General features: G+C 41.5%; 1 protein-coding gene, 1 long non-coding RNA gene and 1 other non-coding gene across 3 annotated transcripts; 2 read left to right on the top strand and 1 right to left on the bottom strand.

Annotated features, from left to right (window-relative positions):
• Positions 1-10,687: 10,687 nt before the first annotated feature.
• Positions 10,688-12,406, top strand: LOC137676795 (uncharacterized). The gene is made up of 2 exons (XR_011050137.1): positions 10,688-11,064; positions 12,159-12,406. It is a non-coding gene; the product is annotated as an uncharacterized lncRNA (long non-coding RNA).
• LOC137676971 (small nucleolar RNA SNORA47) lies at positions 11,802-11,930 on the top strand. The gene has a single exon (XR_011050202.1). It is a non-coding gene; the product is annotated as a small nucleolar RNA SNORA47 (small nucleolar RNA).
• A 1,087-nt stretch (positions 12,407-13,493) lies between the features above and the next one.
• AGGF1 (angiogenic factor with G-patch and FHA domains 1) lies at positions 13,494-38,458 on the bottom strand. The gene is made up of 14 exons (XM_068423835.1): positions 38,255-38,458; positions 37,355-37,451; positions 36,672-36,877; positions 35,705-35,851; positions 33,569-33,757; positions 23,506-23,860; positions 21,772-21,883; positions 20,475-20,526; positions 18,212-18,313; positions 17,694-17,859; positions 17,367-17,449; positions 16,207-16,334; positions 15,174-15,273; positions 13,494-14,315 (listed from the first exon to the last, which is right to left on the bottom strand). The coding sequence occupies exons 1-14, from the start codon at positions 38,441-38,443 to the stop codon at positions 14,115-14,117; spliced, it is 2,127 nt and encodes a 708-aa protein (XP_068279936.1). The 5' UTR covers positions 38,444-38,458; the 3' UTR covers positions 13,494-14,114.
• Between the last annotated feature and the right edge of the window lie 33,631 nt (positions 38,459-72,089).

Genomic DNA, 72,089 nt, shown 5'->3' on the forward strand with positions numbered 1-72,089 from the left:
TAAGTGCTCCTGGCCTGTGTGAGGCCATGTGAATGGAGGCACATCTCTACTAAATCACATGGCTGAAGACATCCTTACCCTCAACAGGCCTTGCCCTCAGTGCTGGGACTCTTGCCTCCACTCCCTCTATTTTTTTCTCCATGGGGAGCATGGAAAACACACTCCACCTCTACCACACCTTATCTAACCGAGCTTCTTATACCAGGGAAAAAATTGTTGATGAGTATATTGCTGTTGATTCCTATGGAAAATAAATGTGTTCTCAGTGTTATGGCTTGAGAAGAGAAAAATGGAGAAGATCTTATGTCCTAGATGAAAGGCATGGAGGACCTTTAATTAAAAAATCCAGGGTAAGATATCACTCCAAAACTGCTTTCAACCTGGAAGGTAGAGATCTAAACTCTGGAATATTTCAGACACTTCACAAAATCTCGTGACCTGACTATTGCTCAGAGTCCTGAATACAGCCATGATCCACTAGAAATGCATATTCCATCTTAAACAGTCATCTGCTGAGGGAAAAATCGAAGTGGACCCCAGCAAATACATCTAGTTTCCAATTATCTCTTACTTTTTCATCTTCTCCTTACATATGTGAAAGAAATAATTTCTACCTTGACCATAAGATATACAGCCAGAAGAGTCATTTAAAATCTTTGGTGGAGAACGTATTTGAGAAACACAAGCAGGAAAAAAAATCATTACAGTTAATTACACTTAAAATGGATTTGGAAGAGAAACTACTCATATTTTAAAGGCAGCCATGAAAAAAATGTAATGAGAGTCAGACCCTCATTCACACTTACCCCAGTTTGCATTGGTATAACCCTGCTGCCTTCAGAAGAGTTTCTCTCCCTTTATACTCTTCCAAGTGAGATGAGAATCAGGCCTGCAGCCTACCTGCCCACCCTTGCCATGATGATGATGATAATGAAAAAATTAATGGACCTGGAGTCACTATTAAAAATTGCTTGTACCTAATACTAATTTTCCTCATGGCTGTGAAGCCCTCTTTTTGACGAGAAGGAAAACAGAACAGTTACCAGCTGTTCACATAAATGACGAACACTAATAAGGGAAGACATGCATGTTAATGAGCTCAGGGAGGGGAATCAGAGAGGGCACTCATCAGTGTGCAGATGTAAGTGCAAATCCTTCCTCTGAGTATTTTGGAAATCTGATGGCATGTCAAGCTGGCAAATAGTCTTGAGACTGAAATCAGTCCCAGATAAAGAAAACAGCACTTTCAGAGTCTGCTTCTAGCCCTGGCCAGGTGAAGATCAGCCTGTCTTTCACCATGCTGTTAACAGTATTAGGACAGGTATTTTCACCACATGTGACATCTTCTAAAATATTATTATTGCGGTCACAAATGGACAGTCAAACTGAGATGACCTCATGGGTCCAGCAGAAAATAACAAGTGAAGAAAGAAAGAGATGTGTGGATCAGAGCTGGGGGGAGAACAACAATGCCCTTTGTACTCTCTGGTCTGTACACCACACAAACAAATTGAAGCTTAAAGGCTTGCCTGCATGAAGAGTTCTAGGGTCTTCTTTCAAAGTGTGATTTAAAACCTGATGTAGCTCATTTAGTGCAGAAGCCAGTGAAAATCAGTCTTCCCTTAGTTTAAACCCAGTTTATTTTCATTAGGTTTAGATCAGACAAGCACAAGCTTATGCTGAAATATGCCATTCAGCCCAAAGTGAGGTCTGCATATAGGCTTACAGTGCTCTAACAAACACACCTCAATTATGGGCAGACAGGACCTGCTCCCAGATCTTACAGAGGCAAAGGTCTTCAGGCTGCCATAGGTGCAAAACCCCTGCTTGCAATTCACTTCCTCTCAATTTTCTGTAAACAGTCTGAAGGGGTGTTTTAGGTTCTTGGAGGACCTCAGCAACATGAATCCTGGCAGCTTTATTAGAAGATAAATTTGTTCAATTTGTTCACCCTGAGCAATCTTAGGAGACTAATCATCAAAACTGAGCAATGTTAAAGGGTAGGTCTGGAGAATGAGGCCTGCTTAAAGGAAAATCTTACTCCAGAGCTTTTGACCTGCTGAGGATTGCTTGGCCATGTCCAACAGGGGCCAATCCACGTATATACGGATTATAGTTCTACATAGCTAGAGGTAAGATTGCCAATATGATGGAGAGCGTTTGGTGTAAAACAGAATAGGTGGTGTAAAACAGAATAGGTGGTGTAAATCCGCACAGCTGGGCCTACGCTGATTTACGTCAGCTGAAAATGCCTTTGGGTTTTTTGATGTGTAAATAGGTCTTTACACAAGGGTTAACGTTTCACGGAGAGATGCTCACTTACTAGGTTTTTATTTCTCAGTAACAGATGTGTCACTTAAATCAGTACTGCAAGTTGTTATATCAACCTCCATGTCAGGCTCAGATTGAAGACAGGCTGCTGGGGACACGTTCTCTCCTGATTAATAAGAAGATAGAGTTTTTTTTTCCTTAATGCAAAGAGGAGACTCAAGGGAAGAAGCGTTTACCATTGTAGCTCTGTTTCTACAGGAAAAAACGTATGCTGCACAGCAATCAGCACTTCTCAGCAGGAAAAACTGAGACCAAGAACATGGAGAGATGTGAAATCAGAGAAGAAATGGAAAACAAGATCAAGGGAGATAAATTAGAAAAATAATTTAGAAAAACTCAGTTTCCTAGTAAGTTCTAGTTAGTCTCACAGAATGCACTGAAATGAAATGCAAAACAGGGAGTCTGACTGCATCAAGATGCAAAGGTTGCACAGTATGTAAGCCAGTGAAATCATATGAATTCATTTAACTCTGAAAAAGTCTTCAGAAAAGTAAAAGTTTCTGTTGCTTTTGCAAATGGCTGTAACAGTGGAGCCTGAGAGATGTACCAAAACCAGGATGAAGTGCAGAGTTAAAAAAACTTCCCACATAGTGTTTTAAAATTTACAGTTGAGGGCAGAGGGCACTTCAAGAGGTGAACTGATCTGACACCTACCTGATCCACAAGCTGATCCCTAACTAAGAGATCCAACAACATTGCTAGGTTGCTCCTGTACATGTTCCCTGCAGCATGCAACAGCAGGGAGAACAGGAGTGGAAGAAGCTCCAGAAGATGGCTGCCTTCTTGGAGGCAGGACCTGGTACAAGATGAGAACCTGTTGGGGACAGCTGTCCAACTTGCTGTTATAGACTTGCACTCTACCCGGAGATTTAATGACATTGGCCCATGGAAGTGCAAAGTTTTCCAAACCCAGTTGTCTTTTGCTGCATATTAGGCTCAATTATACTTGCACTTTCCCTCATGGATTTGGCAGATAACTGGTTACCATCCTCTTCAACACCACGCCTCCAAAGTCTTTGTCCATGTCTACTCACTCTTTTTTCTTTTTTTAGGACAAACAAACCAAATTCTTCATCTCAACCTCCCAACCATGTTTTCTAGTTCTCTAGTCACTCTTGCTGTGATCCTCCAGACTAATTCTAACTTCTGCCCCAGTATGAGGTGGGTGGTGGGGATACATAGAAAAAGAGGTTTCTGAAGGCCAAATGAATGCTCAGGCTGTTTAGGTTAAGCTGTAAATAACCAGGAAATCCACTGCCGTTCACTTGGTGAAATCAGCCTTTGAAGAATTTCTCGCACTCTTCCTACATGCAGACCAAGGGCTTTGGTTCTGCAGAAGCATGAGGGCAGAGATGTGTAAGTCACTCTTCCAACCTAAGGAAACCCAGGTCTCTTGTCCCCCTGATCATCAGCCAGACAAGCAGCTGCATTTTTGGCTGTGGCTGCAATTACAAAGGGTGTTGAAGCCACCAGATTGCTGAGAACAGACTTTCCGAACCCCATCAGCCTGCCTGAGCTCCCCATAACAGCCCATGTCAGGCCAGTGCAGAAATCTCTTCTGCACCTGGGAGATGTTTTGCACGTGTGCTCCTCTGTGCCATTGCTGTGATTGTAATCCTCATTGATGTGGTCATGCTGGAGATAAACTGGTCTCCACCTTTTGCACTCCTGGTAATAGTGTCGCTGCCCTACAGGAATGAGGCAATGGTATGCCAGTGCATAGCTACTGCATGACCACTTCTGTCAAGAAGCAACAATGAAGAGTGTAGAGAAAATTAAGTGCAGAGAAAATTTATCCGTATGAAGTCGTGATTCTCAAGGTTGGAATTTGGTCAAAATACTCCCACGTGTACTGAAAACCTTATGGAAACTTTAACAACCCAAAGAAGTTAAGATCTTGGATTTTCACCTCTTCTGGAAGACTGCAGCACAGAAAGACACTGGCTGTGTACTGATCAGAGCCTTCAAAGATTGGTTTTGGACATCAAAGCACTGAAGTGTGTTGGTTGACTTTAAATAAATGAATAACCAACAGAACAGCCAAAGTGGCTTCACGAAGGGCAAATTGTGCCTGACAAATTTGGTGGCCTCCTACAACAAGGTTACAGCACTGGTAGACAAGGGGGTGATGGTTGATGAGAAGCTCAACTTGAGCCGGCAATGTGCACTTGCAGCGCAGAAGGCCAACCGTATCCTGGGCTGCATCAAAAGAAGCGTGACCAGCAGGTCAAGGGAGGTGATTCTGCCCCTCTACTCCACTCTCATTACACCCCGCCTGGAGTACTGCGTCCAGCTCTGGGGCCCCCAACATAAGAAGGGCACGGAGCCGTTGGAGCGAGTCCAGAGGAGGGCCACGAAGATGATTAGAGGGCTGGAGAACTTCTCCTCTGAAGACAGGCTGAGAGAGTTGGGGCTGTTCAGCTTGGAGAAGAGAAGGCTCCAGGGAGACCTTCTAGGAGCCTTCCAGTACCTGAAGGGGGCCTACAGGAAAGCTGGAGAGGGACTTTTTACAAGGGCATGTAGTGATAGGATGAGGGGTAACGGTCTTAAACTGAAAGAGGGTAGATTTAGATTGATATTAGGAAGAAATTCTTTACTGTGAGGGTGGTGAGACACTGGAACAGGTTACAGCACTGGTAGACAAGGGGGTGATGGTTGATGAGAAGCTCAACATGAGCCAGCAATGTGCACTTGCAGCCTAGAAGGCCAACCATATCCTGGGCTGCATCAAAAGAAGCGTGACCAGCAGGTCAAGGGAGGTGATTCTGCCCCTCTACTCTGCTCTCATGAGACCCCACCTGGAGTACCACGTCCAGCTCTGGGCCCCCCAACACGAGAAGGACATGGAGCTGTTGAAGCGAGTCCAGAGGAGCCTTCCAGTGCCTGAAGGGGGTATACAGGAAAGCAGGAGAGGGACTTTTTACAAGGGCAAGTAGTGACAGGACGAGGGGTAACGGTCTTAAACTGAAAGAGGGTAGATTTAGATTGATATTAGGAAGAAATTCTTTCCTGTGAGGGTGGTGAGACACTGGAACAGGTTGCTTAGAGAAGCTGTGGATGCCCCCTCCCTGGAAGTGTTTAAGGCCAGATTGGATGGGGCTTTGAGCAACCTGGTCTAGTGGTAGGTGTTCCTGCCCATGGCAGGGGAGTTGGAACTAGATGATCTTCAAGGTCCCTTCCAAACCAAACCATTCTATGGCTCTGTGATTCTATAACTTGAAAACAGTAGGTGACTGACGTGATTATGTTCGAAATCATAAAAGAATCATTTATTCAGCTGTTGGCACCACTTGCTGCAGCTTCTTCAGCCTCATGTTAATGCACTAGTTGTAACTGCACTGCTGTAGCATGGATGGTGAGGTGCAGGCAGCATGGGAATCCTAATGATGAAAAGAAGGGATGGTCCAAGGAAAAGCACAGGATTTTTGACACAGGGCAGAAGATGTGAAGAAGAGTCATGAGCAGGGAAAGGGAAAATGAAGAGAAAAAATCTGATCCAGTTGCTTGCTAGCTAAGTACATTCCCTCCTGTGCAATAAAAGCTGTAGAGGGACTTTGGAAGTAAAGAGGGCATGAGAATATAATTATACATTAGATCATGAAGCAAGAAAACTGCATTGAAACAACACCGTTAGCATCATGCAGTTAAGCATTCAACAGCTGGAAATTCTGATAAATGTTCAGGCAACTGTAGTTCTTGCATTTCTGCGACACTTGAGGGCCACACTACAATGTTAACAACATACTCTTCATGTTGATTTTGTGTGAGAGATATTAGTGTGCTCAGTCACGTTTGGGTTACTGCCTCCCATTCTGAGGATCTAGGGCTGAGGACCTATTTCTCTTCTTCTTAATACTAGCGTAAATTCTCGGTAACTGCATTGAACTCAAAGAGGTGCCGTCATAAAAAAAACCAGACACAAGCATCAATGGAATGATATCCTACTCCTATATAGTCAACAGGAACTTAAAGTGGCAAGTAGCCGGGGAAAAATACCACTGTGAAAGACTAGACTGCTATCTTCACTTTGTAGGAAATGACTTTTTTCTCTAAATGAGCCTTGTAGATTCCAAAATATGCATTGCAAAATTATTGCTAATTGTCAGATGATTGAGTCACTCCAACTGAAGCCAGTAAAAAATTGTGCCACTGCAGCTGTCAAAGATTTTAAGGCTCTAGCCTATTTTTAACGGCATGTAAAAGAATATAAAACATGTAATTATTCAAATGAGAAATGCACAATCTGAAATGTGCAGTGTTTTGAAAATAAGCAACCATCCTGACACCTGTAACATTGCTGCAATTTGGTTGGCACTATGATTACGCCAACTATCTGTGCAGCTGTCACCCGAAATGCTGAATACAAGCAGGGTGTAAATGCTTCATCCCCCAAAAGCAAGCATACCAGGGCTTCTAAATGAATGACAACAGAAAGATCTCCCTTGGCTAATTGCTGTGATGCCACACACAGTTTGGCAGGAGGTTGGTGCTGTGAAAGAGGAACACATTTCTGAGTTTGGCATGCTGTTGTTCCTCCGACGTCTCACATAAACATTTTAATTTCTCCTCCAGCTTGCAGAGTTACATATGTGCATATGTGTGTAGACCTCTGCACCAACACCCATGCTCTTATCTATTTACTAACACTGGCCTATGAGCGTCTGGGGCCAGATCATTAGCTGATGGAGGTTAGCATGCGCTCACTGAAGACACGGTGACATCCCAGTTGAGACTCCTGCCCTTATATTCCAGAATTTGTAGGCTGCTCTTTCAAGCTTTTAAACCCAGGCACACCGTCCGTATCCATGTCTGCAAAACAAAAACTTCTTCCTTTCAAAGCAAAACAAATAAAAACTAAGGTGAACAAAATGACATGACTCATTAGTTAAAATCCTCCAAGGAAACACATTCTTTACCTAAATCAGTTGTGGCAGCTATTAATAATCCTGCCAGCTGTTATGGGAGGCCTCTTCAAGTGTATTGAAATCTCAACTTAAAGGTCTCCTGACAATGCATCCACTGCAGCATTTTAAAAATTAGCCTTACACTCAGTTAAGGCTTCTTAATCTTTATTTGTAACAACTAAAGTGATCCATCTGGGCTTCAACAGTTCATTAGTTTTAACGGTGAATACTGGGAATTGGAATATTACCATAGCAAGTGTCAGCAGTGTCTAGGGGAAAGGAAATACTTTCCTGAATGGAGGTCACAGGACAGTGAGGAAACAGGTGAGGCTCACATCACATTTTGTAGACAGCTGTTTGAACATTTTTGCAATGTTCCACCATCCCTTGAATAACTGCAAATATACAGCCTTGGAAGAATCAGCTAACCTTGGTTTTTGCAGAAGGTTTGAGGAAGAACAAGCAGTGGCTACCCAAAGTGAGAATGATTACAAGCTTAAAAACACATTCAGTTTTCACTCAACTCCGGCTGTGGCAAAATTCAATGTAAATGGACATTTGAGCAAGTAAGGTGCAGATTTCAACTGCCAGCACAGTGGCAGGGGCTCTGCCGTGTCACATGTTCAGACATGTGGGAAAGCAGATACAGTGGAAACTCACAGTTATCTTTCACACGTATTTCTCCATCAAGTCAAACACACACAGAATATCTTAATCCGTAATAAACCCCAAATATTGCAAATTCACCAGAAGAGCTATCCTTCTATAAATAACTCCAACATTTGACACTAACGCATGTAGTGGATAAAGCTATTTTAAAGAACTTGTGATTTTCCTCCTGATGTGTACTGTGAGCAATTTCCAAGTTGAGTTTTTGCTGTATAAAACAGATGTCTAAAATGACGTATTTATATGGTAAAATGAAAAATGGAACTACTGTTTCAACTTTTCAAGAACATCCCAACTATACTCTCCTTCTTGTGAAGTGCTTTAAACGAGCTCTAAAAAGCTGGATGGGGGCCTTGTCCGCTGAATTATCTTGTGCTCCAGAACAAACACAAGAAGCCCATCTCTAGTGCTTCCTGGTTATCATTTCCATATTACACTGACCTCCTTGGTAGAAAGCTTAACAACTGCTCATAGTCAAACAACCCACCCGGACAGAAGCTCTGCTCTGCCACAGCAATCACAACCAAAACAACTCAACCTCTTGGTTGACACAGATCAGAAAATCTCTCAAAAAAATCTCCAAACAGAAAACATACCTCAGAAACACCTTAGTGGTGTTTTTCCTACCACTGCCTTTGTGGAGGATCAATGAACCTACCTTGCAATGAACAATTGTCTACGAATACATAGTCCTATCCAGACCCACCTCCACGCAAAAGTTCGGGAACGCCAGGACTTTGCACAAAGTAACACAACGGCGAATTGCTCTTTAAAAAGAATATGACAACTTTTCAAAAAGCTGAAATGGTCCAATGCTGTGCCACTTACTTGTGCATTGTAACATTTTTTTTTTTAGCCTATTGTTTCTTTGTTATGCTGCATGGAGGAATGCTGGACTTGCCAGGCTGAAGGAGGGTGTTGGCCCATGGCATGTGCTACCATGGTAGCACCAACTGCTTCAGGTTAGGTTTGATGGAGTTTTGCTCGAGTCTTTCTACTTCATAGGCTGGCATTTATACTAAAGAATAGCCACTTGTGTACTTAAAAAACTCCTGTTTAATATTTACCATTCAGACTCATCACGTGCTTACTGTTCTTCTTGCAGTTTTACCTCTTCTGGGTCTTCTGGGTCATGAATCCCAAACTCAAGGATAGCTGGTGAAGGGTAGGCTGGACAGCAGATTGTTTCTTGCCGTTAAGTCTTAAACTGCTGACTCTCCTTGGGCTTTTTGTTGGTTTTCTTGCTATCATTAGTTCAAGACTTCCTTCTACCTGCCTAGATATGTCTATGGCCTCCACCCCTGTAGTATCCACCTGCCAATCAGTTCTTCACTGTACCTTCTGTGGCAATCACAGAATTGCAGAGCAGTTGAGGTTGGAAGGGACCTCTGGAGGTCATCTTGTCCAACACCCTGCTCAAGCAGGGCCACCTTGAGACAGCTGCCCAGGGCTATGTCTAGACAATTTTTGAGTATGTCTAAAGAGGGAGTGAAAACAAGTATTAGTATTCCCATTGTGCAGATAATGAATCAAACAGAAGGATTAAGGGTCTGCCAAGGTACTTAAGGAACTGCAACTACAATTTTGATTCACAGTCAGCCTTACTCAACATCGCTGGGCACTTTAGAGACTATTCCTGCCCAGTGGTGGTACAGGCTGAACAAAGAAGGTAAAAGGCTGAAAAAACAAATCCAGTGAGCAGTGTGATGGTGGTAACTCAAGTAAGTATCACAGTTTTATTTAACAGCACTTTGATTTTTTTTTTTGATGGGTAGAAAGTAGCTAAATGAAAACAATTGATGATCTAGAAGAAAAAAATTAGCCAGAGGAAACAAAAAGGAAGAAAATGAAGGACCAAAAGGGTTGAAGATGAGCACGTTAGTGCAAGACTCAAGGTGCTACAAAATCTAGCCTGACCACCTGTGCAGACTTTTTAGTCTCACAAAGCCCAACAGTTGAGGTTTGGCCAAAGTGTACTATCTGCAGTAGCAACCAGGCTTGACCTAAGACTGCTAAGACAAGGCCAATCCACCATCATCCTTGGTTACAAAAGGGAGGGAAGATGGAGTGAGAGCAGAGGGAGGCTGAGGAGTAGGGCTGTAAGACACAACAGGAGGGCAGGGAACGGCAGAGTGAGAGTCAGCTCTTCGTGGGATGGGGCGCTGTGCTGGCCCACAGCCGGCTGAGGCTGCTGCTGTGCGGGCTCCCTTGGTGGGTTGTGCTGGCTCCTCCTGGCATTTCTTTCTCAGGATCACTCCTGAGGCTCCACTCATTCATCCTTGGGATCATTCCTGATCCCAAATGTTCAAAAAAGTCAGGTAGATGTATTTTTAAACTAGTAACTATGGATCTCATTTTCTTTTGCGGCTGTTTGGCCTCTAGACCTGTTGTCCTCCTGTGCTGGATTCCCTACTCCTTCTGCTCTTCCTGAGCTGCAGAGTACCACACCAGGTGTCAGCTCGGGGGAACATCCCAATTCTCTGCCTTTCTCGGAACTCCTGAGCCCCGCAAGGCCGGGCAGCCCGCTGCGAGACCGGGCAGCCGCCGCGCAGCCCCGGCGGGAGGCAGGCGGGTACGCGGAGGAGGCGATGGCGTCCTAAGCCTAAACGCGAGGCGCGGTCGCGGGCCCGCCGCGGCGCCGGGCTGGGCGGGCAGCCCCACTCCCTCGGCCGGCCGCGCGCGGTGCCGCCGCGCGGGGAGCGCCGCGCCGCGGCTGCTGGCCGGGCGTGACGGGACGGGACGGGACGAGAGAAGATGGCGGCGGGCCCGGCGGGGAGGTAAAGGCGGCCCGTGGCGACCCGGGCCGGCGTCGGGGCCGCGGGCCTTCCCGGACTCTGAAACGGGGGCTGAGGCCGGCGGTTGGTTCGGGGCGGAGGGGGAAGCGGCGGGAGGTGTTGCCGGGACCGGCGGGTGCCCGGCCTCCCCGGCACAGAGCTGCGTGTGCGCGCAGGAAGGTCCCCGCCGCCGGGCGGCCAGGCTGTCACCCTGCTTATTCCCCCTGCCTTAACCAGCAGCAGAAGAGGCCGCGTCTGCCCTGTTAGCAGTGCTGAAATAAGACCGAGACGCTTCAGCACACACGGGTGAGAGCAGATAGTGCCCTGCTGCACGGTGGGGCTGGACCAAGATCAGTGCTAGCTGGGGCACAGACACCAGGATGCAGGTATGTTTATCAGCAGAGACGTATTGCCGGATTAAAATAAGTTGCAGATGAATAACATTTATAAGGCAGAAACTGCATGAGAAAAAAATCCCACATTCACGTGTCGCAAAGATATGCAGCACTTTTAAGTTCATATAAAACAAAATCTGGTGGTATGCATATTTAAATAAGTCTTGTTCATAACAGGACGCTATTTTTGACATCTCTTCCAGCTGCAATGGATTTGTTATCTACTGGCTGAAAGCCTGTCAGGTACGCTTCATACCACAAGCTGCAGCAGCAAAGGGCCTGTTCTTGCTAGAATAGAAACTCCAGTTTCATCTATGGTACATTTTGTAAAAATATTTCATATGTATACAATAGTTCAGAGCCCCTGTTGGCATAGGTGTTCAGTCCAGTGGCTTTCACACTACGATGAACATGCTCCGTTTTTACTTTCCAGCTGGGTTGTTCAGCACTGAAGAAATGAACATACCTTCTCAGTTTGTTTTAAATTTCAGAAATATGCTTGGTCAGTTGCTTTGCAAAATTCACTATTAGGACTACAGAAAATAGTTTGTTTATATAAACTGATGAATGCAATCTTATTCTTAGCAGTTTTAATATTATATATATTCCCTAACAATATTTATATATACACACAGTAGACTGCTAAAACTTTTGACTTTGGATGTATAGAAAAGCATCTTTAGTGATCAATATTAAGTATCGTAAGTTGAAAAAGACAACAGGATGGTTGGAGGACTGAGAAGGTAAGACAGTTAAACTTTATGCTGTATCTTACTGGTTATATCCTCCAAAATTATAATAGTGCAATGGCAACTCATGTTCCCCTCCTGACATGAGGGAAAGCAGTACTGCATTTGCACATAAGGATTGCATACTATTGGTGGCTTTCACCTAACCCATTTGTACTTAAAACTTTCTAAGAGGTCACCAAGGTAGGGGATGAAAAGCCTATTTAGCTGAATCACAAGTCTTCCTAGTCAACGAAGGCACACAACTGCTTGATGAGGATTAGTCAGACCTTATTTTCAGTTGTTTTGTTAACAATGCTGTGTGTATTAATGCCACCGCTTTTTCCACTTTCCTAGGCAGTATCAAGAGATAATGGGATTTGTCACACCAACACCAAACTGACACTAAGCTTCAACCCTTCATATAGAACTGTCTGTTGAAAGAGGAAGCTGCAGTAGTGAAAGCAGTCAGTGCTTGACTGCATGAGACCATGCCTCTCGCAGAAGGCGAATGATGTCTTACTTCAAAAACTTCACGAAATGCAAAGTCATTTAAGTCCTTTCAGGTTTCTTCTTTGCAAGGCAACAATAAACCAGTGACTGACTTTTCTTAGAGCTGTTACTTGAATAATTGGGGAGAGGGAAAGCTAAGGTTCCTACAAGATGTATACAAGATGTATGTACAAGATGTCTTGCTGTCCCTTCAGATTAAGATTTGTAGTTTGATTTACTATGAAGACCACTGAGGTCAACTTTAAAAAAAAAGGGGGCAAACCCTTTCTTTTAGCATACAGGGTTTTTTTTCCTCCTCATAGCAGAAGTGCCTTTTTAGACACATGGTGAACTAAAACTTAACATGTAGCTGTTGCATACTGAACAATTTTTTTTTCACAGCTAGAAATAGGTAACCTCTGAAAACATGAAGTTGTCAATATAAAGGAATGCAACAGCAAAGTAACCCAATGATTCATAACTATCACTAAAACAGTAAAATAACTACTTACAAAGGCAAACAGTGAACTGATTTTAATTAAATTAAGCAATACTGCTGCAGGCATTCAGAGTGCTCGTAACTACCTTCAACTCTATACTGCTGAAGTAAGGTGTGCTTCAGGTGATTAAGCTTGTGTGGTTTAATGATTTAAATAACACAGATTGAGTATTTTGCTTTATATTGTACGTGTCTAAAGATAAATAGGTAGCAGCTTGTCCTGGTTTTACTCAACAGTACTTGCCAGTTGCCTGTATGATCCAATAGATGGTGAGACTACCAAATCTTCTCCTTTACTTGGACAAGTATCAGAACTTTAACTTGACTAAAATGGCATTCAAGTTTTCTCATTTTAGAAGAGCACTCCTATCCAGCATATGCACAAGATAGTATCAAGAAGCACACTGCTTAAAGTGACAATGATTTATTGTGTTTAAGAAATGCAATAAACACCAAGCTTTTAGCTTCTGTTTGGCAATTCTTCCTCACCAAAAATCATTTGGTTGGTCTGGGTTTTTTTCTGGCATAAACTCCATTGCCAGCAATGGATGTATAAGAACAAGAAGTTAATAAATAATACACACACAGAGAGCAGTTTTCTCAACATACCTCCTCTTTTAAAGGCGTGATATAGATTTACTAAACAAATCTCAAGCAAGTTCTTCACAGAAGAAAATTTTGCTACAAGCTGTCTCTGGACATTGTTTTCTTCACCAATGCTGGTAGTTTATTTCGTGGAGTACAGTATTTATTTTTGAACAGTACTGATGAATCATTTCAAACCAAGATTTTTCCCCCCCTGAGGTAAGCTGAGACATGTAACTACTACTGAACTGTATGAATTTAAGAGTGGTGTACCTCTTGCTGAGCATTTCATGGCAATCACGAATAAACATACAAGAGAGGAAATGGCAATATGATACTATGTAGTAGGGGCCTGGGGGATTTTCTTTTTTTCTGTTTGTTTGTTTTAGTTTGCTTTTAAACCACTGTTCAAATGTTAAAGGTATCATATTTAACAGATGTTTTGTTTGACTTTCCACGAAGAATTGTGTTAAAAACACAATGAGAATCACCTTCAAGTACTTCAATTTGAATATCCCTCTAAATTCCATTCATTTCTTATTAAAAATGTGCTTTTATAAAAGCATGAAGACTACAGAAAACCAATTAACATAATAGAGTTAATATTGTATAATTTTTTCCACAACTGTATTTTACATATCACCAAACTTCTGCTTTAGCAAAAGAAAAAAGAATAAAAATAAATTCTCTCCCAACTATTTACACACAGGAATTACCCTGCTGTGGGACCAGATACTTTACTCTACAGTCCCTCTAACCCATGGCGTAATGTTAGGTGTATGCCTTTGTGATTTACGTTCTTGGAAGTTTTCAGCAAACCTTTCTCTTGCTTTATCCCAGTTCTTTTTATTCTTGCTCTGGATGATCTGAACATCTTCAACTGAGGCTGGTCTACTGGCACCCAAACCTGCATGTGTCTTATGTAACTGAAGGTGGATCTGTCAAATACATTAAATATTGTAACAGCAAATTAGGTACTCTGAATATGTTAAATCATATTTTATACTACTAATTCCACCCTGCTCCCCAAGTGCTTCTCTTTAAGGTTCTAATATACCTAGATCATACATGGACATCTAAAGTACTGTTAAAATGATGTGTCAAATCACCACCTCTAGAACTATGATCTAGAGTACTGAACGATGTCACCTGCCACTAACATTACTGTGAAGTACTCCTCACTGAGGGAGTAGCGTATGATCCTTGTGCTGGGTAGCCTGACAACAAAAAGTACGGTGTGGCTCTGAGCAGCGCTATTGCCAAAAGACAACACATATCTGGTGACAAAAATGGGGCTAGCGTGGCTGCCACAGAAGCCCAGAACTCGGTGGCTACTGTGACTTCAGCCAGCTTTTCCTCTTTCATGGCCCATCATCTAGCTTTACTTTTGTGCTACATCAGCCTTAGAGAAAGTGAAGAATTCCACCATAAGCCCATCTTGAATTCTCATCACTTAAAATTATTTCAATCTTCTTCCAGACTTTGTATTCAAAGTCTGAGATTATTAATTCAATGGCTAGAAGCTGTCTGTCCTCCCTTGCTAGTTCTCTTAAACCGTGACAGTTTCCTAACACAGACATTACTGGCATTTTCTACTGAAGGGACAAAACAATTGAAAAATTTCAAAATACTTCATTAATCAAGTAAAAACTATTTGATACTCATCCTAGTGAGATTATTCTTTCCTAACCGATTTTGAAGTGTACCAAGTGAATAGAGGCTTACAACTATATATTTTTCACGGCAAAACCATTTCTATTCCTTTTTTGCTCCAAGTAAAAACCAGAAAGACCTACCGGATCCTTCATACCACCACCATCCTTGCCCAGGCCTTCCCCTTTCTTCCATCCCATCTTCTCCAGCATTTTATGTCCTTTGTTGCTGTTGCTGATTTCACTTTGAAGAAAGTTTAAGATAACTGATAAGCAAGAATTAATACAAAGAGTATGCTCTCTACTCATACACTGAAGGACAGAAATGTGCATGCATGCTGCTCTAGAAACCAGGACTCAACTACTATGCTGTTCCTACTTCCATCAAGAGCTGTCCAGAAGACCCTAGTGCTACTTTTTGCAAGTTCTTCCATGAATATCTTCGGTTACCAAAGCTATTCCAAGCCTCTGGTCAAAACCAACTCCTTCTGAACTACTTGCTTAGTTTAGGAGTTGAAAGATACAGCATGGGTGTATCATGGGTGGGTGCAAATTGACTGCACTAGAGAAAAGGCAGTATCGCTACCTCACCACCAAATCATCCTAGGGCACATATTTCATTGTCTCACACTTCCTTTTACTAATTTACAAGCACCTACAAGTTCATGTTTCTTAAAAAAAAACCACCCCAACTACAAAAGCAAAGGAATAATTAAAGAGGAAGACTGAAGTAAGTGTCATTTAAGAGGTATGTAAATGCATGTCCTATCAGAGGCTGGATATTGACAGTGAAAGAAACTGCAGGTGGAAAAGTTGCACGGGTGCTATTACTGGGACTGGATAGGGAATATAGAAATTGAGACGCTTAAAAAATAGATACTACTGAAGGTGTCAATAGTGCAGCTGGGGAGTTCCTTGATTTTTTGAGTTGGTAAGGAAGTGATCTAAGCATCCTTACTGCCAAGTTGAATTCTGTATGGAAGGTGAGGAGTTAATAAAAAGAGCACATGAACTGGGAAGTGAGAATAGCTTGCTATTATCTAGCTCTCCTAACACATTATATACAGGTAATTCATAACCTAACAAACTATCCTAGTAACTAATTGATACTTTACAGTGTTTTTTTTAAGATTTCACTAGAGAAGGACATGGAGAATCCCCTCCCCCCCAAACTTACATATGAACAGAAGCTGGAGTATCATCTCTCTGGAAGGTTCCTTCACTTCCAATGGTGTCTCTGCGTTTTCCTGCTCTGTCTTTGTACTTTGGATTCTTCACTGCTTTGTTGTTTTCATACTCTGTGTTCTTTGTAAGCAGATTAAATTTCATCAAGACAAAGAAAGCCCTTTTCTTTATTTTGGTAACTTCACTGCTTCCCTCCAAAAGTAAGGCACCTGCAGCCTATTTCATTAATTCTAAATCTTGTAACAAAGAACTATAGATCTCATTTAGTAGTTTCTTACCTTACAGCCATATCTTGTAAGGTATGTTATTGCCATCATCACATAATAATGTAATATTGCCAAATTCATTAATTTCACAGAGGCTGTAAATAAATCAACAGATTCTCTTGAATCTTCTCTTGGTATGAAGACGCAATCTCTCCATATTAAGCAGAAAACCACGTGGACATGCCACTGGCTTTTTGTTTAAACATTTAGCCTGTTCCTCAGCAACTATTTCTTCAGAATAGGTGACAGAACTAAGCACATATATAGATTCCATACTGGTATTATTTTGGTAGCTGAAGAATTTGAGAGAAACTATGGCATTCTTTTTTCTACATGAATACTTCCTATAAGTGCTGGATGTAACCCCATAGTTAAAATAATCTCTAAACCAGAAATAACTTGAATACTTATATACTATATTGCCTGTATATTCACGTTGGCATTCTTCTATTGCAAAGCGGACTTAAAAACTTAAAAACTTTCCCTCTTCCTTCCATCATTTTTTCAGTTGATCATTATTTTTCCTTTCCAAATAAAAGACAGCACTCCAATTTAGTGCAAACTTAAATTGCAGAAATAAAAATAGAAATGTCTTAAGAAATCTTAACCTCAAAAGGATGAGGAATCTTGTACACATTGGAATGGATCTTCTTATCCTAAACTTCTAACATTATTTTCATGCCCTGTTACCATCATATTGTTGTAGAGGTTTGTAAATAATTATGTAGTGTACAAAAGACAAGCTTCAGTTAAACTACCAGGGCTCAAGTTTAAACTTGAGTGCATTTGAAAACTTCCCTTATTCACTGAAGTCTGTGGCTTAAAATAGGAATCACAAAGTACATGTAGACTTCAAATACTTAATGAACTTCTGCTGTAAACTCACCTGTAAACCATATTTTACCCATATTTGTTTTAATGCTTTTCTTCTGACTAACTCTCTCTCTTCTTTGCTAAATGCCGGGCAAACTAAAAGGAAGAACACAAGACTGAATTTCTAAGTAATCATGTAACAATGTTTTGAAACATAAGACAACTGTGAGAATTTTTGTTCTAACATTATTACACATAGACCCATATACCAAGAAGAAACTACTTCATAATGTATTGTAGAACTATTCCCAGTTGGCAAGAAAATTGTAAGAAAACTGAAGTCATATTATGTTTATAAAGAGGCATAATGAAAAACACATCCCATGATAAGATGACTAACCAGAAGATTCCTTTTTCCTGTCCAGGCGAAGATGTGCTCTGACTTGTCCTGGTTCACATCCATCACAAGTATCACTGCCAGGATGTATATGAAAAGAAAGCACAGTTTCACCAATCTTCACTTCATCTCCATGCTCCAAGATGTAGGGATCACATTTTGTTTTAGGCTATAGCAAAAGAAAGTTTTGGCAGCCATGTTAATTAGTTACTAATGAAAAGCATGAACTCTATTTCATGAACACAGCTCATAATTTAGTAATTCAGCATGGTCTCCCAAATGCAGGCAAGTATTTAACTACAGTGGGTATTTCATTCTAGCAACTGCAACCATAGTGGATTTTTCCTAATACAAACTGAAGCATTTTAAGTGGCCCTAAAAACAGAAGGGAACCAAGGAAGAGACTAATGTATGAAAGAAGCTGTACAATGACGTTGTTAGTGATTTGCCATAACATACATAAAATTACCATGACTACAGTTTTCTGCAACATACACAGCATTATAACAACAGGTACTCACCTGGAGAATCTGATTTCCATTAACAACTGTTCCATTCCGACTGCCTTGATCCACAAGAACATAATTTTGCAAATCGTGGTCAAAATATACTTCTGCATGAAACTGATAAATAGAAGTCTAAGTGAAATGTTCTTATTAAGCAAATACTTCACAATTTATATGCTATTTTAAAGTAAGATTTTGAGGTCTTTTAAATGAGTGACTCTGGTACTCTTAAGTTAATGAAGTATTCCACACCTCATGATTTCATCCATGTGAAATGTAAATGAATGGGCCACAACAGCATGAGCTAAAGTATACTATTAATAACATAACTGTTTTGATCTTAAACTGATTCAGTTCTGAAAAAGTATATACTTCCAATGTGGCAAGTATGCTTGGACTGCAAGATTAAGTAATATAGCATTTTTAACTGTTCTTATAAATAAAAGGCTTTTTTCTTGTAAGGTATGTTACAGCAACTCAATTTTTTCTCTTTCAATTAAAAAAAAAATCTGATCTCATTCTACAGCTTCAGGTTACTTGGTCTTTCATATCTGAAATAGCTCCCTAAATGTCATGTGTTTGTAAATGTCACGTAATTCACCTTCACCTGCATCTTAATGCCCAGGACACAATGACTAGCCATCATTTGCTGTTCCTTTTATATATTTTCTGATATTGAGACTAACAACCTAAATTTTTTGTTTGTTTTGTTGTTGCAATTCTATATAGGTATTGCTCCCAAGCCCACACAGAACACAGGAAACACATCTCCTGGCCAAACTCGTGAAGATATATACTACCTCCAAAACTGGCCACTGAGCAAACCAAAATATAAACTTCTGTGGCCTACTAAGACTCCCAGTAAAAATCAGAAGTCTAAAAAAGTGACAGTTTAAAATTTGACAAGCAAGGATCACTTTTGCTATCGTGGAGAAAAAAAAAACAAGTCAGTCTGGGAAGAATGTTCATTTAAAACTAAATCTCTTCTTATCTTTGAGCAATAGCAGTTGCTACATTCAGTAATAAAAAAATCAAAATAATATTTTATAGATTGACTAGCATTTACAACAGGAATACTCCCATAATGGTGGAGACTCACTAGATCATTCAATAGATAATTTAATTTCTACCTCTTTTTTATTGAATAGGATGAACCCAAACTACTTCTAAAGACACTAAATCTGCAGGGTGTAGTGTTGTTTTTTTAACTCTCACTTTACACTCAAGAAAAGCAAATGCCAAAGTGGTCCACAGCTATTAACTATGAATAGTGAGGAAAAACTGGTGGTTAACTTTTTTGTTTCTACAGATACGTCATTTATCTTCCAGCCTTTGGCTCCTTATCTGCAAAGCGAAATGACTTCTTATATCAACAGTCATGTACCCATGAAGTACTAAAATGGTAACATTACAGAAAAAAAAGCCTTTTGGCTTCTTTTTGCACCCAATTTCAAATACACGCCTGAAAAAGTCATAAATAGCAGGGAAAGATTTGCTCTGGGAATTGTTCAGTATGAAATACGGTACATGCCTGATTAATCAGAACTATCATCTGGAACAGACATAGTAAAGTGTATTTCAGATACTTGCATTTGCACATGTTTTTATCAATTTTTTTTTGTTTGGATGACATGGCTTTGTCAATCTACATTTTCTTTTATTAAGAGTGCTGTATTTATGGTCTGTGTTAAGCAAAACAGAGCACATCATTTATCTTTAACCTTTGTTAACCATAAGAAAAGTTTTCCCTTACAATCTATCACTGAAAGAAATTCTATTAAATTTTCAAACTCCTTGTATATCACTTATATATTTATACAGTTGCCTTAAAGAAAAATAAAATAAAACCTGTTGCTCTGAGCTGAACTGCAAGGGTTGGATTACTTTATGACAAAGTTCTAACTAGCTGACATCAATATTTCATATACCATTAGTACTTCACAGAGCAATAAGTTTTCCTCAAGTTCAATAACTAAGAAATTCAAGATTCAAAGCATATTTTTTTTACTATGCATTGCACTGTGGATTAGTAAAACTCCAATTTAAAAAATATTTTGCTTTTCTAGACTTTGAAATCACACTGCTCTTCGTGTTAAATTCCTGTTCAGTAAAATACCATATGCTTTCTTTTTCTAACTTCAAATGTGGGTAAACCCACATCTCATTCTAAAAGTTCCTTAAAAAATTAACATAAAATTTTGCAAAACTTAAAAGCCATGGAATCTAAAGCTTCATTCATATGCTGATCTACCTTTCAGCAGACAGAAACAAGAGTTACCTTACTGACTCCAACTTCAGGAATCTGAAGTGTGTGTCCAACATCTTTTTCTCTGGAAAGGCAAGTTGATACAGAAATCACAATAAAATAGAAATAGATCTAATAAGTGGCTCACAAAAAGTGTATTTCAGGTGAACCTTAATACCATGTTTCTCTTCTAAGCTATTAGGGAGGTTTACAGATGTAAAACAGTATTGCTATATGCACAATGTCAAGACTTGCTTCAGGTCCCTTCTTCCATCTATAAACTATATACAGTGGGCAACGAATGTATGATAAAGATGTACTGTTAAATTTTTATCTATAAACCTGACATTTTTATCTGAACTTTTATACTTATACAAGACCTGTAAATAATAGTCTGAACTCTGCATCCTTCAGGCTCTTCAGTGCATCTTGGCATCAATCTTCAATGCTGAAGTTGAATTCTTGGTAGCATTATGCAGGTAATATAAGCAATGAAAGAATAATCTGTATAGATTTTTTTTTTTTGTCAAAAACTCTGCAGTAAGATGAAAAGATCTGTGTATTAGTTTCTTATACTATGGGGTAAAGAAGCAATGGAGCTAGCAAAGGACCTATATGCAAATTGCAAGCAGAATTGTCATCTCTTAATCTTCACATAAATGTACCTAGAAAACTCCAGCTGTAAGAGCAAATCAAAACACATCTATCAGCATTAGAGAAAAGCAGCTGAAAGGAGGTGAGGTTTTCAGTAAGCATGGAAGAAAGCATTAAATTCATCATCCACAATGAATAAAACAGATTTATTTTTTTTTACATACTAGAACGGGAAGAATGCATACAGGCTAGCACAAAACCCAACTTATTATTTAAAAATGATGAACCAACCCTACTGGAATTTGAATGTGTGAGGAAGTCCAGGATATGTTTCCTTGTGATCCTGAATTTCTGAAGTGTGTTCTTCCATTTCTGAACAAGTTACCTTAGTGGCCCAGAAAAAAAGTTTACTTGCTTTATAGAAAACAACACTTTTCAAAGAATGCAGCTATACTGCCATTAGGACTCAGACACAAGATCAAGTTATCAATAACAGATTTTCATCCCTGCTGAGCCACATTAACTGCCTGTGCTGTCATCACAGCAAGCATGACGTTACGTGACATGACTTATATTTGTTACTATGGGCTAACCTAACTCAGAGTGCATCACACTGCTGCATGCTAGGAGGACAAGCGTGAAGAGTAGGGACAAGCAATCCTGAGTGGCTTCCACAGCTTTCAAAGCAAGGTACAGTTTCAGATGTATATATATAACAAATTCCATTCAGTTTTACCTTCCAATTGTAGCAGGTTTCACAGCTGTGATAATATAAAGTGATCCAGTCTGTAGAACTGGTGATCTTACTACAATTACTCTGATACAAGGAGGCCAGATCTTTTCTTCATCTGTAATTATAAAAAAAATACTGTTATTACCAACAAATTACCCTATAGTCCATAGCTTTCAAACAACTGATACACATTCAGTCATTCAGTCATGGCTGAATCCCATGCAACTTTCAGAAAAAGAGATGTATAAGCACATCTGAGAGAAAACTTTGATGAGACTACTGTTTCAAAGGCTTTCTGACTGCACACTAAAGTATTAAAAATGTTTTCCTAATTCTGGTTATTTACATGTGCACAACGGTTTAGTTACAGCAATAAAATATAAATACATTCACAGAATTTACTAGCATATTATAAATTTATGGACCATTAGTCATAACAGATTAGAATACAATTTTACTCTGAGAAAAGGCAGCACCTTTTTGTTCACCACATCACAAATGTAATGCATGCAGAACTTTATATTTGATAATTTCTACGTCAAATGTAATTTTACTAGTTTTTACTCTTACTAGCACTACGCACCAATGCAGATAAGAAAAAAAAATAGATGAGCCTATAGATGCATATGCTTTTTGCCTCAATATCTGATAAGGAATTATACTCTAACATGAATTCTCTTCTTGGAATTTGCACTGTCAGTCTCCAATGATCTCAGCTAGAAATAGACATGTTAAGATGGGAAGACACTAGCTCAAAAGGTACTCAGAGAAGAGAAACTCTCTACAGTTTTTATTACTCCAGCATTACTGCAGAATTATTAGAAAACAGTAACAGAAGGAAATTTAATCTGAAAGCCTGATGTAGCAAGCACTTTTTGAATGGCATTAATCACTCAGAATCTGAGCAGTTGAGTAAAGTAATGAAAACAGAATAAACAAACTGACTGTTTAACTGTGAGCAGGGCACAGGCTGCAGTACAGACTTCTATAGGTTGTATTTCATTCTGTGATTTGGAATATCCTTTGCATATACATAGTTCCAATTGGTTGTATTAAGCTTTTCACAAGTTACTATATTTTTTTTTTTTTTTGCAAAAGACTATTCAGTTCTTGAGGACCTCTTAAGGACTGAGTAGAACACTTTCTTTGGTACAAAACAGTACACAGGTTTCCTCTCTATACCCATTTCTTACATGTTGCCACTGGAATACACACAAAATAGGATTTCAAATAGTACTGAGCACTCCATGTTCATCCTTTTCACAACCAAGTGACCCAAGTGGACCCATCAAGTGGACCCATCTTACATTGAATTATACCTAATTGTTTATGAACAGTATCAGGAATATTATACATTAACTGAAGAGAGTTAATACACAGAATTCCTGTGAGTTCTGTACTAGAACCTCTATTTTAACAATAGACTTCCATTTCTCCTGTCACTATCCTAATCTAAACAAATCTTATTCTACCACTGAGGCTTCTACACAAGCACAGGACAATATACCCCTAAAGAGCTTTTATGAAAACAGCACTACTTACTTCTGGCTACTGTGCAAGTAAAGAGAAGGAAATAAATACTGGTAACAAACAGCACTTCTTAATTCAAAGCATCTCAAGTCACATGCTTTTATTTTATTTTTTTTTTAATTATCCAAACTGTTTTCTTGTAGTTTGTTCTAATAGGCTCCTGAAAAAAATACAATAATATCATACATAAAAGCCACAATAATTCACCTTCATTTTCTGAGTCTTCTGAATCAGCAGTTTCTTCACTTGTTACTTCATCCTCACTGCTGTAGGCTTCGCACTCAGAATCTGTAATTTCACCTTCTTCCGGCTCACTCTCTGTGTCTGCTGTTCTACTGTCATCTGTATATGCTGCAGTATCTGGCGTACTTTTGCGTGAATGTGAATTTATACTGTCTGTAGAAACTGATTCTTTGGCTGTTACACTGTTTCGTGGTTTTGTGTCCATTTTAGTCTTCTTTCTTATATTTGGAGACGACTCTTCTTCAGCAGAACTTACTTGCTCAGTAGTGGAAAAGCAATTCAGACTGCTAGATGATTTCTGCTCTTCTGTGTCCAAATCCTGGAGGGGAGTTATAGAACGTTACATTCTTTACAGATTGAGTTATTCTAAAGTCTGCTATCAGCCTGGAAGTAAATTCTTCACAGGAAGAATTATTTTTACAACTATTAAGGTGATTAAATTTCCAGAAAGTTTTGCACATGCAGTCAACAGAACATTTGGTAGAAACATTTTCACATCCTATTAGACATGACTGAGACCATCTTCTATTTGGATGTGACTGCACTCCTCTTCTAAACTTCACTTATTCCTTCCTCTTTTCTCACACAAAGCTTAAGATCTTTGTCCTCACTTTGAAACTTGTACAACAGCATCTTGTATATTTTCCCGGTTTGCTTTTATGACACTTACTTCTGTCCCTCTCTACTCAATTCTTGCAACTTGTTTAAAAGTTCTTCAATTGATCTTCATCACATCTTCCTCCTGTTTTTGTCTTCTCATTTTTTTTCCACAATGGTCCAGAATATCTGTAATGCCCACCCATGCTTGCCTAATGACCTGTTCTTCCTCCTTTCAAAATTGTGACTTTAACAAAGCCTTTCATCAAGATACTGTAGAGAAGTTTAATTTATGCTACGTGGAACAGTTCTACTGAGAATCCATTTTCTACTGCAACAAATTTCTCCATTGAATACCAGATTAGATCACTGAAGGTTCTTCCATGGCCACTTGATTTCATCAGAACATCAACATTTTTTTAACTGAGAAATCTACAGTTTCATATGAATTTTACCAGAGTACCTTGAAAATCTGATTCTCAATTTAGTAGCCCCGATGACCATCTTAAAAAAAGAAAAAAAAAAAAGGGAAAAAAACCCACACAAATGGCTTTAAAAGATAAATAAATAAAATCTCAGATTTTAAGTTATTTCCCATCCTGGATTCAGAATGAATGCATTCAATTGCCCTGAATTGTACCAAATATTGCAACACAGCAGTTAAAATAAAAAACGTTCTTGGTTTTTTTCAGTAAGTTTTCTTATAGAGCATTTTACATTTCAAGATACATGAATTAATGTGAATGTTAACATCATGGAATTTAAAGCACTTTCACTTTTCAGAATTGTAAAAACTTATCAGTGGCACAGCTGTAAGACAAACACAAGAATTCCTCTCAGCCAGCAGTCAAGCTGTTGGATAGGACTTTACGGTGTACTTTTGAAACACTTTCAGTAAGACAGCAGATTCTCAGGAAGAATCAGCAAACTTTAAAAGACCTCATGCTTTAACTGAAGGACTATCAGTTTGTTTAGGGTTTCTCTATAGTGCACTAGCCCTCCTCCCTGAATCCTCTAAGTATTGGAACTAGGAAGCAACAGGATCACAAGGTCACTGCCTAGTGTTGTTTATTTTAAATAACAGATGTAGCAATCCTGCCAAAAGTAGGACTACACAGTTCATACATGTCAGACATATTAATTCCGTTAGAAATCTTTTTGGCAAATCTGATTTTTGCTTTTATGAATGATCTTTTTCCAGTGTATTTATCTTTGTCTATGTTTGGTATGGATGTTAGACTGATACCCGACACACCAAGGTGCTCTGCAATCCTGAATGTATTTCGTCCCATAATACTGCAAGCTACCAACATTTTACTAATCTAATCTGACAACAGAGAAACTAAATAGTCTACTCAAATCACAACTGAAGCAAAGCAACAGATGACTGTGGTGCACTGACGCCCAGGCATAATGTGCCAACCACTCAGCTCTTTCTCCACAGTGATTCCAGTGATACTCATTTTTGGCATCACTTCAGATATTCTAAACTCGAAATCTAAACTAGAAAATAAAAAGGTGCTGCTCCAAAGCCTAGCTACTAGAGTAGACTCTCTGTTCTGGGTTGAAAACAGGAATTTTAAAAAACACTCTTACAGACAAACCAAGGATTCTCTACATACATTCTGCCAATATGACCATTAAGCCTGTTCTCAGCAGTTTCTGTATTTTTTCCCACTATTACTACAACTATCTATCAAGAAAGCAAATAAACTAAATAGTTCTGTTAAGTACTGATAAAAATCTAATCTTCGCATTTAGAAATCCTTGTAAAAAATAGAGGATTTTTAAATTGCATTCCTAACGAATATGAATTTTGAGCACTTTATGATTTCACAGATCTGTATTAAACATCTTGATGATGTCTAAACATTAAGTCTGGGGATGCTGACTGTATTCTCAAAGCATTTCAGGGGGTCTTTACTTGTGCTGAAGAAATCCTTTTCGATCATATGACTACTAGTATTAACACAGAACATATGAGGCATGTATGAAAATGTAACTATGCAAAAGCACCTAATACTTGCTAGCACCATTTCACAAGTACTTCAGTTACTGTCTTCCACCCTACACAATACTCGAATTTCCAATGCAAAAAATCTAATTAAAAGCCAGAGAAAGAGTAAAGCTCTTCCTATATCATAAAGAAACCATTTTATACATCGGTGGACAGCTCTGAAATACAAGAAACATAAGTTTGCCTTACCTAAAGAATGTAGTTTGTTTAGTCAGGACACTGAATGTTAATACAGGGATGCTAAATACGTCTCTTCCCAAATATTCTAGAATGCCATCAAAGTTTTCTTCAGATGTTTTACTTATACAGTGTTTCAAATATATTTCAAAGTTACTTTGCAGGTGAACTGATTTTGATCAAATAGCATAAAAAAAAAATTATTAATTCCTTTAGGAAAATAGGTATCTAAACATCAACTACTAGATACTATTTTTCCTTTAATAAAAATGTCAAGATTAAAGGTAAACATCCACGGACTAATGTGTTTGGTGTTTCAACTCTACCTTCACCAGAAGCTGCCAATCCAAAAGAAGAAATCTTCAGATTAGCCATGGTTTCTGTCAACTGACGTACCTGAAGATGGGATGAATATCAGCAAAAAGTAAACTACACATGATAAAAAAAAATAGAAGTCACTGCTTCAAGAGCTCTATGGGAAACTACTACAAAAACCTTGTCTCTCCTACAGAAGTAGCTAGAATGCATCTAATGGAAAAGAATATGCCGGAAGTTAATTTTGAGCACAATGCTGAAATAAAATTTATTAGACAGTAGTTTAAGAATAAACCGTAAAAATAATTTCTGGAAAAAAAATGGCATATGTCAGACCCTGTACCTAAATTTTGCTATGTATTTCTAACTGCCCCAATCCAGCAAGTAGAACGACATTATCACTTCTGCATGCAGTCTATTCTCCAACCTGTATGGAAGCGCTGGATCTAGATATTGGGTCAGGGATCACATTATCATTTATGCCACCTTGTGTTTGGTTTTTTTTGGTTGGGTTTTTTTTTTTTAAACTTTTCCAAATTTACTTATTTAAAGGTTTTTCTTCTACAGGAGATAATATGGTATTTGTTGCCCCACTTTTTTTTTTTGGCCTACCACTACAAAAAGCTATCAGAACTGATTTCCGAAGTGTTCCACCGACCCTTTATGCGAGCTGCACAGAGGCTATCTAATACTTCATCCTGGCAAATAAAATTCCTGATCGTCTATTAAAAGCAAGCACGTGGGCAGCATGCAAGTCAAAAGAAAACTGTTTGCAATATAGAAGTTTGGTGACTGAAAAGAAAGGATTTCTTTAAAGAAAGTTCTTGTATAAATAAGGAAAATTCTTCAGGAGATACTAAGCATGAGAATCCCCCTCCACTGTTTTTTTGCAATTAGAAGTACATTCATTTTAGCAGATCACAGAATCACAGAATGTTAGGGATTGGAAGGGACCTTGAAAGATCATCTAGTCCAATCCCCCTGCCGGAGCAGGATTACCTAGATCATGTCACACAGGAATGCGTCCAGGCGCGTTTTGAATGTCTCCAGAGAAGGAGACTCCACAACCTCTCTGGGCAGCCTGTTGCAGAACTCAGTCACCCTCACTGTAAAGAAGTTTTTCCTCATATTTAAGTGGAACCTCCTGTGTTCCAGCTTGCACCCGTTGCCCCTTGTCTTGTCAAGGGATGTCAGTGAGAAGAGCCTGGCTCCATCCTCATGACACTTGCCCTTTACATATTTATAAACATTAATGAGGTCACCCCTCAGTCTCTTCTTCTCCAAGCTAAAGAGACCCAGCTCCCTCAGCCTCTCCTCATAAGGGAGATGTTCCACTCCCTTAATCATCTTCGTGGCTCTGCGCTGGACTCTCTCTAGCAGTTCCCTGTCCTTCTTGAACTGAGGGGCACAGAACTGGACACAATATTCCAGATGTGGCCCCACCAGGGGGGAGAACCTCTCCTGACCTAGTATCCACACCCCTTCTAATACACCCCAGGATGCCATTGGCCTTCTTGGCCACAAGGGCACACTGCTGGCTCATGGTCATCCTGCTGTCCACTAGGACCCCCAGGTCCCTTTCCCCTACGCTGCTCTCCAACAGGTCTGTCCCCAACTTGTACTCATACATGGCGTTGTTCTTGCCCAGATGCAGGATTTTACACTTGCCCTTGTTATATTTCATTAAATTTCTCCCCGCCCAACTCTCCAGCCTGTCTAGGTCCCTCTGAATGGCTGCGCAGCCTTCTGGTGTGTCAGCCACTCCTCCCAGTTTGGTGTCATCAGCGAACTTGCTGACAGTGCACTCTATTCCCTCATCCAAGTCATTAATGAATATATTGAATAGTACTGGTCCCCGTACCGACCCTTGAGGGATTCCACTAGATACATACAGGCCTCCAACTGGACTCTGTCCCATTGACGACCACTCTCTGGCTTCTTTCCTTCAGCCAGTTCACAATCCACCTCACTACCCGATCATCCAGACCACACTTCCTCAGTTTAGCTGCAAGGATGCTGTGGGAGACTGTATCAAACGCTTTACTGAAATCAAGATAGACCACATCCACTGCTTTACCATCATCTATCCACCAGGTTATGTCCTCATAAAAGGCTATAAGGTTGGTTAAGCATGAGTTCCCCTTGGTGAAGCCATGTTGAGTGCCCCTAATGATCCCCCTATCCTTGATGTGCCTAGAGACAGCACAAAGGACAAGTTGTTCCATTACCTTTCCAGGGATAGAGGTGAGGCTGACCAGTCTATAGTTACCCAGGTCCTCTTTCTTGCCCTTTTTGAAGACTGGAGTGACATTTGCTTTCTCCAGTCTTCAGGCACCATTCCTGTCACTCCCGTCACCTCTCCCAGATGGGCACTAGTATCTTCTTGTTTGGTAATTCAGCTTGTTAAAAATACAGTAATATTTTAACAGATTAATTTTATTCTTTAGATTCTCAGATTTAGATTGCTTTTACAAGAATGCTGCAATATTTGTGGAGAATACACTTGCCGTTTCTGCAGTGTTAAGCATCCCAACTTACTACTTATAAACAGACACTATAAACAGACATCTCACTTGTAAGATAGCTGAGCACATGAAATTCTTCACACAAGCTACAAACTAAACGGCAACTAAAAAACCTTCCTGTGACCAGAAACAGAAAGTTAACAGATTGGCCCAGTCACGATTTTTTAGATTAAAAAGATATTAACTTTGGTTTAAATGGAATGTCATTCAAAAATCACATGCAATTTTTGTAAAAATTATATAGCTACCAGTACTGTCTATGTGGAAATATTTGCTGTGATAATCTATAAATGCAGCTGCTAAATTCCCTTATTTCTTTTATTTAGCAATTTTTAAGTAATATTAAATGTCTATCAATACTTGTTTACATTTAATCTTTTAACTGAAAAAGAAAGAAAACAAGTTTAACAAGTGTTTTGTGTACTTCAGGTTCTGTAACTACTGCTCAGTGTCTTCCCCCGCTTTACATGCATATTCTTATAAACGACCTCATCTTCATCCAGAAATAATAATGTTCCGGGGATGTACGACAATATCCCCAGAATTAGACCCTGGCATTGCTTTATTTACCCCTATTAGTGGTCCACAGATCAGGCAGTAAATCAAACCATTCTCCTACTTGTACTGGCTGTAGAAAAAGAAAGTCGAGTAAAACCTACTTTGGTCAAGAAATTAGGCAATGTTTGGAGGCATTTTTCAGGCTAGCTGTATAATTTAATAACCAATTAGCAAAAGAAATAATGAAGTACTAATCTTCAAAATAATTGTCGCAATTTTAATAAACTGTCTCTGTTTAGCCCACATCCAGGGCTAAACAATAACCACTGTTCTGTCAGCCAGTGACCCTGTCCCCAGCTGAGAAAGGCAACTGGGAAAAGGAAGATCTGTGGGTTAAAATGGAAGCAGATTTAATAAAATCAGAAAACCAATACTAATACCAATGCTAATATAAAATACACAGCGTTACACTCAGCCCATACAGTGGCCACGAGCTGCACGCTCCCAGCAGCAAATGCCCGATGTCCAACCCTGCGAGTGCCACAGCTCCAGCGACAGCACGACGGTCACAGGGAACGGGAGAGCGGCCTCGGGAGCAGAGTGACGGGCGAGACCCTCCGGGGATGGCGACCATTGAAGAGAGGGGCCGTCCCCAGCACACTTTCCAATTTACAGTGAGCATGACATTTATCATAGAATCATAGAATGGTTTCGGTTGGAAGGGACCTTAAAGATCATCTAGTTTCGGTTGGAAGGGACCTTAAAGATCATCTAGTTCCAGCCCCCCTGCCACAGGCAGGGACACCTTTCTACTAGACCAGGTTGTTCAGAGCCCCATCCAACCTGGCCTTGAACACTGACAGGGAGGGGGCATCCACAGCTTCTGTGGGCAACCTGTTCCAGTGCCTCACCACCCTCACAGGAAAGAATTTCTTCCTAATATCTAATCTAAATCTACCCTCTTTCAGTTTAAAACCATTCACCCTTGTCCTGTCACTACTTGCCCTTGTAAACGTTCTTACGGTATAGAATACTGCCGTTGGCCAGCCTGGGCCAGCTGCCCTGGCTTTCGCTCCTCCTGGCTTTAGCACCTGACTAGCTCGAAACTGCTAACGGCCTTGATCACTGTGGGAACCCCCATACCATGGCTGCCCACCATCTAAAAAAAAGTGTCTTACCAACTTTGTTCCCACCGTATCGGGTGCTGCAGTCTTCTCAAAAGTGCAGCCTTCCTGAACAGAAAATTGATTCTATGATTCTGTCCCAGCGAAACCAGGACAATAATTTCATCAGTATTCAGGGACAGGTTTTATTTTAAGTTTGTATTTTTTTTTGGCAAGAGTCGAAGAGGGAATGAAAGGAAAAGGGAGAAGGCTGGGCATAAGTGTGCAGGAAAGCATTTCAACACACAACACTTCAGCTACAAAGTTCCATTTAAAACCAGGCATTTTCGGGTTTGTTTTAGGATGTAAATAATACAATACCTAGCATGAACTAATTAGTGCTTTTCCCAAAACTAGACTAAACTGGACAATAATAATATTGCCAAGAAATACCAGGTATCTATGAACTGGATTGTGCAGCTCAAGCTATTTTTTCAGTTTTATAACAGAAAATCTATAATATTTTATTCTAATAGATCTCAATCTTTTATTCTAATGTGACATAGTTTGTTTTTAAACTAACACATGAATCTCTTATATGATTAAGAACCACACAACAAGAATAAAGTATTTAACTCAGCTACGTAAAATACGACAGTAAGGTGCTTTGTTTTTTCTAAATCTAACAATGCATTTACATAAAAGTACACTGACAAAAAGGCATTCTTTTACTTTTGAAGTTTAAAGTGGAGAGTAACTGTTTTAAGTATCACTTTGTATTCTCCCTTTTATTGTTTAAAAAAAATAGAAAAGGCCTTGATTCTTACTATGATACTAACCTTCACTTACTCTTCACAGAAGCAAAGATCTGTGCACTACAGAATATGTTTTAAATATTTGTCCTGTTATCTTGTTGGTCAAACAAATTAATTCATAAATAAAGCAAAATACTCAGTTCACTATCAATAAAACACATCAGAAAAAGTAGATGTTTACCTCCTACCTTGTGACTGCGCAGGCTTCACACAAAAAATTTTGTTAACAAGACCATCTATATAAAAATATTTTATCAATATAAAATAAGCTGTAGACAAGTAGCTATTTCTAGTATAATCAGATGACAGAAGTGGATTGTGATTGGATCCTGAAAAGTAGTCAATGTTATTAGGTCAGACCTACATATGCCACAGAACTTTTATAAATACACTTGCTGATTTAGGTCAACATGTTCATCACAGAACTAAATTTAAAAGATTTACTAATTGCACTATATGATAAAGGCTTATTCCTACAAGCTTTCTGTGATGCTTTCCTGATACATGATGAATAAAGTTCTGTATTAATAATGCCTTTTGAGAATGGCAGAATGCTAATTCAGCAGTTGCACACAGCATGCCCAGAATGCTAGTAAAACTCCTAGCTTCAACTGCATTACCTCCCCTCTCTTAAGGCTAAAGGATCATTATACTCAGTGTTGCTAAGTATCCACCTCAAGATTTCAGAACGGAATGGTTCACATGAAGTTTCCTCAAAGAGCAGACATTCTCACATTAGCCAGAATCTATTCATAAAATCTGTAATCCGTCAACTACTACTATCCATTCTACCTTCGTGCATTCTTAATGTAAAGTTTCCGTTTTCAAATCTTTCAGAAGACCTCACTCCTGATACAAAATTTTTAAACTCTGATACGTAACTATTATGTAAAAGTACCTGCACACTAACATAATTATTTCAGATTTCAACCCATCAGCTTGACTTAGGCCTACATAATTAAATTATGCAATGGTTAAAGCAATAGCTTTGAAAAATGCAAACTAAGGAGCACTGCAAACTAAAGAAATCAATATATTCAATTAAATCTTAAATAATAAAACAAATTTGCAGAATAGGACTATATAAATCTGATGCAACATCAATAATGGTGTTCATTAAGAAAATCTGTCCTGAAGTTTAACAGCTGTGTTACAATAAAAATTCTGGTGTTTAGGAGTGAGTAATGTTTTTCAAGGCAGTCACTATATATTACATGGTATGCTTTCTTAGCTATCAGAAAAACAACAGAAAGGAAGTTACGTTTTTTATAACTTAAAATACAAGTTAATTACAATGGGCATTTATTAAGATGTACAGATTATCCACACACTATGGACAACAAAAATGTATAGACCAAATAAAATATCAACAGAAGAGCATAATATGCAAAGAATTAGAACTTCACAGACATTTCATCAATCCCAAATGATGGTACAGATACAGTAAAATGTCAAAGGAATGAGCTTTGGAATACAGAGTCACAGAGAAGGGGTGGGGTGTGTGTGAATTTTCAAAACCTTCAGTCATTTTTTGATTCATCACGTGAATTAAAAAAAAACACAACAGCCAACAACAAAAGAACACAAGCCAAAACCCTAAAACCAAGACACTGAGGTAACACTGAATTTTTGACGTAAATGCAGTCCACACAGTACCATGAATTCATCCTACTGTGCTTGCTAATCAGAGAGCCTCACCAACACTCCATTTCAGACATCTATACAGTTGTACTGTAATAAAACAACATTGAAAAAGCAAGGGAATCCAAGTTTAAAGTTTCATCCTTAAGTCACTCACTGCAAAAATTATTTGAACACTAACTACATGTTAGGAACTTGCTGTATATAGTTTAAAGATGTTTGAATCCTTCACAAAATAAGCATAGATGCTCTACATAAAACCAAACCCCACAACTCATAAATTGCATCATGAAAAATAACCCAGGTTTTGCATTTTCTATCTGTCAGTTTTAAAGTTACCTTATCCTCATTTGCAGTAATCCGCTCTGGTTCTTTTCTCTTCTTTTTCCCTTTTTTATCCTTGGTGTGCTGAGTACCAGAAGCCTGGTAAGACTGCAGATCCACTCGTGAATGAAACTGGTATCGGCCGCTTTCCACATCACAGTAGTAGTAAATTCCAGTTGCTGGATCATAATACAGTTGATTTTCCTTTATAAGAAACATAAAGAACAATGTTATCGTTACTTCAATAAATACATTTTTCAAAGAAACACCCACTTAATAAAGAGCCACATACTAAGTTTAAACAAAAAGATACTCAAATGTACTGAAGAACTGTGGTGGCTTGACCCTGGCTGGCTACCAGGTGCCTACCCAGCTGCTCCCTCAATCCCCCTCCTCAACAGGAGCAGGGGAGAAAATAACATGAAAAGCTCATGGATGAAGATAAAGACAGGGAGATCACCATCATGGGCAAGCCAGATTCAACTTGGTGAAAATAAATTTAATTTATTGCCGGTGAAAAGTGTGCTGGAAGATGAGAAACAAAGACAAAACACCTATCCCCACTCCTTTTTTCCCCAAGTTCTGCTTCACTCCTTCACTCCCAAGTCCTCTACCTTTCTTCCCCCTGCCTGAGCGGTGCAAGGAGATGAAAAGTAGGGGGCTGTGGTCAGTTCATAACAGTTCCTCTCTGCTGCTCCTTCCTTCTCACACTTTTCCCCTGCCCAGGCATGGGTTCTTCCTGTGGGTTGCAGTCTTTCAAGGACTGCTCCTGTGTGGGTCCTCCACAGGCCACAGCTCTGGCCAAGGGAATGTGCTCTGGCATGATCTCTCCACAGGCCACAGCTCCTTAAGGAGCTGCTCTGCTGTGGGGTCCTCCACAGACTGCTGTGTGGATATTTGCTCCAGCATGGTCCTCTTCCATGGACTGCAGGGAATTGCCTGCCCCAGTGGCCTGGAGAACCTCCTCTCACTCCTTCTACTTTGACTTTGGTGTTCACAGGGTTGTTTGTCACACTCCCCCAACTTTCTCCCCGTCTCCGCCACATACACACTCCACTGTGCAGTGTTTTGCCCCTTCTTAAACATGCTTTCATAGAGGCACCACCAGCTTCTCTGATGGGCTCAGCTGTGTCCTGCAGTGGAACTGGCCACGTCCAGGCAGCCCCTGACAGCTTCTCACTTATGCAGCCCCCAACCCCACTACCAAAACCTTGCCAGTAAACCCAGTACAAGAACATTTCCTGTAATTCAGAACAGTTACTGAACAAGAAAATATATCCTTTTGTCTAATTGTACCATAAACTGTAATCTATAGCCCTGAACATTTATGTATCCAACTAAATCCACAAACTATGTCAAAAATAATGTATCATTTAAGACTTCAAAAATTAAGTACAGAAGTGTCCCTGAAAACAAAACAAGCAGTTTTGTGTACCACATGCGCTTTTTTTTTTTAATTGAGTTGAATGCAATGCTGCAAACAAAAACCTCTGTTTTCATCATAATAGTTCCACTGGGATTTGTGACAGTGCACGTATCTATCTATATAAGCATGTACATATACACATACCTCACAGGACAAAAAGAAAACCTCTCCAAAAGCTCTCTTATGAAAAATGTATAGCAGAAATTAACCATTATGAAATTTTGATCCATCATCTGACATCTTTTTTTAAGGAAGTATTTTCTTTCCCGTAACATCAAACTAGTTGGTAACCATACTCAAGTAAAAGTACAAGTATTTTGTGTATTTTCTCTCAACACACTTTTCACTGTGGAGAAGCCACTGACTTAGTTCAGCAATCTGTCTTTTTCTAAACAACTAATCTTCTAGCTCAAGCTTTTAATTCTGAAAGAGTTACAGAGCAGCTTTACAGTATAAAATTTCCACAATGACAAGCAAGTGAAAGACCTAGAAGACATCAAAAAGAACTGAATGAAAATCTAAATTTATATCTTAGTCTGCTGTCTTTAATTTGACTGAAATAATTCAACAACTAATTAACAAACTTCCATTACTGTTTGGCTTCAGTAACACGTTCTTCAAATCATAAAGTCAGCTTGGATCTTAGTTCTTTGCTCACATCAACATTTACTACTAAAACTTCGCAACAGAGAAAAAATGCGAAGGGTTTTGAAAACGATCCTTACCGAATTATAGTAGAATCCAGTGCTATGGTCATAATACAATCCTGTATTTTCATCGTAAATAAATCCAGTTTGTGAAACAGCAGCTTCTGCAGCAGCTCTCAAGCTCTCTGCCAAAGAACTCTCTGGTACTGAAGTATCTTCTGCTTCCTGATACCAGAAAGTAAGAAATTGAATTTTCTTCTACAAACAACCTCCTCGGTTCTTTAGCATTTCACAATGCCCTATTTTAAATAAAACTAATTAGTGCTCTCTGGATTTGGATTGATTCAAGAACAATTAAACAAGACAGCAAAAATCTAGCTGTAGTTTACTGATAAACTCCTACGGATTTCAATTGGGCCAACACTTCATCCTTTCGTTTTCCCCAACCTTTTTTCAAAAGTGGTTCACGTTAAAAATATACACAGTCAGTTTCTTTCAGCACATTCCTCAAACAGGTTTCTGCTCTCCATTCCATTTCAGTTGCTAGATGCTAAGGCACAAAATCAGTTAAGTGAGTAAGATGAAGTGAGTGATCTAAGAGAAGGCTGGATAGCAGGAGGAAAAAAAACTCGTAACAAAATAAACAAATAAAACCCCCCAACAACTTGTTTCTCCGTATATGTTGCCTCCTTATATCAATGGAGGAAAAAAAGTATACTTGAGGACAGTCAGCATGGCCATATTGAACATATTCTGCTGATTAAAAAATGCCGTGCTTCCAGGCTATGTAGGACATATGTTTTAGAATGTGCTTTTTTTTTTAAAAAAAAAAACAGACCTAGGGGTATATTACACTTGGAACATACTACAGAAAGAACTAGTTTCAGAGCACAAGGATGTTTGTCTGCTATCATTAGCACCACACCATCACAAAAAAATAATTTCATATTATGACATCAAGACCAAAAGCACATCTTTTAAATGAAATGAAATATTAATAGAGTGCTGACTTCAAAATTGGTAAAACACCGAACAGTTCTATAACCTGTGAATTCTGGATGAAATTTTCCTCTTCTCCACCTTCTACAACTTCGGTGCTATCCATCCTTAAAGGTATATTAGCATCTGTCTGCAATTCCTCAGTGGAATCATGCTCAGTGCCTTCAGTTCCATGATCGTGCTGCACTTGCAGTTCAGATGCACAATCCTGAGTATCAGTGTGATTGTAATAATTTTCATAGTAGTAATAATCTGCAGGGGGGGAAAAAAAGTTGAAGTTGCATAGATTAGCAAAGCAATAGTTTACACAATGCAGTTTAAGGATCCTAAATATTAAACTGGAAATTTATGCATATAAGTAGTCTAATGAAAATTAATTATTAGGTAGTGCCTCTGCTTTGAATTTATTCTACTCTTACTGAACAAATTATGTCTTGTTTTAATGTACTTTAAAAATTGGTAAAACATGTATGTGTGTAACATATGATATTACTATGTAACCGATTACTATGGCAGAATTCTACTACAGTCCATGCTACATTTTATCCTGGTCTAAAAGGAATGGCTTGAATAAATAGGAAATGGTCCAAAAGACAATGTCAGGTTACTGAGTTGAATGCAGCTAAGGATACAGACTTGAAATGTATTTTATATTAAAGAAATTCAAAATAAGATACTCTTCTCGATACTCTTCTTCTTCTCTGTTTTAGCAATCACCACCCTCTCTACCTGCTTGTGACCACGCAGCATAGTCCTCTGTCTGTACTTCTACACTAGACATATCTTTCTCCTTCCTGTCATGGATTTCCTTAGTGAGCTCTTCAACCTGAAAGAAAAACAGCATGTTACAGAACAGAACACTGTATTTTAGGGGTCGACGTCAGAAAAGAATATGGGCCTATTTTACATTCTGTAATTCAAACAAAACGTAACTACATCATAGGTATTTCAATTGATCTTTGTTTTGCAGGCGGCAATTTTCTACTTGAATGGTTGGCATAATGCAAAACATAATTTCTGCTCACAAAGGGTATAATAAAGGCAAGCACTTGGGAGGAAAAAGTTAACCAAGGTTATTTTTAAGATGCCCACCCTGAAAAGTTGGATTTCAAGCAATTACCCCTGTTCTGTGGTGACGAACTGCGGCATTTATGGAACTTCCCTATTTTGCCATAAGCATCCATGGGGCAGTTCTTCCACTCATCCTTTACCTCACCTTGTTTATTAACCTTCTTTCCTTTGGCTAAACGTAGTTTTTCCTTCTGACTGCGAAACTAACTGTGGCTGAGAAGCTGTTATCGTTCTCACCACCACCATCACCTGTCCAGCCAAACGGGACAGCAAACTCGAGCCAGCAACAGCACCACTTTCGGGGGTCTCTGGAGTCCCGCAGGCTAGGAGAGGCTGGCGGGCTCCGAGAAGCACGGGACCCGCCTGCCCCGTGAGCTCAGCCCGGGCGGAGGGGGCAAGACGGGGGCGGGGGTGGAGGGGGTCGACAAGCCGGGGGGTACCCGGTCGGGGTCGGGAGGTGACAGCAGCGGGGATGCCTGACAGGGTTGGGGCCGGGTGCCGCCCGGCCCGGAGGGGGACAGAGGGTCGGGGGAGTCGGTTCCCGGGGCGGGGGCCTACCTGCCTCCTCAGCGCCTCCCTGCCCTCCCGCGCCTCGCGGCACAGGCACTCGGCGCGGCGCAGCCGGCGCTGAGCCCGCTCCAGCTGCCCGCGGCAGGCGCCCAGGTCCGCCTCCAGCGCCGCCACCCGCTCCCGCAGAGCCCGCTGCTCGCCGCCGGGCGGGGAGGCCCTGCCGGGCGGGGAAGCCATGCCCGCCCGCTCCTCAGCGCCCGCCGGCCGGCCGCCGCCAGGCGCCTGGGACAAAGCGGCGGCCGCGGCCCCGCTCGCCGCCCCCGGCCATGGCGCCCAGCCGGGCGCGAGGGCAGCAGTGGCGGGGGCGCGCGCCTTCCCCTCGCGCGCGCGAGCTTCACCCAGCGGCGCCGCTGCAGGAAAAGTTTCCCCGCGGCGCGCGAGGACTGGCCCCCGGATGAGGAGCGCGGCACAACCCGGAAGGCACCGGGAGAAGCCGGAAGTGCGCGAGGGATGCGCATGCGCTTGACAGCGGCTTGTGGTTGCCAGGCGACGCGCCGGGGCGGGCAGGGCCTCGGGCCTGTACAACCTGCGGCGGGCGGGAAACTCCGGAGGCGGAGCCGTAATCGTCAGTCGGGGCTAGTGCGGTTCGTGGCAGGGAGGCAGCGTCGGAGAGAAGCTGAGGGATGACCAGAAACCCCCGAAGAGAACCGGGGTGTTAAGCTCGGGGCCTGCATGTATCGGGCTTGGGGCTGGAAGTGCTCGAAATCTGCTAACGGCCTCAACCAGCATCTGCGCTTGGTCTCGCCAGGGTGCTGTTGGGCAACTCCAAGGTTTAACCTGTAACATGTGATAGAGCAAAATGTCATTCTAGGACGTACACTATTCTACAAAAGTACAGCATGGTTTTACTTTTTTTTTTTTTTCCCCCTTGAGATTTCTCAGTCGCTACTGTGGCAAACCGCTTTCATATCCTGGCTAAAAATTGGAGTGTCTGGAGAGTATTGCAATTGTAGCTGTCTGAGCAGCATTCAAGGCTACTGTGTTGAATCTGTGCTGAGAACTGCACTATATCAGTCCTCTGTAAAATCGCGTTGCTAGGATTTCTAGAGGCAGCTGCAGAGGGTTCTTGGGTTTTCCCCCACAGCCTCATCTCAGTATGATAATTTTCAAATCTTCACCTCACAGGCTTCTGTTTTTCAAGTGTTCTTTGTCTCTGATGGGTACAATGCTTCTCAGTTGTTAATAAACTGTAAGTGTGGTATCCTTTGTCACTTTTGCACCTTGCTCCAGAAAAAAGAACTACATCATAGTAGGTCATAGCCTAGTAGTTTTCAGACTGACAATAGTGAATGTATTACATACATGGACATCTACTTCTGCTAGCAGATATGTCCCAAATAATGCAACACCTTTAGAGGAAGTGAAGTAATGTATACATGTATTGTATATAAGTAATGTAAACATATATTAATATATATGTTTATATATATTTCATATGTTTTCATATATATTTTTCATACATATATTTCATATAACTTTTTTTTTTTGTTTTGACCTTTCCTTGTGTCCTGGTTTCATTGGGATAAAATTTATACAATCAAGTTTCTGTTAGAGTTTGTTTCAGTTTGTGGCCAGCCATGGTGATCAGGGCCATTAGCAGTTAAATCCAGGGCAGCTGCCCCATGCTGGCCCACAGGTGTATTCTATATCATTAACATCAAGTGCACTATAAAAGGGAGGGCTTGCTGGGGAGTAGCAGGGTTCTTTTTGCTCTTGGCTCTTTTATTCTCCATCTCCCGTTCTTAATGATTGCTATTCCTGGAGCAACTTGCCAGCGCTCTAAGGCTAAGTATAATTTTGTGTGTTTTATATTATCATTGATATTGGTTTTTTTATTTTATTAAATCTGTTTAACTTTAACCCCTGAGTCTCTCTCCTTTTCCCAATTCTATTCCTCTGTCGGGGAAGGGACATTGGGTGAGAGAACAACTGTTATTGGTTAGCCCTGGGTGTGGGCTAAATGAAGATACCTTGACTTCTGGTTCTCTCTAGGCTTTTTTCTCTAGGCTGAAAGAGTCTCCGAAGGGATGAGGTCTTTAAAGTTCACAGTGTGTCATGATGCAGGCCACAAAGTTGTAGCCATGCATCTGTGGTCTGCTTTTTGTCTGCTGAATACAAGGGAGTGGCTTATTGCCTGTCAAACTTTTGTCTCAACATCAAATTAGTGATTATTTTTGCTACTGTAATCTATCTAGGCACTTTTGAAATGTTTTTAGTTTGGCCTCATGCTATTACTTACTAAAGATTGATAGCAACATGGGACTGAAATGGGGTTTGGGTTAGACCTCACTCAACACAAGCAATAAAGAGGAAGTCAGGCAAAAATGCTAGGAGGCCTGCATGGATGAATAAGGAGCTCCTGGACAAACTCAGACACAAGAAGGAAGGCTAAAGAGGGTGGAAGCAAGGGCAGGTAGCCTGGGAGGAATACAGGGAAATTGTCTGAGCAGCCAAGGATCAGGTTAGGAAAGCTAAAGCCCTGACAGAATTAAATCTGGCCAAGGATGTCAAGGACAACAAGAAATGCTTCTATAAGTATGTCAGTGATAAAAGGAAGACTAGGGAAAATGTGGGCCCTCCCCAGAAGGAAACAGGAGACCTGGATACCCAAGATATGGAGAAGGTACTCAGTGACTTTTTTGCCTCAGTCTTCACTGGCAAGTGCTCAAGCCACACCACCCAAGTCACAGAAGGTAAAGGCAGGGACTGTGAGAATGAAGTACTGCCCACTGTAGGAGAAGATCAGGTTCGAGACCATCTAAGGAATCTGAAGGTGCACAAGTCCATGGGACCTGATGAGGTGCATCCATGGGCCCTAAGGGAACTGGCAGTTGCTAAGCCGCTATCCATCATTTTTGAGCAGTTGTAGCAGTCTGGTGAAGTCCACCCTGACTGGAAAAGGGGGAACATAACCCCCATTTTTAAAAAGGGAGAAAAGGAAGACATGGGGAACTACAGGCCAGTCAGTCTCACCTCTGTGCCTTGCAAGATCATGGAGCAGATCCTCCTGGAAACTATGCTAAGGTACATGGAAAACAAAGAGGTGATTGGTGACAGCCAGCATGGCTTCACTAAGGGCAAATCATGCCTGACAAATCTGGTGGCTTTCTACGATGGGGTTACAGCATTGGTGGATGGGGAAGAGCGACTGACGTCACCTACCTGGACTTGTGCAAAGCATCTGATACTGACACATGACAACCTTGTCTCTAAATTGGAGAGACATGGACTTGACAGATGGACCGCTCAGTGGATAAGGAATTGGCTGGATGGTTGCATTCAAAGAGTTGCGGTCAATGGCTCGATGTCCAAGTAGAGAACAGTGACGAGTGGCATTCCTCAGGGGTCGGTACTGGGGCTGGTCCCATTTAACATCTTAGTTGGGGACATGGACAGTGGTATTGAGTGCGCCCTCAGCAAGTTTGCTGACAACACCAAGCTGTGTGGTGTGGTTGACATGCTGGAGGGAAGGGATGCCATCCAGAGGGACCTTGAGAGGCTTGAGAGCTGGGCCTGTGCAAACTGCATGGTGTTCAACAAGGCCAAGTGCAAGGTCCTGCATGTGGATCGGGGAAATCTCAAGCACAAATACAGGCTGTGTGGAGAATGGATTGAGAGCAGACCTGAGGAGAAGGACTTTGGGCTGATTGTTGATGAGAAGCTCAATATGAGCTGGCAATGTGCGCTTGCAGCTCAGAAGGCCAACCCTATCCTGCAGTGCATCAAAAGCAGCGTGGCCAGCAGGTCGAGGGAGGTGATTCTGCCCCTGTACTCTGCTCTCATGAGACCCCACACAGAGTACTGTGTCCAGCTCTAGGGCCCACAACATAAAAGGGACATGGAGCTGTTGGAGTGAGCCCAGAGGAGGGCCATGAAGATGAACAGAAGGCTGGAGCACCTCTCCTATGAAGACAGGCTGAGAGAGTTGGGGTTCTTCAGCTGGAGAAGAGAAGGCTCCAGGGAGACCATATAGCACCTTCCAGTACCTGAAGGGGAGCCTACAGGAAAGCAGGAGAGGGACTTTTTACAAGGGCAAGTAGTGACAGGATGAAGGGGAATGGTTTTAAACTGAAAGACGGTAGATTTAGATCAGATGTTAGGAAGAAATTCTTTCCTGTGAGGGTGGTGAGACACTGGAACAGGTTGCCCAGAGAAGCTGTGGATGCCCCCTCCCTGGAAGTGTTCAAGGCCAGGTTGGATGGGGCTTTGAGCAACCTGGTCTAGTGGAAGGTTTCCCTGCCTGTGGCAGGAGGGTTGGAACTAGATGATCTTTAAAGTCCCTTCCAACCCAAACCATTCTATGATTCTATGGTTCTGTGATTCTTTCCATCTTCCTACACAGTGGGTCGTGAAAAAGGATCTGCTTGGCCTTCTCTTGCTGTCTGCCACTGCATGTCTCATACAATCTGTCTTTGCTAGTGAGCCATGGACCTCCCCCTGCTCCCTCACAGCCCGGCTGCTTTGCTCAGCTTTCTGTCCCTCTGTACATTCTATTCACTCGTGGAGATACAGTCTGTTTGCCTGCAGTAGCTGTCCCTTTATGTGTAACATGAAAATAGGTGCCCTGACTGTGCCCTATGCTGCTTTGGGATGAAGAAAATGAGAGAATCTATGAAAAGAAATGTTTTATGATTTAGCTTGGCATTTCAGTACAGGGTCATATGCCTGATCAAAAGTGCCTCTTTTGACTGAGGCAACTGCTTTGCTCCATCTCTGAGATGTTAAAGGCTTCTGTGAGTGTGACTTCATGTGTGTGGCAATGCAAATGTTCTCTGTCGTAAAAGTGAGCTTAAACATACTGATTCCCAATTCAGTGTGATTTGTAGGCTTGATGCTCATTATCCTGTATCCTTGTGCATCTCCTTCTCCATGCAGGTTGCTGAAGCCATCTCCACTGCATTGCAGGTTTGGGGGTAGATCTCTGACTGCTCTTTTCTGGTTTTGGGTTTCTTAGGAAGTGGTGATGATGGGCCTGACTGATACTTGTTTCTAGCCTTGCAATGACATGGTGATACTCCAAAAAGTTGTTCGGGTGGTGATAACATGCCTTGAGCTGTGCATTTTCACAGGGAAATCCTCAGAAGTCTTCCTGGAACTTAATGATTCTTTCATCAGCATATCACATTTGTCAGGCAATGATATATGTCAAGGTCAGTGCCCTGACAACCTGTTTCAGTAATAGTAACACTACTGCAGACACCACCACCTATGCGCATGTCTTAAAGAGAACTCAGCTACAGGGAAAAGAAATTAAAGAGAAAACCAATTGCAGCAGATCAAGCTGCAGCCCTTTTCAGAAGGGAATCCAGAGACTGGCTTGTTCTTCCCTCCCACCACTATCCTTTTCATATGGATGTACATTGCTTGAAAAAAAGACGCCTCCAAACCTGATCCAGGCTCTCTGGTGTTGTCCTAACCTTTCTTAAGGTAGGGGGCATTGGCTAGAGTGGCACTGCTCAAAGAACAAGTGCTTGACCTTAGTGCATCCACTGGGTTCACATTGTCTACCTCTTGCCATGGTGCTGCTTTGGAGGAGGCAAATTGCCTGGGGATGGATTAAAGGCTCCTCTGCTGTAATGTGGAGTTGAAAGTACAGGATAGCAGTAGTATGTCTGTGTTGTGCCAGAGGTCTCCATCCAGTTCCTCAAGTTTGGGCACATCACTGGCCCAGCCTTGATCTAGTCTTGGGCTGACCAGGGGTCCCAGCAGCATCCTCTCAGAGACACAAGGAGTGTTTCTGCAGAAATGCAGCCCCAAAACACTCTGGATCCAAACAGGAGGCAGCTGGTCAGTGACCTCTCTTCTGATAGGTATTAAGGACATTGGGGCACAGGGTTTTTGTCAAGCAAGACCAGGAAGTGTTTGCAAAAGGCTGCAAGATGCCACCAAGAGGTCAGTAAATTTAGTTGAAATTCATGCTATATGTAGACTGTTTCAGCCATTATTGACAGCTTATTTTGAGCTGGCACAGGGATTTTAAATAGAATCAGTGAACTCCATCTTGGTACTTTGCTTAGTACTGCTTGCTGCAGTCTTGCTGCAGCATCTATGAACCAGTTTTAAGATACCATAAAGCATATCTTGGCTTTAAAGTGTTTTCTGAGGATTTTTTTTTGGTTTTTTTTGAATCGTTTTGGTTGGAAAGGACCTTTAAGATCATCAAGTCCAATCATTAACCTAGCACTGCCACGTCCACCACTAATCTGTGTCCCTAAGCTCCACATCTACACCTCTTTTAAATACCTCCAGGGATGGTGACTCAACCACTCTGCATGTGAGGTTCCTTTTGTTCCTGCATAATGTGTCTCCCCTCCCAGCATCCTGAAGCTTCTGGATTCACAGTGAGACATACGGCAAGGAGACCTACCTGTTGTCCTACTGCAAGGACAGGCTCCGCATTCACAACTAGGGATCCTGCTTCTGTGTTGAGGCACACAAAAGTGAGACACACACCACAGTACACTGCACTGCAGAGCATAAGTGCTGTGAACATATTTCTAATATTCCTAGTGCTTCTGACCTTATGACATTCAAAGATAAGAAGGTGAAGGAAACTCTAAAAATCCAAACAGGTCTAACAAGGACTTTGCACAGTGCTCCTTTTCCAGTTGTGTTCGTCTGTAAAGCAGAAATGTAGAAAAAAAGTAGCTTTTACCACTAGATGGCATTTAAGGATTGTTTTTTTTTTAAATGCTCTGAAACAGTCCTGAAGACTGCCTAACTAGTAAAAATGATGGATTTCCCACCTAATTTTCTTTCTCTCTCCATGCAATTTGGGCTTGGGCACACAAGTGAGTTATCAATGTAGAAGCACAGAAACAGGGCTATAAAGTTGACTTGAATGAGCTGTGGAAGCCTGCCTTACACTCCTCTATCTCTCCAAAGTTTTCTTAAAGATCTGGGCAAAAGCAGTGCACGTAAAAAAAAAAAAAAAAAATGGCCAATCTTAGCATTGTTGAATCAAATGGTGCTGGAGCCAGCCACTGAAAAGAGCTTGTTGCTGTCCCCTGAGATGATCTGATCTAAGGGCCGCCAGCACAGTAATAGTGCAAGGCTTGCCTGTTGCCTCTATATTAATTGGTACCCTAGAGAGAGAGTGTCACCTATGTCTGAGACAGTCAGCTTCTTTGTACCCTTCTCCTTAGGAATCACTGCTGCTGGGAGACACCTGTATCTCTAGTGCTGTAGAGTGAACACAGGCACCCAAGATGCTCTAAAGTTGGAATGCTCTTCTCTGAGCTTATTATTGACATTAACTGCAGAGGAATAAATATGGATGCCCCTTTTTTGCTGTACAAACAATAGCATTGCCTGAATTTTCTCATCACCCCCTGAGCAGCTTGTCTCAAACAGCATGTCCACCTGCCAGCAGAGGCAGCACCAACCTAAATTCCTTGGCTTAGATGCTAACTCTGTTTCCATGTTTTATAAAGGCTATTCCACTTTTTTTCCAGTGGCATAAAGCTGCCGAATGTATGGCGTCTTCACTTAGTGATTACAAACAAACTCTGACAACTTCACTCAGTTGCAAAGGCAAAAATAGATTAATGCAGGCAAGAGTCAGAGTAGCAAATGTAGGCTGGTCTCTGAAGACAGCGGAGCTCAATACCAGGGATTCAGGCTGGAGATCTCGGAAAGAAGAACATCTGCGGCTAATGATGCCAAAATTATTGCAGCTAACCCTCTCTGGGATGCTAGAGACTCCACTAATGAGAATGCCACTGGCATGATCATCATGGTGGATTTGTTAGCTTGTGTCATGCATGCCCCCTTGTCCATGTAGCAACAGGAGAGATTGTTCTTTCCTTTCTTGGGGTATGGTGTTATGGTGTCGAATGCCTGTGGTATGCTTGCACCCAAGGAACGTGCCTTCCCACTCTGCTGTTTCCAGATACCCATGTGCAGTCCTATTTCCATCCCCTCTATCTGTACTTCTGTGCCAGCCCTGCTGATGCTTCTCCTGCTCCTCACTCCAGCCCCTGGCAAACCGTAAACTAACAAGGGCTGGGCAATGACATAGACATGTGGACTGCCTGCATGCTGTATACAGGGCCCTTCTCCGCCTGTAGCATGCCCCAGAAATCAACATGACTGTGGTTGTTACAGGAGGAGAAACAGTCACACAGGCCAATATAGAAGCAGATGGCTCCAAAGCAAGAAAACTCCCTGTGACTTAATTATCATATGATATCAGGATGGAAAATTGTGCCCATCTCTCCATGACCAGTCACACTGTGAGAACATGCATGTGTTACACCTATTTGATCTGCAATACTTAAATACGAGCTGTGCAAGTTGCAGTCTTCCCACTTCACCCCCATCATGGTCATTCTACTGGTTACATAATTTTTAAGTTCTTTTTTTAATGAAGAATCAAAAGGAATGCAGAAGTATTGGGTGGTGTGCAGGTGTGAATTTGTAACACATTGTAAACAAACTAGTGATAATTAAAAGGCTCTCTTTAAAGGAATTTTTCTTGCAAATGCATTCCTTTTTTATCTGTGTCATTGTGGCAAAAAAAAAAAATAGAGATGGTTTTGTAAGGGAAGGTAGGAACCAACCTCATCACTGGTTTAATTAAACTGGAGGCTTTGTTCATCTGACTCATATTTCATGAGAAATTCTATAGGTGTTTTATCAGTTACTTTAAAAATAACTGGAGTAGTGATCACAAAACTGCTGTAATCATTTATAGCCATGAAGAGATGCATGAACTATTCATATTGCAATGCATTATGTTGATACTCTAATTAAGAGCAAATCAGGTGTGACCTGTTTTAATAAGTATGCCATATGAATTACCTGATTTTTCCACTGGAAGCCTGATGAATTAAAATGATCTCAGTAGCTTTATTATCTGAATAAGAGCCAGACTGGATTTAATCTAGTTAAAACAAAAAAAACCTCGTTTTTAAATTTTTACTATTAATTATTAGATAATTAAATGAGATCCAAATGAAACTCAATGGCCAGGGTATCAGTGGTTTTGGTAAGAATCCAAATGAGACATAAGAAGCAAAATGAGACATAGGCAATACCTCTGATTTTTATCTAGTACGTACTTTTTTCTGTAAAAATCACTGTCTTTTCTGTTCTGGGGTAAATTAACATTTAGGATTGTGGGTTTTTAGCTCTTTTTCATTCCCAGCAGCCTCTTGAGTCTGATTCATTCCTCACATCCAGAACAGCCTCCATCTCTTTGCTTATTTGACACAACTTTTGTTCCCTTCCAATGTTCAACATGATATCCTGTTCCCAATTATGCCCCTATGATTCTCCTGTGGTTTCTCCTCTGGGGGCTGGTGTGTCCTGGAAGAGAACATTCAGGCTGTAGTTTTTTCAGAGTTTTTCTGCTGAAACAAGATCTTTCAGTATAAACTTTACGAAGGTATTTGTGGATGTACTGTAGGAACTTGTCTCTGCATTTAACTGTAAAGTTGTACTTGCTTGTCACACACACACTTGAATCTAAGAGGGTTTAGTGTTTTTATCATGCAAAATGCAATTTTTTTGAGTCATTCTACTTAGAGGGACATACCTTATTTCCCCCCTGTACTCCTCATTAGAAATATTTATATCATCTTCTCAAAATATTCCATCAAGGTTTAAACAGATCCGGAAGAATATTTATAGCAAGGAGGACACAAAGCATCACTAGGAAGGCCGTGCTCTCAAAGGGACACATCATACTTTGGGTCAATAGCTGAGGTTCAGCTCACCTCTGAAAACATTTCTGAAAAGCCAGAGAAGGGAGGTGTAGAAGGTGTTTTAGAGGAATTGCTCTGAACTGTGGTGAAACTTGTGATGTCTTTCTTTTCTCACCACCCTGCTTAGTTGGCTTCCCAAACATCAATAAACCATGAAAATCAGCATTTCTTTAATATGAGCAGGGCCCTGCAAAAGTTCTCTTCTTGCTGTCTGCTAGAAAAGCATAGCAAGTAAGCAGGAATGCATCTGTGTTTTGAAAACAGGAAGGTTAGCAGTGAAAATTCCCCCAACATCATGGTTTCAAAGGAGTTATCAACTCAAACATTTCATCTGTTCCTCAGAGGCTGTTACAATGGCTTCTTTCCACACAGAGATTCTTCTTGCAAACCAGTTGCTTCCAAAACTTTGGTTTAACCAGTCCCTTCTCTTTAAATGGTATTTCTTGGCTGTCTTTTTCTCAGGCCCTTTTCTGGGATTTTTCATAGAACCATAGAACAGCCCAGGTTGGAAGGGATACCAAAAAATCTGGTCTAGCCTTTTGTGGGAAATGGAGACTAGATGAGATTATCTAGCAGCCTGTCCAATTGCATCTTGAAAACCTCCAGTGACAGGGGCTCTGCCTCCCTGGGAGGTTGTTCTAGCGATTGATTGTTCTCAATCCATACTTACTAACATAGGTGGCTCTTACCTTAGGTATAGTGGGGTCCCTCACACCAGAACTTAGTAATCCTTGTTAAATCTTTCTGTGTCATTCTGTCCTTCTGGTGACATACAGCGGAGGCATAGCACAATGCAGGTTTACTCCCAATGTTAAAAGGAAGTGAATGCAAACTTCGTACGAATTTGTTACAACAGGTAATGAGTTTACCATAAATATATTTTTTAAATTAAGACTTAACAAGTTAAGACTTAAATAAGTCACAGTTCTTCTGCAGAACTGTACTGTGCAGTAGCTCTCAGTGGAGATTTCACTAGCCTCCAGGCTCCTAGAGAAGGGGACATGCATGGCAACTCTGGGTGAATGTGAAAAGGAACATGTAGGAGCAAGTTGTTCCCCAGGTGGTAATGACCACTTTTGTCTCTTTTCCAACACAGATACACTAAATTCCTTTGTTAGAATTATCTTGGTAATAAATAGCCTATACTGCTTTTTTCCTACTATATTGTTCTCTTAAATCTCCATTGTGATTTACATATGCATATACAAACATAAGTCACCATAAAATTGCTGTTAAGATCCACGTCAGCTGAAAAGCATTATAGCTGCCTGTTGTTATTAACTACACCGAAACTCACTTTTTGGACTTCTTGTTCAAATTCCAGAGTGCAAATTTGCACACCCAGTTTTTGAAGGAGGATGAGCCTGGCTACAAGTGAGACCAACAGAAAACCAAACTTCTCACCATTATTGATGTGTTTTATATCTGGTCCAACTATCGAATTACTGATGATGAAACAACTTTGAAATAGTACCAAAACTGAATGAAAGGCCTAAACTATATATAATGCTGCTAGCTTTTTTATCCCTCATTCTTTACTCTCCTATTTCCCGCTGCTAGCGTTGACTATGCAGAGTCTTTCAGCAGCCCTCTTTTTCACTGCAGATGGAGCACAAACACTTCTAAAAGTTGCTATTCATGCCCGTAATGGTACTCATAACCCAGCTACCCACGTCCGGAATGCTGTAGTATGAAAGTGTAATGTTACTCGCTGTCATGTGTCTGTTCAAATGACTTCTTGGTCATTAACTAGTACCAGCATCATAATTCTGGGGCAATCATCTATATTTTCTTCTGCCTAATGAGAGGGCTTAGGGGAGTATTCTGTTACTACATTGCCAATACAAACTAGTCACCTCTTCACTGAGGAACAAACTATTAGCTTTTCAGATAAGAGAAAAAAATATTTGCCCTGTGCTAGCCTGATTTTTCAAGATGTTTTAATAACAAATAATTTATCTTTTACCAGAGTAGCTATCAGGGACAGAGATATAAAAATATTGCTTTGCTCTTTGGGTAATTTTGAATATGAAACTGGGTAAGAATTAGGAACTTATTTCAACAGCTATAGTGTACTGAGAAATAAATATATTCTCAAGCCATTAAAACTCTCAGAGGGGCCAGATAGCTGCCCGTGGCAAAGGCCTGCGACTTTCATACAGGCACCCTGCTGTAACGACTTTTCAGAGAAATCTGGAAAATTTCACAGCACAAAAATTATTCCTTGTAATCAAGCCTCTCAGACCTCTTTGTGCCATGGGGTGGTGAAGTTTTCTCCTGACCGCTTTGATCCTTTATCTCTCTTCAGTCTTTCTGATACCGTACAAGGTTATGTGAAGGAGTTGGAGATGGACTGCCATGCCTGACTACAGGTGCTGACAACTAATGGAAAATACCTTCTCTGAACTGCTCAGGGCTGATACTTGGGGCCAGGGACTAGCTCTTTGAAAAGTCATCAGCAGCAGCTGGGAATCCAGGCCCTTGTGCCTGGATTTGATGAATGAAAACTGGGTCTGAGATTGCCTGATGGGAAGATCAGGGGGCTGGATGGGACATGGCATCTTCTGAGGTCAGGTCCTTGGTGAAACTGGTGCTACACAGAGGCAAGAAATGTTCTTTAGAGGAGGGGAAGGGGGACTTGTTATGCTCTCAAGTGACAGTGTCCCAGAGCTACTGTGGCAAGTAAAGCAGAAGTAGCAGGAATGCATATTAGCATAGCAACTGACTGGAGCATGGAGCAAGTTGCCACCCTCCCCATGACTTTGTGGTTGGTCAGCAAATGCAACAAAGTGCACAAGTCTGCTCACAAAGACTGAGATCCTGCTCGACTGCTTCAGCAGTAGTGCACAGGAAGGTGCCTGCAAGGAAAGGCAGTCCCTCTTGCAGCAGTAATGGGGCAGCTGACAGAGCAGCAGTGGCCACATCCTGCATGGCCCCAGACCTCACCCTCAGCACAATCCTGTGACTGCCTCTGCACATGCAGAAATCAAATGGGGAAAGGAAGAGCAGCTCCTGGGTGTTTCCCTGCCCCTCATGCTCCCACCTCTGCTGTGGCCAAAGCCGAGAGGCACCAGCTCTTCTGCCAGCTGCCCACCCACCCAGGACATGGGTGGCCAGCCGGGTCCTGCTGTCCTGCGCAGGAGCAGCAGAGCCACAGGCATGGTCGGTGCAATGTACAAGGGTGCCGTCCTGGGGAATTGTGCTTGGGACCATCGCTAGGTGTGCTTGAATTTATTAGTGTTGATGCAGCTGTGCTGTATTGCTCATCAGCTTCCCCCAGATTCTCCTCAGCTTCTTGAGTTACCCAAGTAAGCCTCCTCCTTCCCTTCCCCTGCACAGCCATACACAAATACTGAAGGTATGTGACGGACTCTTCAAGACCCTTGTGACTCTCTCTCCTTGAGACCTGCTGTCTTGAGACATTGTGGTAAAATTGAGATTAATGAGAATTTTTCAGGGATTTCTAACAAATACAGTTTGTGAGGGGGAAGTATTTGAGGACTCACATGGGCTGCTGAGATGCTCTGTCTCTCAGAGGAAGGTACGTTTCTTCTTAAAGCTGCAAGGTCTTACCAGTAGGGTGATGTGCAGGATCTAGTAGCTATGAAGGACAGCATCTAAGAATTGAATACAGCAAGGTTGTGTGTCTGGACTCAGGAAGCATCTGGTCTCCCTGTTTCATCTGTGACTAACCCCAGTTTTTAATTAAAGGACTGTAGTTCTCCCTAACTTTTTAACCTCAAAACATTACAGACATAGCCAGTGCCTAACTGGCTTTAAATAATGAGCATAGTATGGTGCACATACACTCCAGATCTTCATCCAGGGAAAAAAAAATTACCTTTAACTGAAATCCACATCCTTTAGTGACAGATTTAAGGTATAACTAGCTCTTGCTGCTGCCCATGATGTGCCTGGCCCTGGTCCATGCACAGAAATGTAATTTAACCTGGGCAGGTATCACACTAACACAGCTGAGCCACTCTTCAGTGTGGTAACAGACACCACCACTGTTAGTACTATGCTTTGTAAATAAACCTGCTTGCTAGCAACTGCTGTATAAATTGCTAATGCAAGACACACTGCATAGCACAAATAAAGCTTCAGAGGCAGATCTTACAGAGCAGCCAACACGCACAAGCAACAGCTGCCATCCCCTTTCAGTTGCTCCCCTAATCAGATCAGAAAGCCCATGCTAAAGTATTAAAGATGTGACAGGCTGTGTATCTGTCTTCTGCCTTTGCCTACTAGTCTAAGCACATCTTAAAAAGTTGCGTACTTCTCCTCAAAACAGCAGATTAAGTATGAAGTTACATATATGGATCTTAATTCTTTAAGTTATCCCTACCCAGAATTGATATGCAAAGGTGATAATACTCACAAAAGACTGACATTCAGAGTTGTCCAGTAAATAAAATAGAAACTTCTTTGGTGTGTAAGTACGTGGTATTTCTTAGGATACCTCTGAGATACCTTGCTATAGTGGTTGAAAATATGATCACTCCAGGCTGTTCAGAAAGACCCTTTGATCCTGTTAGGTGCTCGTAGACTGCAGACCAAGCATGTGCTGCCAACATCATGATTTTCCAAGGTGATGTGAGCTTGCTTCGTCCCTCCAAGTGAACCCCAGCCCCTGGCCTGTCAGCCCAAGTGGGATTGCAGTAGTTCTAATGGGGTCACACAGGAAAAGTCATTTGGTAGTCATGCTTGTATTTTGTATCCCAGCCAGAAAATCTGTCAGTCAGTGCTTGAAAGAGGAAAAAAGAAGGCTGGGGCAGGGGCTGGAGGGAAAAGGAGGTTGCAATTCCTATGATCAGTGGCCTTTGATGTGCAAAGATCTCCCAGGTCACAAGAAATCACAAGGGTCAGTTACCCTGAAATGCCCCACAGATGCAGGAGATATTGGCAAAAACCCAACACAGCAATATGTGGAAGAACACATCAGTGCTCAGTGAAGGTGTCAGTAGCTGAAAGAAGGCATGCTCTACACATATAGGGCATGGCCAGTCATTGCACACTTCATACAAGCCCACAGGAGCCAACGCAAACAATTCTGTATGTTCTAAGTTTCACTGAAAACATTTCTCTCCATTATGTAAGATTCCATCTCCAGAATGTTTTTTTTTTTCCGAAAAATGCAGGGCAGCTTGAAATCCAGCTTTTCTATAAGAAGCTGCAAATCATTAATGTTCAGTGCTCCGTGCAGATGTTATCAGTGCCTATAACTCATCTTTTCAGCCATCACAGTAATGGGACATGGTAATGTCTCACAAGTTGTGTGTTCTTTCCTATGGCTGAGAAGATGACTTCAGTAACTTTGCGAATAAAATGATCCATAGACATCCTGGAAAATCCTGATCAAGCAGATGTCTACAAAGCCTCCCCCAGCGATTTCTATGTGAAAACTTTTAAAATACAAATTTTTAAAATTGAGAGCCTCAGAGGGTTCTTTAGATGATGTTTCCCCTTGGAATCCAGTAAGGCAGCATCTGCATTTTTCTGAGAAGGTTCTCAGGTGAAGTGAACCATAAGATTGCTCCCAAGTAAACATTCATCTTTACCTAGAAATGGCCTCATTACTCAGCAGGTCATACATTCATTACTGGATCTTGTCTTGAGAGCTTGCAGAGTCACCTGGTGTCTCGTGTAAGTGTTTTAGCACTGGCAAAAATGGGTATTAATGATTGGCCCTAATAGGGCCGCATTGTAAGATTTGATTTGAATGCCACAGAGTAACTGGGCCATCTAGAGTTGACCTGCCCGAAAATGTCAGCGCAGCATGCGACTATTGAGAGAGTTAGGTGCTGCTGTTTCGATTAGTCATTTTATGACTCTGTCCCTAAATCCATCCATTCAGCCTTTTTTTGGCTTAAAGCCAACAGCAGCTGCTCAGGCTGGGAACTGCCTTCTCTTAGGAAGACCAAAGGAAATGTTGATTTGTGCAGTGTCTATTTGAACCAAAGATCAGCAGGGGAGACTTTCTTCCAATCACAAGTGAATTCAAGGCTATAGGTGACAGGCCACTGCTGTAGCTTGCAATGGCTCGAGTTAAATCCCCAGCTGCATACTTTCATTGCAAGTTAAATTAAGATATTGTACAAAGAAGGTTCCAATGTAGGTGTCTTCCTTTCTTAAAATAATCCTTAAAAAGCGGTCACATGACTAAAACCCTGTGATGTGGTAAAACTTTTCTGTCAAGCCATGACAGGTACTAATGGGCTATGCAGTATTTGAATGCAAACCTGACTTCAACTTCGACATTAGCAAGATGCCGTCTGCTGAGATAGCCGTCACTGGAGTCGTCACTCTTACTCAGAAGTGTAGTTGCACACTAGGTTAAATATAGAGATCACAATTATAAATAAACTGAAGTGGTTTACTGATTGTGGTGACTGATTTCAGAAAAATGGGGTGATCTCCACTTTTCAGCAATGATATCCATATATTCTGTGTCTCATTATATAATCATAGGATAATTCAAGTTGGAAAGGACCTTCAGAGGACCCTAGTGCAACCTCTGTCTCAGAGCAGGGTCAGCTACGAGGTCAAAGCAGGCTATGCAGGATTTGTCAAGTTGCTTCCACGTGCATCAGTCTCTGCAAGAGTTTTGTGCAGGTCACCCTTAGCTTTGATCCTTGCCCTCACCTCCTTTTCTCCTTTCAGTCTGGGAATCACATAGAGACGTTACACTCAGCAAGACAGTCTCCTAAGTTTGCACTAAATTGTTTAATATGTATGTTAGCAAAATACTGGAAAACATAACTCAAAATGGCTCTGTGCTAATTCATACCTGATTAAGTAAGTGCAGTTCATCCTTAGTTTTGATTCTTGCCTCACCACCTTTCTTCAGGCTTAGACAGGATCTCACACAGTAGCTTTCAATTTCTGCATTAAAAAGGGTTTAGAAAAATGTAGTGTATTTCTTGGCATGTTGTCACGGTTTAAAGCTGGGCCGGTTATTAAACCTGTGGCAGATGCTCTCTGTTATCCCCCCCCTCCCCCCAAAGGGAAAGGGAAAGGGAAAAGGGAGAGAGACTTCTGGGTAGGAAAGTTAAAACAGTTTTAATAAACTATAATAATGAAAAAGAGTATAATAATAATAATAGAAATAATCAAATATATACAAATATATATACAAAACCAGCATTGAGCTCCCCTGAAGTCAGCCACGTCACCCCCGGCACTGCAGGGCAGGCTCCGGGAAGGCCCAGGCTGGGCCCAGTGACAGTCGAGAGCTGGATTCAGGAACGCACGGATCGGAATCGGGGGCAGCAGGAAAACAGACGGAGTCCTCTTTGGACACCGGCCATAGCAGAAAGAGAGCAAGACCCTCGTGATCCCCCCACTTTATACTGAGAATGACGTGTATGGGATGGAATACCTTCGTTGGTCAATTTTGGGTAACCTGTCCTGTCCGCTCCCCCCTGCAGCTGCGACCCCCCTTCGGCTCTTCACTCGTAAGCAGTGAGGAATTCAGCAGTGACCTTGGTTTCTCTAAGAACAAGTACAGCAAGAGCCTTTCTGCGCAACATCCCTACCGGTGCCTCAGTGATAACTACAAACTTCGAGCGTTATCAGTCCTGGAAGCAGACACTGTCTGCAAAACATGCAGTTAGTTTCAGAAAGTGCAGTTACTTAGAGGAGACTTAGCTGAAAGTAAAAATCACTGAAAGGAAAATTGGCCTGGTTTAGGCCAAACCAGGACACATGTAGCTGTCACTTCAATATGAACATCTCAAAAGAAATATTTTTTTTAACACAGCATAATTATATTTCTGAGCTGCACACTAGCAGCAGTCTGGAGCAATTGGCTTGACAGCTCTTTCACATGTGTCTTTTTTATGTTCTCAGATGCAGACTTACAGTTTATTTTCTATGTCATCAGAGGTATCTGTTGTTGGTACCACAGTCCAGCTTGGCGGTTTATTACAGAGTTGTATGAATTTGCTATCCTATTTCCACCAAAGCCTGCCACATCACTAATTTTCCTTGGAAAGATCTTAAACAGATGATTTTATACTTTTAGGCACTTCAGAGAGATACATCTGTTTATTAAGCTACGGATGGTACATATTTAATGTAATACCAGCAGAAACATTTCCAAATCAACACCAGTCCTTCCTGTTTGTGCAGGACTTCATCTTTGAACAAACTGGGGAAGGAGCTCTGCACTGAAGCAGCCTGGATGCCCCCAGCTCCTGCCTCAAAGAGCTTGGCTCCTGGCTGCCAACAAATGATAGTGCTAATGCTGGAAATTACCAAAGCTGGAAGTTAGGAGAAAGGAGTCAGACAAGTTCTTTTGCCTGTTCTTCAGCTTCTGTATACCAAGCACACTCTCCTCTTGGGCTGAAAGCATGACTCAGACCTATGTGAGGAAATATTTCAAGATCCTCATGAGTCTTAATCATTATCCTCTACCGGATGTCAGGGAGCTTTCAAAGTTTTTCAGAGGCAAAACTCCAGTTCTTATCCATCTGCTCAGGGCTAATTAAAATATGATCTGGACAAGAACAAAATATACCTAGAATGACTTAGCATAGGAAGAAAAATTGATAGCAAGTCAGCTTCTGTGAAACATTTATCGCTCTGCAGATCACAAATATTCAGAGCTGATGTTGCCAACCTTTTGCACAGCAATTTTAATAAGTCATCCCTTTTCTTTCTGCTTATGAGGAATGTCTTTAAATGATGAAGTTACCTTGAATATCTGTCTACAGGCCCTACAAGGCCATTTAGGACAACCAAGGCTGAGCTGCGCTGGTGGCTTGCACATAACTTCACTGTGTCCTGCTGCAGGCTGGTATGGAGAAGTGTGGTAGATTTGCCGTTAAGCAAACGACAACTGCCTTTGCCACCATTCCTTAAAGTCAGGAAACATTGAAACAACATTCAGGAAAAAAGCACAGTTGCTGAAACAATTAATCTACAAGAACTGCATTCAACACCAGGGTGTCTGAGGGATAAGATTTTTCTTTAATTGGAGTTAGGAAGAGGTTTTTTGTCTTTCTTTGTTGGTGAGAAATCAAAAATTATACATTTTTATGGATACCTGAGAAACTTACCGGTCTTAATAGAGATCCTTACATAAATCCAGCTTCTACTAGCTTTTAAATAACTATTCAAAATTAAAACAATCTGCATTATTCTCTACAGTGGGTAAAAAAGAAATATAAGTCACACAAGATTCAAGCTGAAATCTCATTCTGGTGACTAAGATAATTGTTTCCAGAAGAAGCCTGTACATAAGACATATGATAACAGAAATGTAACTAACCATTTTCAAAACCTGTACATTGTAGAGACTCCTTTTTCCGCCCTTATCTGCTTCACCAATGCCATCACAAAGTTATCACCCAGCCAGCAGAGGTGGTAGCACTGCAGCAAATAGGTGCAAGGAATTGGGAAGCAGATACTGTGATAAAATGTAATCATGCTATATAAAAAAATATATTTCTTTGGAGACATTCATATTAAAGTCACAGCTACATCCCAAGAAATATAGCACATTTTTCTAAATGCTTTTCTAATGTGGAAATTGAAAGTTACTGTGCAAGATCCTACCTAAACCTGAAGAAAACAGGCTTGGTTTCCAGACTAGCTGACAAGCATATGTAGCAGTTTTTTAATTTGTTCTGTAGAATTGTAAGATGCTGGCATGAAAGAGCAAAATGAAAGATGTCTTCAGTAGCTCTTGGGAGAAGCTAGTGTGAGGGACAAAAAATGGGAAATAAGGGAAAGCTCTGCATTCCTGGTGTGAGCTCCGGGCTTTTTTCTTTGGAGTCTGATCACATTTCATACTTTCTAGCTGATCCTTCATTTTCAGGTACAAGTTGCTAAACGCAAAGGCTTCACAAGGCAATAGATGAGTAAATTTTGCGTTCAGCTGTAGAATTTACGTGATATATTAAATTATGTGAAGTTATAGCATTAGCTAATTAGGTGACAAAAATACGATTTTTTAAGGATTTTGCTTGGGATTTTCTCATGGAACCGAGGATGTTTATTCCTTTTTTTCTTTAGTGGCCTAATAATAAAAGGCTTCAGAAAATATTCACCAAGAGAATGATGACTATTTGGAATTTGCATTTTCCTTTTGAATGATCTTTTCAAGGGAGACTCACAAACATCTTACCAAAACTCTTGCCATGATTTCTGGTTGGGGGAGGGTTCACTGCAGCATGTGCTGCCTGTACACATTTGTTTGTGTTTGGCTCATTAGGGAACTAAAACTGAACAGACCAATTTTAAGGATACCTTGATGACTGAAAATGCCTGAATATCAATAAACACTGGTCTGATTTAGTTTTTTTGTCTTAACACCTATGGAAAGAAACATATAAAAACCGCTATGAACTCATGAACTGTCTTTCGTGAACATGTGGGTGCATTCAAGAAAGGACATCGGAGAAGGAGGCTCATATTCTATTTGCAGGCTGTTATTTTGTTTCAGTCCTCATCAGCCCTTGATGCTTCAGAGAATGCAAAAGCATCAGCTGGGATCTGAGGGCTTTGTCATACCTACAGCTAAGTGATTAATCTGAATTTTAGAAGGAGTTTCTTGTTCAGTCATAACTTCCAATGACACCTCTGCTGCAAAGCCAGTGTAAAGCATTTTGCCCTTTCACATGCAGTCACTCTTTCCCATCCCATTGTGCTTTTATCCTGCCCCATTTTCCTGTTCTGCTGTACAGTACTGCCTCATGAAAACCTGTGTCAGTGCAGCTGGGTGGTGGGAAGTAACCAGATGAGATCTCCAGTACTGCCATAGGTTTATGTCAGGGGTGAAGAACTCACTCAAGCCCTCCCTCAACAGAAAAAAAGGGCTTTCAAAGTAGTTTACCCTAACAGCTGCTGTTGCTGTGATGCAGCTGGGCAAGAGCTCAGATATGCGACTGGACCAATTATCAGATCCAACAGTTGCAGGAAGCCCCAGAATATGCTTATGTTCCCCAGGAGAGGATTTGAATTTATGTCTGTAGCCATGTGGGGGAAGACAGGGGCAGGTGCAGTGACTCTTAGCTCAGGAGGCGATGCCGATCGTGGTGGGGCCGAGGACAGGAGCTGAGATCCTGCCTTGCTTGCTGAGGGCAGGCAGGAACCTCCTAGGGACCTGGTGAGGCTGGGAAGAAACTGGGAAGTGTAGTGATTCTTAGCTCTCAGGAGCTGTCTCCAAATATCATCCCTAATTTCTTAAGCCTTGCCTGTCTGTTCAATAAACTCATTTCATTCAACCTTAAAGTATATCTAATATTAAGATCTGTTTCAGGTGCAGAAGGGAGCAGGTCCTTGAAGTTGCCTTACTTGGGAAGGCATGATTCTGAAACAGAAAAGCTGGCTCCTCTGCCAAGTTTGGTTTGCAACCCAGAAAGATGAGGTGTTCGTCAGAAAGAGGATAAAATGGTGGATTTCCCATCACTAATGGCAAGGCCATGGCTAACGTTTCCTGTTCCAGGGGTATGGCTTATCCATGTCCTGTTTCTTTTCTATGTCTGCTCTAGAACTATTACAATGGTGATTTCTGGTACTCGATTAGTGACTCAGTGGCTTTAAAATGTGGCTTTTAACTACGGTGATGCTATACTATAATCTAGTTGAAAATGGTTTAGTTCAGACCTGAATTGTCTTGGCTTTTTAACTCCACTTCTGACTAAAATAATTAATACAATAAATGGACACTGAAATATCATACACAGCCTACTTAGAAGCAAAGTATTTTAAAGTGAAAAAAATTAGAGCTAATTGAACATGGAATTTCTTTCAGACATTTGAGGTAACAGTTCAGATGCACTGAATACCAACCCCTTTCCTTCTCATGAGAACAAAAAGTATTTGTTTCTTTTAAAGATCAAAATGTCATGAATGTGCCTTTCAACCACATTTGTTAAGAAACTCACCGAGGGGTGGTTAGAAACACAGGTTTTAAATGTTCATTGTTTACACTGCTCGTTATATGGGCTTGGAGCTCATTCACCCCAATTCAGTAAAAGAAACAACAGTTATTTCCATGACTCACAAACAGTCAAACAAATATGGAGTGTTTAGGTACTAACCTGGTGTTTTCTTGCTCCTTAAAAATAAAAACATATTCACAGCTGGTTAAAAAACCATTTTGTTCATAGCTGTAATCATAATGGAGTAGTGGTAATTGCATTCAGGAACCCAAAATGTTGGTGCAGCAGTCAGCTGTCTCTTCTCTTGTACCCCAGGCTTTGTCTTCGTCAGGTACTGAACAAGACACAACCAAGTCTTTCAGTAAGATAAATTAGCCTGACATGATCACATCCTTTGAGAGTTAAGTAAGATTTAGGCGTTTGAGTAGAGACCTCTAGCAGCTTTGTAATTTGAAAACAATTGTTATTAATGAACAGCTTTCTTATGAAAGACACCAAACACTTTTCATTCCCATTGCCTACTCTGCCAATGTAGTAGAAGGCATCTGAAATGTCAAGGATTGGTTTCATTTAATCAGCATTTGTACTTATTAATCATTTGAGAGATTTATTAAGCAGCAGTCTCTTGTTGGCCACTTCCCAGAGTGGCAGTATGGGTGAAACTGGGTGTTTTTGGAGGAAAGATTAGGGAAGCAGCTGATGCATTCTTTTGACTGTGAAGCCTGAGGCACAACAGACATGCAGAGAATGTGAGAGGAAGGAACATCAAGGACAGAAATCCCAGCTCTGTTTCTGGTGATGAGTCTCTAACTCTCAGCTTCATTGCAAGAAAAATGCAAGTGTAAAACACTTAACGCTATTAGACTTTCTGTGGTCTCACAAGCTCGCATGGAGCTTTTAAGGTCACCCATCTTATGGGCTTCTGCGTCACAGGCTCCCAGCTGACTAGCAAAAGATACAGACTAGGGACTAGGGCATGGTCAGAAGCAAAAAAAAAAATAGTAACATGATAAAGAAAAAAGATCTGTGAGGAGGAGGGTTACTCAGGTCTCCTAGCCTGTTCAGGACACAGCTGTCTCCACAAGAGCTGGCAGTATCTTGCTGACCGCAGTGGCCAGTTTTGGATGGCTTCATTTTGTCACTGAGGCCATCCCAATCTGGCAGCCCCCAGGCGGGAGCGGGCCACTTGGGTCTTCAGATCTTGGGGCCCAGTGACTTCTCCAGAGTGTACCAGGTACCTCACCACCACATTTTACATACATGCCTCAGCACGTGGCATCAGCATCCTCAGCAAGGTTGATATAAAGGGGACAGCAGAGATGGGACAACATGGAGGTAGGACCTCTCACTGACCTCAACTGGATAAGGTCTTTCAGCTGCATGTATGCTTTCTGTTTTACTACTGAGCATGTTAGTCTGTCCTGCAACCGTAACGTGGTGTTACAGCTCCCAAATGTGGTGTCTGAGGGAATTATGAGGGTACAAATCCTGCTGGAGACTGATTTTTGGCAGAGTAAGCTAGTCCGATGCAGGCTGGTCCATGCTGCCTTGGGGGACAGGTCCCTGGAAGAAACTGTCCTCTGAAACATGCCCAGGTTTTGTACTGAGAGATCTGGTCCAGAACAGAGGTCAGCAATTACCCAGCGTTGGTGGCAGGTGGTTCATCAGCGCTGTTTGGTCTCTGGCACCCTCTTGTTGAACGACATAAATATTTCTGGTGAATCCCAAGAGTCAACATCCAGGATAACAAATCTATGCCATTCCATTCACATATCCTCTCACTTTATGCACTTAAATGAATTTCCTAAAAAGGGAAAAATGGCTTCTCTGTGTTTTGCCCACCAAGGAATAGCTGTATTTCAGCACACAGTTTTGGCCCATAGATTCTCCCATCTTGCAATTACCCTATTTGATGGATGTGAACTCAGGCTTTGGCTTGGATTAATTCTTTGTTATCTATCTGAAGTATCTTTGCTATTAAAAATAAAGTCCTACATACACCTTAAAGTATTAGCTCCTTCCACTTTATCCAAGTATCAGCAAAAATAAATAGACTGAAAAACCTAATACTGTTACGGTGAAAGATGATCTCACTTTGTATCCCTGAGCTCATTCTCTTTAAGTCAGTATGGAGGGAAGAAGGGTGGGAGATTTTGGACTCTTGCCAGGGTCCCTATTAAAGACCAATTTATTTTTCATTATTTCACAGACAATGTTGAAAATACAAATACCAGTGGGATAAAAAATGGTTTATGTAAGTAGCAGTGGGAAAACTCTGTGGCAAACCAGAGGTGGGACTAATCCCTTAACAGAGAGGAGTGAGTAATAACAGCTGAGTCAGACAGAGCAAGGTCTCACTGGGTGCTGAGTATATCCATGAGGACCTGAGCATTTCTGCTCCCATGACAGTGGTCACTACAGGCAGGCAGGACTTACATGAGCAGTGAATCCTTCATGCGCTGGAACCTATGAAGATGATAAGGACTAACAAAGGCAATTTGGAGAAGACAAGACAAGTGAAGGGACCGCTTGAAGTTCTAATGAAAACCGACCAAGTGGCTTTTTAGCTCTCTGTGTAGCTAGAATTATCACTCAGCAATGCATCACTGGGGTTAAAATACTCTGTGGCAGTCCTGCAAAAAAGAAAAAGAAACATTACTATGCATTTATTTAAAAAGGCCAGATAACCTATTCAAGAGAGCTATTGATCCAGAAACAACATTAGCTAGAACAAGAGACCTATTTCCAATGCTCAATTAAGATCATGCCACTTGACAGCTCTTGTTAAAGGTGTGAAACACCGGGACAGTGTTAATATGCCATTTCTCAGTGGAGCCATTTGCCTTATGGTATGTGCAGCTTGCAGCTTCAAGTTGCCTCTTATTTCTTCAGGTTTCCTGAGAAGGCCACATAAATAGAGAATGAGAGGGACATCAATTCTGAGTCTTTTTCCTAGATATTAATACCAAAGAAAACAAAACAGATGGATGGTTAATGCCCAGACTGTGCCCCAAGGCTTGTGAAGTGAAGTAATCTCCTTTAACACATTTCATTTACAAACTTCTGTCTCATAGGTTGTCCCTGAAAAGCGAAGTTTACCCACTGTGGGATCCCAAAGCACTATCAGATCGTTAATTAGCTGTTGTTCCCTGTTCTGCCCAACAAACCAGGAAAGGCTCAGGCTGTTCCGGTGACTTGCCACTGCCACAAAGGAGAGATTGTATTTCCACCCGCTCCCAGCCTCAGCTGCCTGTGCCTGCCCCTGAGTTGCAGTGGCTCACTGGGTCCTTCCCTGAGCTGAACCGTCTCCCTGGCTTGGCGAGGATTGATGTGACAAATTAGCCAGGCGAGTGGCAGAGGAGGGTCAGGCACACGCTGGAGAAGCCAAAAGGAGGAAGAGAAGGCAGAGGAGGAGAGGAACAGTGTGACTCCAGCCCCAGTCACTAGGACCCTCTGGCAGCTCAGCAGAGCAGTCAAAACCTGCTCGGTTCCTGGCTTCAGTTTTAGAGGAGAAGGAAACAGTTTTAGACTCTCCCTCCCCGCCATCTGCACGATCATGAGGAGACGATGATATGAACAAAACTCACCCGCCAGCCTCAGTTACTGGTGTGTTTGTGTAGGCTTCTAGCACCTCACCTTTGGTGATTTGGGTCTCTGTGCACCCCGGCAGAGTCTGGGTGATCACCTGCCTTCATACCGCTCCTAAGGCTTACCCAATTTCAGGGGGAAAAAGCAAAAGGGTGAAAATAAACCACGCTACAGATTCCAGTCAGATGTTCCCTCTTAAACACAGTCTTGACAAAAAATGCTTTATCAGTATCAATGCACATCAGTGACCACATTGTTCAGTCTTGAATTTGGGAGTGCTTTCCAATTAAAAGCAAATTGCTGAAAGAGATTTTCAAATTGGTTCCATTGAAGAAGAAGAAATGAAGGGAAGATACTTGAGATCTGACAATAGCTGAAGTGATTTCTAAGCATGAAGCACGCAAGATAACATTTAATTAACAGCAGCAAAAATAGAACATTGCTTTGAATTTACGTAAGTTCTCTTGTTCTACATATGCGCAATGCCCTTTCTTTAAGTTTCTTTTCTCAGAAGTCTGTGTTAATCCACCACTCCTATAGATGATATACTAGTCACAGGTTGGGCAGCAATTCCCATCCCTTTTGGGGGGATTTCAGTAGTCACTTGTAGGGCTTGACCCAGGCAGTATTTTCCAAAAATCTCAATCTGGAATCATTTTGCTTTGTGCAGGAGAAATGACAAGTAAAGCCTTATATTTATTACGGCTATGCATAAGCTTACTTATCAACTGCTGCATGAATTTGAAACATCTCTGTGGCTTAATTAACTAATATCTCCAGAGCACATGGAGAAACCAGGATGCCTGCAACTCAGGTGATGATCCTGGATCCCTTGGTCAGCAGAGCCAAACAGGCAGGGTTTTGATGCCACTCACCTGATCCATTTTGGATGCCTGCTTCAGAGAGACCTGAACCATAGTTCCCCGGCACCACTTCTCCCTCTGACCAGCAAGAGGGCTCCAGCGCCATGGGTGGCTCCAATTATGCAGACCGTTCAGTGAGACTGACCTTGAGAAGGTCTTGGCTCGGGGCACATCTGCCAGCCACAGCATCACTCCAGTGGTCACTGCAGAAGGGAAATCCCTTCCCACAGCCTCTGCTCAGTATATGGTGTGACAGTATTGTTGTCTGCATCCAGTTCCCATCCTGCATCAAGACGACAATGTTGAGATGCCGCTGAAATGGTCATTGTGTTTGCACAGAACCCGCTCTAACCCCTGTGGCAGACTGCCTCTCCCTTTGTGGTGAAGCTGGGCAAGCTGCTGCTCCCCAGGGACACCATTGCTGCCCATCTGCTTTGAGACTCTGTGATGCTAGGCTGATGCCAGGATAGCAGCTGTCTGGTGGGATCCATGGTGTTGGCCAGGGTGCCTAAGTCATTCTCTGGTCCCTCGGTTGCCTTGTGATAGAGAGGGTGTTGTGGACCCAGGAAACAGCTGGAGGGACTGGATAATGCTAAGCAACTGGGTTGTGGCCTGTCTATCCATGGGGTACTCCAGCCTCTGCTGGCCCAGGCCCTGAGCAACTTGATGCAACTATGAATCAAGTGCCCGGACGATCTGCCAACGTCCTCTCCAACCAGAAAAATTCTGTGAGGCTGGGGACCACAGTGGGCACACAGCTCCTGTCCATGGGGCCAGGCCCTCCTGCAAGGCTCACAGCAAGGGGCTGGCATTTGCACCTGACCGCATCTCAGTGAAGGTAAGGGCTCCCCTTTATCTTAAATGAAGAACCAGGATTTCTCCATGGCTCTCATTCCCTCTTTCCCTGCTCCACCTTCCCACCAGTCTCCCCTGCTGATGTTCTGCTGGAATTCGAAAACCAATATGCAATCTGTACGCAGCTTGTGCTGTGCCCACTAGATCGGGCTGCTCCTCTCTTGTTTTTATGGCAAATACATGCTAGTTTATCTGTGGTGTCTGCTTTTGTGTTTTTGGTGAAGTTACCCTGCTTTTAGTTTTACTCCAGTTTTGAGTTTTGCAAGGTTACTGCGTACTATACTACACCTCTGTAAATTAGAAAGCATCAATGAAACTATATCCCAATAGGAAAAATAGCAGTAATTCATAGTAATAGTAAGTTGTATAGGAATTAGTAGTTAATCCACTAGCAATCAATAACTAATTGTGCATAGCAATTAGTCAATTGTACAAGAAACATGAGTATATGTATGATCTATTTGTGGGATCGTATTATCCAGAGTTAAGCAGTGCTCCTGTTTTTGTGACAGTTGTTTTAAAGTCAGTGGAAGAACTCCTGGCTTTTCAATGGTGGGGTGTCATGCATCTGTGTAGTAATATAATATTACCCCTGGGTTATGATGAACCAGACTGTCCTTTTCCAATTGGTTTTCCTTTTGCATTTGATGCAATGCAGGCTCCAAAGTCTACTTGACTTTGATGTGTCCTCTGTAAAGTAAGCAAATAGACACTTGCCAGAGCTTTCCCCTCCTGCTCCACTTTTCCCTGCTAAGACAGTAAGAACAACTGTCCAAAAAAGCCAAAAGATGGGAACAAACTCTGATGGATCATGTTCCTGAATTAAGCTGGTTTGGCCAAAACCACTGGGGCAAATCCCCCAGGGCTCGCTCTAGCCAGCCCATTCTTCATTTTAGATTAGATCATCTAAACAGCATTTCCACTGCAACCCCAGCTCCCCAGAAAATTGTACCATCCACTGACTGTAGAGATTGACAGCTCAGATGGGCTGAGAATGAGCAGGTTTCTTATTTTTGCAATCCCCATTATCAGCTTTCTAACCAACCAAATTATGATAGTAAACACACAGCAATTTCCGTGTTTTGTGAAGAATCTGTTTCTAACATAAAAAATATTATATTTGGACAGGTAGGGCTGATACTGCTGTAGTGACAAATGGAACAGCCAAAACCAATCTCCTTCCAAAGACAGCTACATGTTTTGATGTAATGAGATGATAAATGTGTGTATCAGCTGCATTAAGAATGGAGTCTATTACATGGGGTTGGCTCTGTAAAGCTTCCCAGTTTTATGTCTCCTCTGCCCCATATTTTGAGGATCCAACTCTTCCTGCCTCTGAGCCGGTCTTTTCTAGTTTTCACCATCTTTCCTACCTAAAGAAACTCATTGTACTTTAATGGGAGCCTTTTTTCACCAGTAGTGCCAGTAACGTTACTTCTCAAAGCTTCAGCTTGACCCAGGAGCTTGCAGCAGTATGAAGCCACAGGACCTTTTGTACGATAAGGAACTGCCTACACATTCCCAAATGTGAGGCTGGATTTTGACAGATTAAACAGTCAGAGACCCCATTCGGTTATCTCTTCACTTGGGACGCTTCATTTTGGCTTCCAATTAATTGTTGTATCTGGCAGGACTGAAGGAGGATTTACTGAAATTCTGATTAAATTATAGCAGAGTTAGAAGCATGTGTATCAATCTCCTTTGCCTTGCAAAAGAGCTAGATTTCCAAACCAAAATATTTTTAAGAGAAACCAGAAACGTGGGGCTGTATTCTGACTTTCTCAAAGAGACACCTAGTTTAAAGCTCAGTTTACTACAGCCCCTAGATTTGAGGCGGATTGAAACCAAGAGCTACTTAGAGATGTTGCTCATTTTGTCATGTCTTTTAGTATTCTCATAAAAGCTACAGCAAAGTGTTTTGAACCTGCTTGTTGTGTTGTCTGCTGGATGTAGTCCTTGGGCCCACAAAGCTCATCAGAAAAGTTCAAAAGCTTCTGAAACCTTCCCAGGGAGGTTAGGTTTTAATTGCTTCGCCACACATCCAGCTCCACACGGAAGGGCTTTTTGAGATCTGCAAAATCCATGTCCAGGTACTTTTGATGCCAGGAGGTGCCTGGTTTGGCTTGCAGTTGGTGGCAGCTGCAGGTTGTGGAGCTGCATGTCTCCAGCTCCTGTCGGGCCAGGGATCTTGTGTGACTTACCACCACCAGAAGCGTTTTGGGACTGGGGAGGAGCAAGGTAGGATCATCTGAATCTCTCAGCAAGTTCCCCCATCAGCCTAATAGAAGCTCCAACATCTGAACAAGATGTCAACAAGATGACATCTGAATGAGATGTCAGAAGGAGTCATCATCACCCAGCTTTTGTGTCTGAGTTCAGCCAGCTCTACTGTGCTGGAGGTATTTGCCAATATCTGTCAGTTAATTAAAGCTGAATTTTCCAAAGGCAGAGTAATTGTTCTTCAGACAAATTATTGTGATCTTTTATCACCTGCCATAGTGATGATTCTGTAATTTTTATTTTTGTTGTGTGATAAATACTCAATCATACCCTTTACTATTGCCTCAGATTGTTGTAATAACTGAGCTTTACATAATGTTTTATTTAGATATATGCCAGTTGCTTGCCTGTAGGTGCATGTGTCCAAGGAATGTGCATTGTCCAGCAGGCTGTGATGGCCAGACCGGATGATAGGGCAGGTTCTGCTACTCTCATGCACAAAGGAGAGCCCTCCCCAAGCACCTCCTCACCACCATTAGTGGGAAGTGTCCCAGGGCAGAGGGTTGCTCAGCCTGGATATCCATTATGAGAGAGGAGCTGAGATCACTCTTGCGTGACAATGGTTTGCTCAGACTCACCAGGAGCACTTGGGAGCAGGAGGCTGTAACACTGTAGTCTCCTGCCACGGGGCTCCAGGATCCTGGGCAAGGAAGAGCTGGGGATGTGACAGCGGGGAAAGAGGAGAGCTGGGGGGCTGTGCTGGGGCCTGTGAGCTTGAAGGCAAGAAGGTGTTTCTCCTCCAGCTCTGGGGGTCTCAGTTCCTGGCAGGAGGTGATGCTGCCGAACACCATGCTGCTTTGGGAAACCTCCAACCGCCAGCCCCAGGGTGGGACTGTGCATGGTGAGACATCCACGAGCAATGTGTCCTCCATGAAACAGGCATTATGTGCTTGACCTGAAGGACAAGCTTGGCTCCTTCAAAATGCTGTGTGAGTCGTGATGAGGGGCACTGAGTACCAGGGTATAGATGAAAGGCAAATTTTGGTTATAAAACTGCTTGCTTTACTGTTGAGGGGCAAAGTTATAAAAAAACTATTAGTCAACACTGTAATTGATGGTTTGATGGTAATTTGCAGCAGCATGGTACCATGAATATCAATTTTATTCAAAAGAACAGATAATGAAAACTTCATTTTGTAGTGACTCACGTGTAATACACTGCTTTTCCTTTAATAGGAAATGATGTGTGTACAAAATCCATAGTTGCTATGATTAGTTGTTGCTGATCTTTAAAGATAAGAAGCAAAATGGGGAAAAAAAGTGAAAACTGTGTCAATTTATCAACAAGAAAGTTACTCAGATACCAGAAGTAATGAGGCTCTGAATAAAAATGACTATAATGAATCACTTCCTTGAAGTATAATTTAGCTTGTGTTAGAACTGAGTAAGTACAGCTTTGAGGTCCTAAGAAGCGTGCATTTCATGAAGGCAAGTGAAATTTCTTTAAGCTCTTAAAGTGTTTGGTCCCTGTTACATAATTGGTGCTGCATATATTCCTGTGAGGGATAATGGAGTTCAGAGCCTTTTACACTCTATGTGCACAAAATAATGTGGTCCCTCTAGGTAGCATAAAATCCACTTGGTGTGTGAATCCAGTGCAGTGTGATGGCCCTGGAGCTGTATTTTAAATTTGCAGGAGTAGATATTTAGTGGGAAGCAGGTTATATGATCAAGCACCTAATGTGTTCTGCAAATCTACTTTCTTTACTATTCAGCCTCTGAGTGGCTCCTTCCTAACTATTGATCAAAACTCCACCACAGAGAAAGCATTGATTTTGTAGAATCAATGTTAGAAGAGCAGATATTTAGAAGATGTTTTAAAAGTCGTTTAGACTGCCGTTCAGAAAGACCACACTTGTCTTGGTCTGAGCGCTTATTTTCATTGTCAGTCATGAAAGATAAAAATCAACATTAGTTTAGCTGAACAACTCTAACTTAAAAAATTATTGCATATTATGGGGAGTTGCACATTACTGCCAACAAGTCTGTGATTTTTTGTCACTACTTTAAGAACAAAGAATCTAATTTTAGGAACAGACAGTCACCTTACAAAGCAAGAAATCATTGTAACATCTCACTATCTTCAGTCTTTCTAAGTTACAATTGTTCTACTGAGTTTTTACCTCCAAAGGCAGCAATTCTAAATGTTAATAAAACATTTCTACTGCACCTTTAGTTATTGAAAATAATCCTTAATTCCTCAACGATTTTTTTGGTCTTAAAAATCCCCAAAACCTTGAACAAGTCTGTATCTATTCCTTTATCAAGACCTATTTTACATGGCTCTTGAAACATGCTCTGTGTTGGTAGGTCCCATAACAGTGTTCCCCTTTCCATTGCCAGAAAACTCTTGACAAATGTTTCAGCTGACTGATCCTTTCAAATGCCATGGGGCACTTCTACAGGGACAGGTGCTCTAGCTTTTTTCCCCACTACCTCCAGGGTATTTCCATCTTCTCTTCTGGGTAATTTCAACAACAAAGACTTACCACTCCCCAGTAAATCTCTGCAATTGTTATTAATTTATTTCATTTATACCTGGTAAAGATGGAAATAACATTTAAGCTGAAGATTTATTGCATGGTCTTTAACTAGAAGACTTTTAATCGTTAAATCTTAATTAAGGTGGGAAATGCAGCCTCCCTCTGGGCAACTCACTACATTATATTTTCTGAACAGCCACGCTGGATTTCATGTTAGTACAGAAATGCAGGAGCTGATTCATGGCCTGTATCACTCCGTCTTCCAAGGTTGAGATTCCAGTAAGAATTGCTGATTTTTCCCTTTCCCTGAAAACAACAATTTTTAACCCTATGTTCCTTTGTAGTTTTTGTGGTGCTGAAGAGTTTTTCAGTCATTGCTTGAGTGTTGGCTGACCCATCAGTTCAAGTTCAGTGGTTTTCTTTCTGAATCTAGCATGGTGCTCCTATGCTGTGTAGTGCTGTTTTGGTATCATGCCACCTTTTACATCATTTCTCTAGGGGAAAGACAGTAGTGATGCCAAATGAAGAAGATGAAGAAAAGTGGTTCATTCTTGGACATCAGAGTCTGCAATAAGCCTGTCACTCACATCTCCTCCTGACAGTTTTGTGGGTTTTAACGTTAGTTATGAGTTTTGGTGATTCTGCCTACAATGACAGTTGTCAGGGTGTCTAAATCTTGGACAAACAATTTTTTTTCCAATGCCAACATTTGCATGAATTATCTCTTCAAAGACTTTTGTTTCATTTTCATTGTGAGGAGCTTGATTTTTTTAATTCTTAGGAGGCTTTTCAGCTGTTGTTAGCCTCCAGGCTACAACTTTGTTAATTGATAAATTCTTTTCTCGCTTCTTTCAACATATATTCATGTTATTCACATATTTCTTATCCTGCTTTCTTTTTTTTAATTTCACAAACTTTTGGTTGTTTTTTTTTTTTTCCCTTGCAGTACCTTCATTGGCTTGGATTCCTTTCTTTTCATTTACGAAGATACTTATTTCCTTACTTCTCTGAAACTAAACCCTGGAGGAGTTGTGACATTTGACATCTATGAGCCAACTTCTTGTGACTGAATTTCTGTAACTCCTGAAATGACACAAGCCTCCATAAATACAGCTACAATGGTTGAAGTGACTATTGGTTTTCTGCATGAGGTAGAGCTTAAAGCACAGACCAAAGAATGCCTATCTGGCTGTGGTCTGAGTTTTTCCAGGACAGCCAACAAAATAGAGTGATGTGATTGACGATGCTGCCTAAATTTATGTTGATTAAAAGGAGTAAGTGAAGTGATAACCAGTTCACTGTGTGCTCGAGTATTACGCATGGAGCAATAGCAATAGATGGTGCTATCCTATGCAGAGTGTTGTTTTTCATTCTGCTCCATCTATAACAGTAAGTTTCCTTAGTAATAGAGTCCACTTCTGTATACTATGGAAGGAGAAATCTCAAATCTCTGAACATTAAGTGTCTTTTCTATCAGGTCTTGCTGTTTCAAAGGTATTTAAGTCATGTTAAGATTGAAAAGAAGTACCACATAAAGCTGAAAGGTGGGATATCCCACTATTAAACTGCACTAAGCAAGAGACTGAGAGTTTATCTTCATCGGTGATCTAGACCTGAGCTGTTGGACCTGAAGTCTGCCCTTGATGTTTCAACTCCTCACGTATTTCTCAGTGACCAAGGAGCAGCATTTTAAAGACCCTTCCTCACTTTGAAGGTAGGCATGTGGATAAGTATTGTCTGATGGAGGAGCCCTTGAGCTTGTTACCTCACGTGTTTCTCAGTGACCAAGAAGCAGCATTTTAAAGACCCTTCCTCACTTTGAAGGTAGGCATGTGGATAAGCATGGTCTGATGGAGGAGCCCTTGAGCTTGTTACCTGACTGCCCAGCCCATAACCCACCCTGGTTCACTGAAGGGTGCCTGGGAAAGGCTGGCTGGTGGGGCTGGATGTGCTTAGGGCCACCCTGACAGTGACAGGCACCCAGAAAGGGTGAGCAGAGTGGAGTGCTGGGGGACAGTGATCCTCTGTTGCTGCATGTTTCCTCAGGAAAAAAGCTATTTCATGGAGTCCTGATTTTTTTTCCATGATCCAATGCGTCTGGTGCTGGGTGGCCATGGTAGCACTGACTGGGGGACCAGAAAACCCACGGGGGGATC

This window comes from Nyctibius grandis, chromosome Z (genome assembly GCF_013368605.1).
Source record: "Nyctibius grandis isolate bNycGra1 chromosome Z, bNycGra1.pri, whole genome shotgun sequence".
Taxonomy (NCBI): domain Eukaryota; kingdom Metazoa; phylum Chordata; class Aves; order Nyctibiiformes; family Nyctibiidae; genus Nyctibius; species Nyctibius grandis.

Bases quoted from the DNA above. Each gene is read 5' to 3' on its own strand.
- AGGF1 (XM_068423835.1), bottom strand. From the start codon at position 38,443: ATGGCTTCCCCGCCCGGCAGGGCCTCCCCGCCCGGCGGCGAGCAGCGG. The intron at 21,884-23,505 runs GTGAATTATTGT...TTATAATTACAG, and splicing joins AGAAGACTCAGAAAATGAAG to ATGAAGAAAAGATCTGGCCT. The intron at 17,450-17,693 runs GTTAGTCATCTT...TCTTCCTTTTAG, and splicing joins CAGGAAAAAGGAATCTTCTG to TTTGCCCGGCATTTAGCAAA.